Source organism: Mercenaria mercenaria, chromosome 1 (genome assembly GCF_021730395.1).
Source record: "Mercenaria mercenaria strain notata chromosome 1, MADL_Memer_1, whole genome shotgun sequence".
Lineage (NCBI taxonomy): Eukaryota > Metazoa > Mollusca > Bivalvia > Venerida > Veneridae > Mercenaria > Mercenaria mercenaria.
This window is the reverse complement of record NC_069361.1, coordinates 106180128-106252216: the sequence shown is the minus strand read 5'-3', so window position 1 is coordinate 106252216 and position 72089 is coordinate 106180128. Positions and strand designations below refer to the sequence as shown.

The 72089-nt window shown below is 33.2% G+C and overlaps 2 long non-coding RNA genes and 1 pseudogene across 2 annotated transcripts; 2 read left to right on the top strand and 1 right to left on the bottom strand.

Annotated features, from left to right (window-relative positions):
- Positions 1-16797: 16797 nt before the first annotated feature.
- Positions 16798-22303, bottom strand: LOC128547346 (uncharacterized). Its single transcript, XR_008366465.1, has 2 exons — positions 17783-22303; positions 16798-16964 (listed from the first exon to the last, which is right to left on the bottom strand). It is a non-coding gene; the product is annotated as an uncharacterized LOC128547346 (long non-coding RNA).
- Positions 22304-22388: 85 nt separating this feature from the next.
- On the top strand, positions 22389-26004 carry LOC123524260 (uncharacterized; annotated as a pseudogene).
- A 17778-nt stretch (positions 26005-43782) lies between these two features.
- Positions 43783-47004, top strand: LOC123545331 (uncharacterized). The gene is made up of 3 exons (XR_006685319.1): positions 43783-43978; positions 45122-45375; positions 45917-47004. It is a non-coding gene; the product is annotated as an uncharacterized LOC123545331 (long non-coding RNA).
- Positions 47005-72089: the final 25085 nt, after the last annotated feature.

Genomic DNA, 72089 nt, shown 5'->3' with positions numbered 1-72089 from the left:
ACATACATCTAAAAATTGGTCCCTAAGTATAAAATCTAATAATCCTTCGTACGTTTTCTCTACCTTACTCAATCTAAGCCAACCATCTAAATATCTACTTATTCTGGCTAGAAACATCACAAAGGTCTCATTATCACGAGGCCTTTCAGTTCTAAACTTTTTCTAATAGCCATCGTCAGTGAGTTCGAACTGACATAGCAAAGCGGCTTTCAGTTTATCATAATCCTTCCTATCTTCCAACGGAAGCCTATCAACAACCTCTCTTGCCGTACACTTTAGTAAGAACGGTAAGTTTAGTGACCATATCTCTTTATCCCAATCCTGCGCAACAGCGTACGTTTCGTACACATTCAAGTATGCATCCATGGAATCAATTTTCTCATCAAAGGGAGACATCTTAACCTTTACTGTTTTCTTAGTCATCTTTTCTAAGTCTGTATTAAACTTATGCTCTGTTTCTAATTTTCTACTCGGCTTCCTCCTTCTCTGTTTCTAACTTCCTAGCTAACATTAACTTCTCCTTTTCCATTTCTAACTTATCCTGTTCTAACTTACGTCCGTATTCTAACTTATCTAATTCTAACTTACGTTCATACTCTATCTTTTCCTTCTGCAACCTAACTTCTAACTCTAATCTTTCCTTATCTGCTTCTAAACTACTTTGTTTTTCATATTCTATCTTTTCTTTCTGCAACCTAGCTTCTAACTCTAATCTTTCCTTCTCTGCTTCTAACCATATCTTTGTCTGCCTCTGCTCTTAATTTCTCTGCCTCTAATCTATCTTTCTCTGCCTCTAATCTACTATGTCTTTCCTCACGTTCCCTAGCCTGCTCTTCTTTAACAAAGTTACGTAACTCCTCTCCTTCATAACCTAACTCCTGTCCTACCTTCGTTAACTCTACTACACTAGTCATGTTTAAATGATTACACTACATTAACACTATATAACACTACAGTACAATAGCTACTATAACAACATGAGACACTAAATAAACAATCGTGAGGGAATACTAGACTACACTAGTTAAAACTAAGGCTATACAGTTACCACTGAAGCCAAAACAAAGTACTATACACTACGTTTATACTACACAAGACGTCCTCACTAAAATAATAATACACTAAGTTGCGCAACAGTACTATGTGTCAATCAAGGTTGCATAGGCAACAATCAACAATGTACAGTGACAGTAGGCTGAAACAATACCCTAGCCTTATCAAATATCAATCAACTGTAACTAGTGTTAAAACTTTAGTGTAACAAATAAAAAAAAAAAAAAAAAAAAAAAAAAAACAAAGTGCTTTATCCTAAGATAAAGTATAGGTATAACACAACTGTGTAGCACTAAAACTTAAAAGAAGGTAAAAGTATATGCAAGTAAACAAGCTTGCTAACACACACAAATAAAAATAAAAGTGTATCTAGTAAGTATACAGTACACTAATACAAAATAGGATCACTGGGAGAAGTAGGGCAACGCACCAGTAAGAGTGAGTAGGATAACTCTCCTTGTCAAGGGTGGTCACTCTCAGCACAGATATATGGCGGCTTAATCATAGAGTGACACAAAATAAACCCAAAAGAAAAATAAAAGGAACGAACTCACCCCAGAATCCAAGTGTCGTTTGCAACTGTCAATCAGTCTGTGACCACTAAAGCTGGTTAGCTGAAGCTATGGACCTATCTTGTCTTGTCTGAGGTAAGACTTCACTCTGAAAAATGAATAAAATTGTTATATGTGTACCACTAGAACAAAACAAGAGGAATCTTTACAAATTATTGCTGCAGTTAAATGGGTGTTAATATTGTTCGAATAGCTACTGTGTCTGGTCGACCAATCCCACTTCTGACACCATTGTGACAGGAAAGGCCGTACCGGCGACAGTAACCATCAGAACAAATCAACACCCTTTACAATATTTACAAATTTATTTACATAAGATGATTATTAACAATGAATAGATGATATGAAAAAAAAAATCTGTTTATAAAAAGAAAAAAAAGTTCAAAGTTCCATTCCTATGTGACGTGGCACAGTTCTTTAATTTAATTGCAAACTTAAAGTAGCACAAAAAAATATATAACAACATATCTTCTAATCAAGTCCCTTTAAACCGTGAATACCTTGATTCCGTATTGGCTCCCTATGGTGGTAGGTGACTTCAGAGGATAACAAAAATCAGCGTCTTTGCGGTTTACGGCACAACCATGGGACGAAACCTTTGCGCTGGGAAAATCACATCCAGGCGAGTGAAGACAAGTGAATCCCGGGCATTGTACTTCCGGGTTATGACATCACCAGGTAAAAATCGTCTGGCGGAAGAAGCTAAAATATATAACATATGGTAAGCATCATAGCAAAACAAATAAGTCAGGGCATAAAACTGCTCCTTTGGGTACACCATACCTCCGTAGGCTCCCATAAATAATACGTGCTACTTATACAAAACATATATGCTACTAAGTTCATACGCCACGTGATTAAAATACGTCACTTATTACTTCCATTATTACAAAAATTACTTACTTAAAAGACTAAAGTCGAAGTATGAAAAGATATGAAAAGTTTATGATGAAACATTATAGATACGGAAATGATAAACTGCAGCTATTATTTACAACTACAAATTAACAAAATTCAATGTAAATCAAACGTTATATCATAGTTGGCATCCATATGATACCTAATGCCATACAACAAAACGGACATTGTATGTATATGCAATAGACTGGCACACAATTTCATATTACAATAATATATTACATACATGGTACTAGACTTGCCATAAAGATTTATACATAACAATACAATGCAGTAATGGCGTTCCATAACAACGAAATGTTTGACATATGTTTTTGAAACAGTACTTTATAAATATCATGTTACAAATTTCAGTACAAAATTTACATCTTATATAAGCGAAACATTTTAGATTCCTCTTTCGAAATAATTTACAAAAGTCTGAAAAATTTAATAAATTATTCTGACATACCGAAACTAGCTAAAATCATATGCCAAAAAGTAAATGTTACAGAATTCTGTAGAATGCACAAAAATTTACCAAATAAAAATCATTATGCAAAAATCATACACAAAAATCTAACAAATAAATTTCTTACCTCGATCGAGCATAAATTTCTAGCAAGAAAAATTAATCAGACATAGATTCGTCTATAATGTCGGAAGGTGGTGTGCGCAAGGCATATCTAGTCCAGTCTATTTAAAGGGTAATGTCCCGCCAAATACTAAATTTCATGGGATTCACGCCTATTCGTGTGCTATGACTATTTGTATTTCCACGGGATTCACGATATAGCCGGGAAATCTAACTACTTTGGCGCGGATTGAAATTGACAATTTAAGGCCCGTTATAGTGGTTTTGGGGATAAAAACATAAATTACTGAAGTTTATAAAATATCAACTTCCTTATTACTGAACCGAATTAAATGAAATTTACATGGAAATTTAAGTTATGAAATACAGAAAAACGTTAGAGGTATTTTATGCGTGAAATCTGACATTTACCTCAATAACTCAAAAATTTACAAAAAGATGATGCAATACCTGCATTTACACTACATATGAAATAAGGCCCGTATATCAATTTGTGACAGTGTTTACACCCTCATTTTCATAAGAAAAATGTGAGCCATTTTTGGTAGAAGACGTCATTTCGTAACCGTTCCACGCAATATCATTTTTTACTAGGGAACGCTGTCGATGTTTTAGGCGTTTAGTATCAATTTTATTATTAACAGCACCTTATTGAAAGAACACCGCATTGTATAAATATGTAGCGTCATTCTTAGAAGAAACGTCTGCTGTTACAAGGAAACAATGCCATAGTGTTTTATCTTCGTTATTATATGAAATGTCATTGTGCTTACATCTTTAGTTTTATTTTTTATACGAAATACCAGCCTGGATTTAACAACGTCATTGGTCAAAGAGGTATAATATCATTTTCATAAAAATTACAGCTAGTTGAAGAAAATGAAAAGGCCATTGTGTTATAAGCATAGCCTCATTTGATAAGATTTTTCAGCTTTCACTAGGAATTGCCTGATATTCATAACAGATATCAGACTTCAATGGAAAAAATTGTCATTATGTTAACATGTGTAGCCTCATATTCAACGAAATTTCAGACTTTACAGCAATGTGCTTGCAGACTCGCTTTGACTAAACCCATTCATGAGAAGTAATAAAAAATTGCAACACCTTGCAAGCCAAATGATAATGAAATCCAAAGCTTTTAAGCCGTTATTTCTGTTATACATGAACGAGACAAAAATGTCCATTAACGTCGTTGATTTTATGATAACCAGGGGAAGGGTACAAGACAAAGCTTCCTATAGAAACTTTTAAGACAGTATATATAGATATATATATATATATATATAGGTTCTCAAACCAAATTTAGAAACAACCGATACAAAAACGTGAAAGTATATTTATATATCATCCTGTAAAACATTACTTTAGGGGCTAGGCAAATGGTCAATTAAGCAATAGTAGTATAAATAACATGGAACAATATATATTACTGTTTAAAAGTTTTCTTTACAGGAATTCTTTGCATTTAATGAATGGAATTTGTGTGGGTTTTTTTCTAGCATTTTATTGTATGTAACAGTTATTCCTGTTTTTACAGGGTCGCTTACTAAAACAGCAACATCTATCATTCATTGTAAGCGTTAGATGAACTAAACTCACGTGAAGGATATCAAACCTCTATAAGTATCTTTTTCAGGTATCGCAAGAATATGTCACAGCAACATTATTTAAGAAAATGACATATTATGAATTTAAGCAACAATAATAACTGTCAATGCATTAAACAAGCACCGCATCACTTAAACCTTTTTTCCAGAAATCTAGAGATGATACCTAAAAAATTCAAATTCATCTTTATAGGTTTTTTTTTCAGAGTGAAATGATAGCTAACGCACCAATTTTCTAAATATATTTATGGTTTTCCTCTTCTCCATGTCAAAAATAAAAATATTTGATATCTAAAAATGACCTTCTCAAAATATCTGAAGCAAAATGGACAACTCTTGTATTGACCGTTTTTCAAAGATTTTAGGACTTCCCCAATTATAGTCTATATCAAAAGCTCCCACAGCTAAATAAACTCAATAGAGTATAAGGTAAGTTTACTCTACTTTTAACATTTTGAAAGAGCCTATACTGAACTTCCTTTTGTCTTTTAATAAAGTCAAATTCCAAGACTAGCCAAGAGTCTAAAACGCTTGAAAAAATTCTGAGTGAAAGAAAATGACATGCTCTTTATTATAAGCTTACCAAAACCATACCAAAAATGTACCTTAAAGAAGTTATTAAAGATTTTATATTGTAAACAACCCCCTACACCATTTTACCATCAATATTTTCCACTCATGAATGCACTCAATTCAGGTGATAATTGTCGATATATTTGTAAATGAGAGGCCCCAACAAAAACCTTTTTTCAAGTTGTGTAAACAGTATAAGTTTTAAATTAATGTTGATATCTGAAATTATCCGATTACTTTGTTTTCAACAATAAATAAAACACTTTTTAGTTTGTTTAGGGTAGTTGACCTGTAACCTGTCAGCTACCTTAACATGTAGTAATTACAACCACTACCTTAAAACATTGTAATTATATTTGACGACAATGATTTTTTGTGTTACCAATTTAAATTATTTTGTTATTTCTCATTGTTGGATATACACATTTTACATTTTGATATATAAATGTTGTGTAAACCAATGTATCACATTTGAGAACAATAAATAAACAACTTTAAATTTGGCTAAAAGATCAAAATTTAATAACGTTTCTTAATGTCGTTAATTTTCTTCAAAGGAATGTATGCATTATTCTATATAATCTTCATGCATTACTAAACTTTCTATCAGGGCCTCACTACAACTTACAAAATAACTGTCAGTGTAAGTCATGAGAAAAGCGTGCATATTGTATATTGAATACAAAGGGATTTAAACAAATGTAGGCCATGTTTTGTCTGCCTGATAAGTTGTTTGAAAAAGGACCTATCTGATTTTTCTTTCACTTTTGATCAATGTTTAAAATTGGCTTCAGTTTATTGATCAATTCAGAGTTGTCCCCCTTTGATTTATTTGGGTAGGTACCATCTCTAAAAAATCTACGAGAGGTATATTATCGAGTTTCTCTTATTAGTTAGACGGTACACGGAATTCGTAATATTGTCTTTAATTTATATTAGGGGAAATATTATTTTGCTCAGGCAAACAGTTGGGATGAAACCAGACGTCAAAGACTATTTCATGTAACTAACTGACAGAAAAAATAGAAGTAGTAGCTTTTACATTTCACATGTGCGTAAAGAGTTTGTACTATGCATATATGGCACAGAGGGTATCTGAAATATGAAAAGAAATCTACAAGTATACATATTACCGTTATATGTACATATGTTTTGAGCTGAACAATTTTGAAAAAAAAGGAGATATAATTGCTTCAACTAAAGCCTGATTATGATGCCGGTTTCTTGAAACAGATGGTTTTTTTTAAGATTCTGTAGTATATTGAAAACATCTGATGATTCGAGCAAATTTGTAAAGAATAAAAGTCTAGGCTAACCTAGTTGGAATTGAGACAAGATAATTTTCATGTTAAAATGGAATTGAGGCTACTTAAATACTAGTATTGCGAGCAGATCATCCGTTTGCCTTTCTTGACCCAGGGTTTCTATGGGTGTCTACTTATCGGACAATATAACTTTAGTGTTTAAGTTTGGTAGTAACTTTTATGCAGCAGCGACAAAATTTTCGTTATAATGAAATATTTCAATCCATTGGTAAATAACAAAGGTATAATAATTTAAACAGAATAAGATTCTAGCTCTGGAGGAACAACAACATTCTATATTATCGCGCTGCTCATGTATTGTCCCAATTTCTCCTAAAATAGACACTCGAAAACCTGCTATTTTTTCACACCCATGGGATTATTTTAAGTGGCATGAAACAATTCATTATATTTTTTATGTCAGCCAATTAGGAAAAAAGCATTGTCGACATAATTTGCGAAATGGTGTGTTAATTTCATTATCATTTCTGAATAACAGGCGCGGGAGTGTACTTTAATATCCATAGGATTAAGATAGAAGATATATTTATACAGTGCTAAAAATGTGTTAGTATTTATTTTGAAAAGCTATTGAGGGACGAAAAACTGTTACCTATAAATATAAATAAATCATTACGTATGGTCCGTGAAACTTTGAACTTTTGAATCGACACCTAGACAAAAACGTCACTATCATTTTCTTATATATTATAATATATATATTCGACTTTACAGGATAGCTTTTCATCTGTTTCAAAAAGCTTTTTTTTCCAATTAAATTTACTTCATACTGAAAAAATAACGCTCTGTACTCTCCATTATTGGGAGAATAAAAGATATCTATCTATCTACCTTTAAATTGTTAAAGACCAAATAATGTGAATTGGTTTTCCATTGATAAATACGTCGGAAAGCAAATACGAGTATAGCTTTTAGCAACATATCAACTGTCAGTCAGCTGATTATTATAGGGATTTTTCAGATATCTATTTATAAATTTAATAATAGCTTGTTAAACGTCAAAAACCTGAATCCCTTGCCACTCTGTTACGGAGTGATCTCCTGTAAACGATTTACAGGCAGCTCGCCCCCTAGTCAACTCGTCTCCCAGTCAACTCGTCCCTATTTTTGTCATTTCGTATCCCTTGACGATTTCAAAAATGGTCACAGCCCCCCCTCCACACACACACACTTTTCGGACCCTCCTTTTTAGTCTTTTTGTCAAAGTTTCCTAGATTATGATTAATATAATTATGATGTAAAATATGTGTTCTGAAAATATGTTCTACATGAAAATTATATTATACAAACTATATTGTGTCATGCTTTATAAATACCTGATCGTATGCCAAAGTGCAGAGTGCATGCACGTTTCGTAGATTGAAGTGTGCATTAACTAATGCAGCCGTGTATCTTTTTAAAAGATACTTCTTGTTTATTTTAATTGCCAAGGCATGTATAAAACACTAGAAATAACAACAGCTCAGCAATCTACAAAATATAATTTCAAACATCGAACAACGTAAGTCTGAATATGTTTTATTAAAAAAATGTTGATTCAATAAATAACATTGTGATTCTTCTTATGTGACTCTGTATTGGTTGTTCGAGACCAGAGTTTAATATCTGTCATTCCGCATAATACCGTCTGTTTGTTTCATATTATGGTAAATCTAATTTTTCATCCGTTATATTTCCAGTAAATAGTAGGTGTTCATTAAGTTAATTAAGTTTAATATATCTGCCATTAAGCTCAATACCATATGTGAGTTTCAATTTAAATCTTATTTTTCATCCGCGATATTTCCGGTAAGTTATAAGCAATAATTGAAATGTCTTATGTTCTTGGAATCATGCTGAAATTAAAATATTAGATTGTGTATGAGGTAATATAATAAGATATAAACAGAACAGAACAAAAGATATTTTTCCCGATTTATGCAAAAAGTACATCATCACAGTGATCAAAAGACCGTTTCAAAATTAATTATCAACAATGAAACTATTAAGGATCCTAAAAAGATATTACACGAAACTTAATCATTTTATGAAAACATTCACAAGAATAATTCGACCTCGAATAAAAAAAAAAGATCAATTTAGTTCAGAGAAACTCTTATGAAGGAGAATTAACAGAATTTGAATGTGCTAATGCGCTTTTAAAAATGCAAAATAATAAATGGTTCAACACAGAATTTTACAAAATATTCTGGAAAGACATAAAACACTATTATATAGCGTTAATTAACTTATCATATAGAAAAGGCAACTTGACACAAATGCAAAAACAAGGGATAATAAATCTAATTCCAAAGAACGATAAAGATATAAAGATACAAGTTCATTAAACAACTAAACAACTAGAGACCTGTATCTCTGCTAAATATTGATTATGAAATAGCAACCAAAGCAAATAGATTAAAACCCATACTAAATGACATAATTGACCGTTCACAATCAGGGTTCTTAAAAGTGAGATACATAGGAGAATATAAGACTTATAAGTGAAATCATTGACTTTTTGAATGCAAATAATAAAACTGGTATAGGTGTCTTTGCAGACTTCGAAAAAGCATTCGATAGTATAAGTCATAAATTTGTTTTATACTAACATTCTCAAACTTTCAAACTTTATTTTCCAACTTAGGTTTACATCAAGTGAACAACATAAGCATCATTTTCATAATGATACAGTGGATATTGGCGGCATATCATATTAACAAATTGCAGTTCAATGGAGAACGACAAACATAATATATATAGCAGTCTGATAAATGTATGTAATACTACAAAGCATATCAAATGGTGATAATGTATGTGTTCTACCAATGTTCCAATAAATATATTAGCGTAAAAGTTCTTAATAATTACGTAGACAAATATATTTAATTTGTTCAATACAGTTATATTTGTGCTAGAAAAAAATTCTTCCAATTTGAAAAAGTTCGGATTAACATAGTAATAGCGTTTAAAATACTTTTTCTTTTTAATTAACAACTTTTTGGCAAATAAAAAAATAGTGAAATTCATCTCCTACATCATTATTACAAAAAAGTACATTTTCTTTCAGAAGATGGTATTCCCTGCCATCTTCCCATTTCCACGGATAATCTATGGTTTCTAGTAAAAAAACGCATAATCGATAGACTACGTCTAGATGACAAAAGATTGATGTAAGCGCTTCTATGAAAATTAGTTTTAATAGCTTTGTAAATATTAGTGCTTGATGTAATTTGTATATCAGAATTCCATTTCTGTATAAAGTTGTCTCTAAATTTTTGACAAATTGACTCAATCAACCATTTGTCATTTAAAAAACTCTGACCATACCACACACCCGAAAATCCGAATGAACATAATAAATATTTAATATTGTCGATCCACTGGGACCTTACAGACCCTGAAATATTCATTTCATATATCATTCTGTAACCTTTACAAGATAATTTTTCAGTATTTCCATTAAAACATTTAATAAGTTTTGTCCGAAACGATATAACTCTTCTATAGATATCAATACATACTGGAAAGATACCAAGTTCACCATATATCATATATGACGGTGTTGACTTCTTAAGTTTAAAAATATATTTGTAAAATTTCAACTGAACTTTTTCAATACAATCAACATTTCCAAAACCCCAAATTTCACAACCATACAGTAATACTGGTTTTACCATTTTATTTAAGAGATCTATTTGCAGTTCGTATGACAAATTAAGGGGTTTATTTTTTTTTTCAAAAAAGAAAACAACGCTTTATTTCCCTGGTCCGCTATATATTTCTTTGTTGTAAAAATGGACCCACCCTTGGTAAAATAAATGCCAAGGTACTTGTAATCCTTGACGATTTCTACCTGACTGTTTCCAATATAAAAATTCAAATTTCGTCTGGTTCTACCTTTACCAGAAATAAGTATTTTTGTTTAATCAACATTAATTTTCAATTTCCATTGGTCACAATATGATTTAAATACATTTAAGTCATTTTGTAAATCGTTTTCAGATTCCGCAAATATCACAGTATCATCTGCATATATATATAATATATATATATATATATATATATATATATAAAGGAATCAATAATTTCAAGTATATATGTAAATTTTCGGCATTTAAAGTTTTGCTAAATCCCTCAACATTTCTTTCACATAGAAAATTTTCTAAGTCATTTAAGAATATACTAAATAAAACTGGCGACAAATTTTCGCCTTGTCTCACACCGACATAACAGTTGAAAAAGTTTGTACAGCCTTCACTGATTACCACCTTCGACTTAATATTACTATATAAGTTATGTATGACATTAAAACATTTTCCATTTATCTTTTCCCGTTGCAAGTTATACCACAAGCCATTTCTCCAAACAGAGTCAAATGCCTGTTTGAAATCTACAAAACAACAATACAATTTCTTTTTACTAGACTGTACAACATCTATCAAGCTCTTAAGTATAAATATATTATCACAGGTTGAGTGAGATTTTCTAAAACCTGCCTGTGAAGATTTTATTAGTCGTACATTTTCAGCATATGAATTTAATCTATTATTCAAGATACATGTGAATAGTTTTCCAAAACAACTCAAAAGTGATATAGGTCTATAATTTTCAGGTAAGCAAGGGTCACCTTTATTTTTATATATTAGTTTTACTATACCAACAGTAATTGCCGAATTAATCCCTTCTGTTAAAATGTCATTTTGTTCAGTAATAAACGGACCATCAGTTTCGTTTTCAGAGCCCTCTGTATCCAGATTACTATAAAACTCAAAAAAGTCATTTAGGCTTGCACTTGTTTCTGCTACCTGACCTTTAGGATTTATAATTTTCCAATAAAGTTTCGGGTTGCTAGATTTTAATGCCTTTAGATTTTTCCATTCTTTCATGGCTATAACGATGTTTTGCGGAATGCATAGGTTTTTTTTTTTATATTTTTTACTGTTTTGAGAAGCTTTCTATAAAATTCCGTTTTATACATATTATACGCTTTTCTAGTTTTGTGATAAACATTTCTAGCATTTCTACATGAAGCATCAAACCAAGGGTTAGTTATTGATTACATTTTTCATTTTATTTGGCTTATTTTTCCTGACATTCAATGTTCCAAATGACTGTCTAGAACTATTATCCAAGTTTTTCCCTATTTCTGTAACAATATCATTTAAGTCATCTGTAGAAATTATACTATTATATGCCAAATTTTCTATTCGAATTTCTATTTAAGCAATTGTTAAGATATCTAAATTTTCAATAAATAACTCAGATTTATCAAAGTCCCATAGTTTTGTAATAGGTTCCATACTTATATCATTAGCATTGTTTTTTATATTTGTAACATGACTATCTACGTCATCTTTATATTTTAGTGATACTGCTACTGCGCAATGGACATCAGAAAATAAATCACAGAAATCAAAAACCTCAAATTCCTGAATATGCTTAAAGACATGAGAAGTTGATAAAAATAATCAACAACACTTGCATTTCTACATGTAGTTTTAGGATTGGTGTAGTCTGGCTCTACTCTGCCGTTTAAAATAAACAGATTATTACCTTTGCAAAAATCTAACAATCGATACCCATAGCCATTTAATGAGGTATCAGCTGATTTTCTATTTAAAGGGATATGAAATAATTCATTTTTTTTTTAAAAATAACTGTCTCTTCAAAGTACAATTCATCAAATTCCGCAAGATTAGACAAAAAAACTGTCAACTGTTACGAAATCTTGTCTATCGCTACATCTAGAGTTGTAATCTCCAAACAATATATTTTCATCATTTAAACAATATCTAAACAATTCATTTTGAAACTCAGTGTATGGATCTTCATACGCATATCTTGATCCGTATGGCGGAATATAACTCCGCATTTGATGTCTGATTCACCAAAACATAGATGGGAAATTTTAAAGAATAATACCAGATTGCTAGATCTTACATGATCTACAACTACAAAAGGTGCATACGCATTTTTCACAAATAAGGCGATTCCGCCAGATTTATACCTGGACAGGTTCTTTCTATTGTGTAAAAACACAGAAAATCTGGGTCAAGAAATATTGTCAGTATCGTCAATTGTTGTTTCCTGAAATCCAATAATGTCATACTTATTAATGAAATCTAGAAAATCTGGACAACATAATTTTGCATTTAAACCACAAACATTCAGGGATAATACCTTTAAACTATTTAGTAATGTAGGTTTATTTTGACAACGTCTAATGTTTGGATAACAAAAGCCGTTCCCCGCTCCGTCCTAACCATGACATCCCTGGCATAAGAATCCCGTGCGCTGTCTGACCTCTGATCAATTTCATTTTGTGGATAGCTGATTTATTGAATGAGGTGACTCATCGTCTGACAGAATAGAAACCGTGTCATTTTCTGGGCCGTTTTCTTGTTGCTTTTTAAATGTCAGTTCAGCATCAAGCGGCGACCGTACGTTTCTTTTACATGAATTTAAGTTATTTTTTCCCAACAATTTTTCTTGTGCTAAAGTATTATCACTCAAGGGGCCAGAACTGTTTCTAAGTGCTAGACCCTTCTGGCGTCTATCACAACTGTCAATATTGTCATGTGTATACCTGTCCCTAGCCACTTTTTTCTATTGTGACTGTCTGTCGTGTGCATTTGTTTGTTGTGTTTGTTGGTATTTATAACTGTTTGTCCGTGATGCGTTCGCGTATTCTCTGTTTTGTCTTCGTGGATGTTGTTGATTTTTATATCTTCGCATCTCTTCATGGTGTGTTTTAACAAGCTCGTCACGCTGCTCAGGGTATATACGTTAACCATTTATGCATAGTCTATTTCGTAATAATTTCACTTTATTTGATTCATTTTGTCGTGCCAATTTCGCTATTTCGAGCAATGGCTTCCTGGCATTTTCTATTACTCTAGGATACTGCTCATTTACCTAAACCTTAGTTCCAATCAGTTTTGTAGGTGCGCGCATTTTAACATACTCTTTGTCTTTGAAATTAGAAAACTTAACTATAATAGCTCTAGGGTACTTTTGGTCAAATTTATATCTACCTAATCGGTGTGCTCTATCAAATTTAATGTTCATTTCGACATCCATTTCTTTTTGAAGAAATTCTCTAATAACTTGTTCACAGTCCTCACCATTTTTGGCGAAAATCTTTTGCTTCTGCTATTCCACAAAATATCAATTTTTCATTCATGCTCCGCCACTGTAAATCAATTAACCGTTCTCTTGTTTGTTCATGTTCTAAATTCATATCTTAGATTTTTGTTTCGAGTGACTTTATATGTTTTTGTAGACCCTTTATACCATGATCCATTTTTGAATTCATTCTCATGACGGCATCACATATCTCACTATATTGATGTATTGCGCTATCATACTCTGTTACTTTTGCGTTCAGTGCCTTTACTTCATGTTTTATACACTCTGTCTGTTCATAATTGCGTGAAATATTTGTCTTAATACTAGTTAACTGGGTCATCTGGTTTCAATGTTGGTCATTCTATCATTTTGACTAATAATTGCATCTCAATAGTCTGCCACCTTTTATTTTGATTGTCTAATTGTGTTTGAATTTGACCTAACTGTTGACACATATTTTGTGCCCACGGGGGACAATGTTACTGTTATCCGTGCTGAGCGCACTATATGGCCCATTGCTATACAATTGACCGTACGAATTTAACGGTACATTTGGAGAAATATTTGTAGCATTTTGTAAACCGCAATTCACTATACCTTGGTGTTGATTATTCCCATACATATTTTGCGATTGTTATACTATTTGTTGACCATATAAAATTTCCCTAGACTGGCCTAAAATGTCTGTAGTAGCATCAACACATGTATTTTTGTTTTGTATTTGTGTCTGTGTTTGTGTATCTGACGCCGTATTGTTTTGATTCATGTTTATTTCGCGTTCTAAACTGCCACTATGCTTTTGTTTACCTTTTTGTTTTGGCATAATAAAAAGTCCGCCATTCATCAGCTCAGATCAGATCATGAACTTTAAATACCTTTCTTATCATATAATCCACAGTTTTTTTCCATAATGTTCCTAACCACCGTTTTGTAAAAAAATCCCATTATTAAAGAAGGCTTCTACACTACTCTTTTAACAAGTTTAACAAGTTTATTCCAGCTTTTTTAGATATTTTCGCAGAGCTCAAAATTTTCAAACCAGCCGCCATGTTAGTCACGTGGTGTCCTTCAACTTCGGTCCTTCGCTATTACAATGGATTGAGTTATTTTACAATGATATGCAAAGCTGTATAACCAACAGCGGCCACCTTTCGGAATTTTTTAAATTAGAACGTGGAGTTCGTCAAGGGTGCCCCTTATCTTCTTACCTATTTATAGTCACTGTCGAGATACTTTCCATAGCAGTAAAAAAGAATAAGAATATAACATGCATATTAATTAATGGAACTGAATTTAAAGAATCACTATTTGCAGAAGATGCAACTTTCTTTACTTACGGAATGAGAAAACACTAAATAATCTTTTAAACGTCATAAATTATTTTGGAGATTCTTCAGGCCTTAAGTTAAATGCAAAGAAAAAGTACATTACTACGGGTTGGATCACTATGAAATGACGAGAAAATATTCAGTAAAATGAAACAATTTAAGTGGACGTCTGACCAAGCATGCGCATTAGGTATAACATTCACTAACGACTTGCAAACACGTTTCGAACAAAACTATAACATGAAAATTAATGAAATGATTGCGACATTAAACAAATGAAACCCCCCCCCCCCCCCCACAAATTAACGTTAATTAGCGAAGTGGCAGTTATCAAAACATTCGCACTCCCCAAATTAATATTTCCACTTACAGTACTTGAAAATCCACCTGATCATCAAATAAGTTTAATAACAAAACCATTGTATGAATTTCTAAGGGGTGGAAAACCTGAGAAAATTGCAAGAAAAGTTATTACACAAGATTATAAAGACGGAGGCTTAAAAATGATTAATGTTAGGTCATACATTGCATCAATCAAGTGTAGCTGGTTAAAACGAATATTTAAAGATGATACTGCAATATGGGAACACATTTATGTAAAGAAAATTACGGCTTATGTTGAAATTCTTTTATTTGATGGTAACTGTGGATAAGATGATTTGATAAAAATACACAACAGAGTTTTAAAAGATACTGCAACCAGTTGGACAGAAATAAACTTTGAAACAGACGTAACGAGATAAACAATCAAATTATCTGGAATAACTAACAGATAAAAATGAATCGCGAAACGGTCTATTTCAAAACATGGCACTCTAAAGGCATAAGATACATAAAAGACCTAGATATGATATAGACAATAAAGCTATGCATACCTTTGATAGCTTAAAAGGATTGTATGGTATCTCTACAACTAATTACTTAAAATATCTGTCGCTTATTTCAAGCATCCCTAGACAATGGAAGACAGAATTACAAGCGAAAAGACTTGAACAAACAAAAGGTTCCAACATTTAACAGGTCATAAAGTTACGTAAACCAAATCAATTTTTGTACTTGACACATTTGAAACGCAATACAAAAATAATTAACAAATCTGAAAATAAATGGAATAATTTATATAAAAGTTTAGAATGGCCTCTTATCTACATGAAACCCTTTCGGAGTATCATTGACACCAAACTAAGAGCGTTCCAATACAAGTTCATAAAACACATCCTCCCTGCAAATGACTTCCTTCATAAATGCAAAATTGCGAATTCAAGTCTTTGTGGGCTGTGTAATATGCACATTGAAACACTCATTCACTTGTTCTGGGAATGCCCAGTAAGTCAAGCATTCTAGTCAGACGTCACGCGTTTCTTGCGTGACAGTAACATAAACATATAACTTGACTACAGAATAATAGCTTTTGGTCGAGTATGTAATGCGAAAACAAAAGAAATTGCAAATTTTATACTAATAATGGCCAAACATTTCTTATAGTAATGCAAACTGAACAAACACAATCCACATACTGCAAATTTCCTATCAGAAATTAAACAACTAAAACAAACTGGAAGTATCATAGCACAGACTAAAAATAAACTGGCTACGAATAACGCTAAATGGAGCGATATAAATATTTATGCAAGCTCCGTAGCAAGCTCCATATAACCAAGGTATATATCTTACACTCACTTTATGAGCTCTGTTTGATGATGTAGTAAATCAAATAAAAAACCAACACGTATCTTTGATTGAAATCTGTCATTTAATATCTAAATGACGAATTTGAAAACACAATTAACAATAAATGGTTCTGTTACAGCATCATACATAATATGTGATAGGTGACTAATTTTATCAAGAAAAGACAAATATTAACAGTTGATATGCATCATCAAAGGTGGGGATCTAACCTTTATGCCAATAAGCATTGAATGAGAGTCTTACATCTAGGAAAATACTGAAATACATATCCATTAATTAACAATGATCAGTATAATATTATGTTGAATGTCAGTCTTATAGTCAAAAAGTAATGGCACAATGACTAGCATAATAATAATAGCACGCTGAATGTCAGCCTTATAGTTAAAAGTAATGATATCAATATATATATTTACATGTGAAGTATCAATACAGCATTTATAAATGTATGTTGAATGTCATTCTAACAATTAAGAAGTGTGAGAAATATCTATTATAACAATGACTAGCATAAGTTGAACATCATTTTTACAATGACACTATAATGACATATCTATCAAGATAACAAAAATGACTGGCACATGTTGAACTATCTACAACTATACGTATACTGAGCATACCAGGGATGGGAGGGAGGGTTTGAAGTTCTTGATAACTTGCGCGTAAGCTTTTCGTGCTCCGCAATTGAATAATATTAAAACCCGTACCGTCCCGTACTTGCATAAATATATTTATTTTTCAATAAATCTGTATTTATGCAAGCTCCGTAGCAAGCTCCATATAACCAAGGTATATATCTTACACTCACTTTATGAGCTCTGTTTGATGATGTAGTAAATCAAATCAAAAACCAACACGTATCTTTGAAATCTGACATTTAATATCTAAATAACGAATTTGAAAATACAATTAACAATAAATGGTTCTGTTACAGCATCATAAATAATATGTGATAGGTGACTAATTTTATCAAGAAAAGACAAATATTAACAGTTGATATTAACATCATCAAAGGTGGGGATCTAACCTTTATGCCACATATTGCAAAAACATAATAAATGGATTTCGTTTATTAAGTTATTAGCAATAACCCCATCCGAAGAAAGTGAGTGTATCATTTATTTATCAACAGCTTACTCATGTGTTACACCTTCTAAAAAGCAGAAATTGTAGAAAATGGTATATGTAACATGACAAAATAGAGGTGAGCAACCCTTTGCACCATCACTCAAGCAAAATATCAACTTTATGTTCATGTAACATGATAACTTAAGTGCGAGAGACCCATGACCCCATCGCACCATTAGCAATAAGAATTATAAACATAAAAAAACTAAATATTTACTTGATAAAAATCATCCACCCCAAACAAAGGTGTATGATTTCTAAAATCCAATACTGATATTTGTCTTAAGAGGATAACAGAAGAATACTTGTTAAAGTGTTACACCCTCTAACATGCAGAAATTGTAGAAAATGGTACATGTATATTTGACATGACAAAATAGAGGTAAGCATCCCTTGGCACCATCACACAAGAAAAATATCAGTAACTCATAACAACATGCAAAATTGCCTACTAATAAACTTTATGTACATGTAACATGATAACTTAAGTGCGAGAGACCCATGACCCCATCGCACCATTAGCAATAAGAATTACAAACATAAGAAAACTAGATATTAACTTGATAAAAGTCATCCACCCCAAACAAAGGTGTATGATTTCTAAAATCCAATACTGATATTTGTTTTAAGAGGATAACTGAAGAATACTTGTTAACATGATAATCACAAGGTGAGAGACCCTTGACCCCATCACATTTGTGACCATGATGTACCTATATTGTTGGAGCTTTGACCCCATCTAATTGTTCTACCATAGAAATGCGAATATACATTTTATAAGCGTTTGAAAACCACCTGCCCAAAGGTCGATATTTTCTTCTGAAACTCCCCAGAAACCTCTCTGCGATGCCGCACCAATGCGGAAACTATGACCTTTGTAAAAGTCAGTACTATAACCTATCCGAGTGAGTGACATTTGAAGCTTGGTACAAAAGAAAGATCTTGTCACTGGATTATTATCAAAAACGAAAATAGTGGGCCAGGAGGGGCGTTACTTAATGTATAATACGAGTACAATGCATGCAATGGGCACATATTTAATTCATGGTGATAACATGATATATACAGTTTATGGGTCTTGCCTCGACTATATTTATAGCTTTTCAAAACCAAGTCGATTGAATGTTATATATACATGTTCTACTACTATAATATACGAGTCAGGAGAGGGAGAAGTAAATTCTCCAACTCGAAGGAAACATGAAATGTCAATAAATACATGACTGTTAGCAGTATACGTAGGAATTGCGAATTGCAAACGACGTCCATTGACCGTATTAAGTTATGCAATTGGCAAACGTGTGTCTGTTTTAGGAACTAAATTATGATAACCTTGCAATGCTTTTAAGATGCGTGTCTTAAAACAAAAAGTTATTTTTCAAACATTATAGAACTAATAGTCTGACAAGGCATATACTACTTAGGTCCTGAGTTGTTTGTTTATTTACCAAGCCTACAACTGAATTGAAATTATTTTAAATGCATTTTGGCCATCAATTTTGACAGAAGCGCACCAGGTCCAATAGTTTTCAGAAGATCTACTGTATCATCAATATTTTGATACTGAACAGAGCACAATTCAAATGGGATTCCAGCCTTAACAGATTGACCTTCTGGAAATGATAAATGATGTATTCCACGAAATTCACTGGGTTCCTGATTTGGTACTACACCCAGAGGTGAGGTCATAAAGTTGCTAAAAGGTGGTTCATTGAAAGGACCCTGAACACGACCCGCATCAATTTCAACAGTGATTTTGTGCCCTCTAAATTTTCAGTCTCAGATTTGAAACTCGCAGGAAATTTATTAGAATGAGTACCTGTAAAAGGTATTTTAAAGCCCTTTGTGAAACCATTCACCAAATATTCAGTTAATTTCAAGTCGTACCTTGGAGCCAGTATCGTAGGTTATCAGAATTAATTGGTGTAACAATATGAAAAGTAGCCTTATTTAAGACTGCAGGCACCATGCATAGGGTTTCGTTATCAGTTCTTTGACTTGAAATTTGATTGCACCTTTTTAAAACATACAATTCGTCCATGAGGACCGGGACACTTTTGACATCTGTGCTGAAAGGTGCACGATTTTCTGGCACAAGACCCGTTGTTGAAATCAAAACAAGGTTTGTTTTGATGTGATCTTGCGCCAAGAAAGGACTATTTTTGTTTTGGTTTAATTAACCCCATGGCCAGTGCCTGTGTGTACAACTGGGTATCGATTTCCCCATACGAAATCGAAGCCAATCTAGCTTCTTTTAAGAGACGAAATTGTCTATCGTAAATAATGGCAGCGGAATCCCCCGATTGCTTTGCAAGTTTATGAACTGTGTCGCAATGTTTCATTAAAGTAGCAGCAGATGTTGGGTGTCTGTCTGTGTAAACACTTGTAAAAATATGAAATGTATTAAACCCTTGATCTAGCGTTTTTATACTGGTCGACGATTTAAAACTTTTTTGAACGAGGGTTCCTCACTGCCATTTTCGACTAACTGATATTGATAATTACCTTTATCTTATAGGAATCTAACTCCACAAACTGATCTGATACAATCTTAGCTTTGATTTTTTCATCAATACCAAGAAAAAAGTGGACGCAAAAATGTGGCAGAATTTTGATTCATTTCTGAAGCTGCCAAAGTTGGTGTTGGAGCAGATGTTGAAGTGCTTTGTGTGGATTCCAAAGGTATCTGTTCTTTTCCGAAGTTTTGGTTCTGAGTATTGTCAGGCGGTAGTACCTTCAAGTCTTTTAAAACCTACAATATACCTTGTGTGACAGCAGGAACAACATTTGATATACTTGTGTTAGCTTCTGAAACCATCTCAATTTGGTTTGCTCTTCGTTTGGTTTTAGCAGCTTCCTCAGCTGCAGCAGCTTCGCTGTCTTGGTGGCACATGAAATAGAAAACCATATACCAGAGCATGTAAAGATCAACTTCCACGAGAAATACTGTATTTACAACAATTTCTTCTTGTAACATTTTAAGAGTATGACAGTCATCTTGTGTTTAACCATACAGTAAAAATAATTCATCGACTAAATAAAGTAGTCCATATGACTACATATAGTCCATTTGACAATACGAAGAAGTCCATCTGACTATACAAAGTAGTCCATCTGACTACACTGTAGTCCATTTGACTACATCAATACGGACAAAATATCTGAGTAACATAGACTTAGTAGCCCATTTGACTCCATGCAGCCCATGTGATTACATAAATGTAGACAGCTGTCAAAAACAATCATTTTTTGTATATTTGACAACTTGCGGTGTATTTGACTGCAGATTACTTGTCTGTAACCATTATTTATATAGTGGAACAGAATATAAACAAATACAGACAATATGTCTAGATTTTATAATTCTAGTAGTCCATTTAACTACATTTAAACTATATAAACAAATACAGACAATGTGTTTAGACTTTATAATTCTATTAATCCATTTAACTACATTTAGTCTTTTACCACAAACGGATAGAAAATTTGTGATATACAAGATCTGCCATGTTCATAAGCCTGCAGAAAGTCTTGTTTATCTAACTGAAATGGACCCAATATGGGTTTGGTTCTATCATATATCAGATATATATGACGGCTAATATACTTACTATGTCTATACTTACTGTTATATGATAATATAGATACAAATGTGCCACCAATTAGAATACAGTATCTTCCAGTACATGTGTGAATTACATATCTGCAATGCACTTCAAAATTATTCCTCTCACATTGCGGAAAAATTTCAAATCCTAGGTTGTTGAAAAGAACACCATCTATCTGTAAAATGTTAGCATTAGAATGTTTCATTTCTTTCAAATTCCAGTACGTTAAATATTCCATGTTCTTGCTTAAACACCCTGTTTGCTTCTCTCAGTAATAATTAAATCATTGTATATGTACACTGGGATGTGGCGGGTGTGTTGCCTCAGAATAAATTGGCAAATAAAGATATGTTTCGGATTGTAGCGACGTAAGAAAAGTTTAGCAATTGAAACAATTCGTGATGCTATGGTCTCTGCATTTATTGCAGTAGAGCCTGGTTAATCAATGTCGTTACCACCAATGAACATGACATCATAGTCAGGATGGTGCTTCACTAATCAATCTTGAAAGAACAGGACATGGTTCGAGTTTGTTAAACAACCGCCACTAATTCCACAGAACTTCACGTCAATTGCCGAATCAATATTAAACAGATCATATCTTTGCAGTTGATAAATATACGTCTCAAACTGAGCTCTATGAGAATCTCCCATGAACAGCAAATACATCTCTAGCACCAAGTGAACTATATTACTGGGTCGAAAATGACCGAGTACGAATAAAGAAAATTAAAACTATACAAATACGATTGTCCCGTGTTGTACACTACGGCGATATCTGCAGCATAACATTACATTGCGTTGGACATCAAATTGTAGTAAAACATCAGAACTGTACGTGCTAGAACCTCTTCTATTGACAGTTTTGAAGTTCTTGATAATTCGCCGATTTCATGTTTAGCGCCACCTGGCGGAATTCGAGCACTTGTGAATTCAAGATGGCGGCCTATGGGGTCATGTGAAAAAATAGCAAAATAAGTCTATATTAACGATCTACCGCATTCTTCTTCGAATATATCGATATTTCTGTATACATCAAGGTTATCTGCATTGAAATCCATCAGGTATGTACTAATTTAATCTGAAATGTGTAAAATTTTCCGTGAGTAAACATGCCGATATTGGTTACAACAGTGGGTGGGGTAAAATCAGATTTGTTGTACATCGGTTGATATTTTGTGAAAGATGCGCAATATCTTATGACTACATCATGACACATCGTGATTTTAATCAAATTTAACATTAAATGCCATTTAAAAGAAGTTTTAATGCCAATAATGGATGTCATCTTTGAAATCTATTATTATACTGGCTATGATTCAAGGAATCTAGCATCTGGGTATCATATGTATATATTTGGAAAATGCATAGCATTCAGAAACTGACAACACGTATGAGTTAAACAGTGCGAATGACCTGTGCAGAAAAATGTACGTTTAGATGTGGAACACAAACCTAGTGTCTCGGAACACCCACCCTGGAATATGATTCTTATGATGTACCAACCCAGTCCGTGTAAACACCCCGGTACACCATGGGATACATTGATTTCATGCTCGATATACTGTTGTAGTGGTTCTCGTATCGGGTGGCCTCGGTAGCTCAATTGGATTGAGCGTTGGCACGGTAAGGCAAAGGTCAAGGGTTCGAATCCCGGTCGAGGCTGCACATTTTTCCAGAGACTGTTACATTTGGGGGCTTGTCCGGGATCCTCAGCCTTGGAGCCCATGCGAGGCAAAGCAGTTTGGCTTGGGTGTGAATCTGAATTCGGTTAATAGTCTGCATCAGACATTGGCCCGGAGTGCCAATGTCTTGCAATAAGAGGGAAGGTGTGTAGCGGGTCTCGTATCGGGTGGCCTCAGTAGCTCAGTTGGTAGAGCGTCGAGTCTTGGTCGAGGCTACACATTTTTCCTGAGACTGTTACACTGTTTAAAAGGATAAAACTACAGTTAAACTAGTAAATAAATAGTTATCTATAGAAATTATTGTGTCCCGGGGTGTTTACCTTGACCCATACCAACCTAGTTACCATTTCCTTGAACAATTTTATCTATATATTTCTATAAATCTTTATTATATCTTCTACCCTGCAGGTCAGAAGATGTCAAAGAAGCGAAAACTTACAGATGGCGCTGCTAAGGATGTTCAACTGTACTGTGTTTGTCGCCAGCAAAATGACAAGAATGAAATGATGATTCAGTGTGATTTTTGTGATGGTTGGTTCCATCCTCGTTGTGTTGACGTTGATGAGGACGAGGCTGGTAATTTATCGTGTTGGAACTGTCCTGGTGTATAGACATTATGAACGAGAACCTTCTCTGTCAAGAAATGGTAAGAAAGAGCTAAAGAAGAAGATAAAATGTGTTATTTAATAGGGTGTAGCGATTAGGGCTAGGACGATTTCAAAATTTTGTGTTTTAGCGGAAATATTACTGTGGATCTATGTCCTGGTCTAAAAATATATAAAGTACGACTCGTGATGTTTACTGATTGAGAGCGATTAACGGTTTTGCAAAATTGAAACTGGTTTCACCAAGTAATCGAATTGGATCCGATTAACGAGTAATCGTCCCAGTCTTAGTAGCGATATTGAAATTTTCTGTATCACAAACATGATTATTTTAGTATGACGGTACAATTTATCATATCGTAGTCCTGTTTCCAGGTTCGAGTCCCGGTTTATGCTGCACATTTATGTGTTAACAGTCACTGAAAATTAGATTGCTAAGATTTCTCTTTTTATATGTTTGCTTCAGGTCTGCTAGCCTTTCAAGGAAGAATAGCACCAAAGAAGGGATGGGGACAAGACTTCATGGTTTCCGATATTGATGAGAAAGTTTTAGATGAGAAAGTCAAAACTAAACGTCATCGGATAGAAGGGTACAACCTTTTTCGAGAAGGCAAAGTCTCAAAGCTCAGCTGTGTGACATCCGAATCAGGGAAGTACATATACTTTAAGGCTGTTGCTGTACCTCAATGAAAGACAAAGACTATCATGTTCATATGTGCCTAAAAAATGGTGGGACTACAATGAAATGGGCAACTTGTACGTGTCCAGCTGGAAATGATGGTGAATGCAAGCACATTGTGGCTGTAGTGTATTTCATAATTGATCTTCACCGACAGGGAGTGGAAAAGATTCCAGATATCCAGACATGTACAGATAAGCTACAAATGTGGCATGTCCGTAAACCAATTTCAGACGAGCCCCTTTTATTCAGTGACATTAACTTTGTGAAACATGACCCATTCAAAGTCTCTAAGAAAGAATTGTGTTCAAGTGTTAAGTACCATAACCCTGTGCCGCATTTTGCAAAAGCAGTTACAAATACTCAGATTGAAAAACTAGTGAAATTGTATGATACCAGTGGCTTGAAATTACCTGTGATTGAGACAATTAGGAGCAATGAGTTTGAGCCGGTGCTGCCAAAAGTTCAGAGCAATGCCAGTGATTTGAATGACATGCTGTTCGAAAAATTGGAAGATACAGTATTTGAACCTGTTGCCCATGAGCTAACGGACTGTGAGAAAACTTTCTATAAAGGGCTTATTTCATGCGAGATCAAAAAGTCTAAAGTAATCGAAATACAAACAAGAATGCAGAGTAAGAATGCAAAGTGGTTTGCTGAAAGGGAGTATCGAATTACAGCTTCAACTTCCGGTACTTTCTGTCGCATGAAACCAACAACAGATGCCTTCAAGACATTCCAACAGAAGAGGCAACATTTTACGACACGGAGCGTAAAACATGGAATAATGTACGAGAATGTTGGCTTTGCAAAATATGCGCAGCAAAACAATGTAGTGGACAGTGCCGTGGGTCTAATTGTGAACCCCAAAATTCCGTATCTAGGAGCAAGTCCAGACCGACTTGTGCTCACCAATGAAAAGGACTTAAAACTCGTGGAGGTGAAATGCCCATTCAGCTTGTTTGACCGAAAAACTTCGATTCAGAAACAAATAAATAGCCCGTCCTTTTATTTAAAGAAGGAACATGGTGTGGTTAAGTTAAGTGAAAAGCATGATTACTACTTCCAAATTCAGGGACAGTTGAATATATGTGGAATTCAAACATGTGACCTAGTTGTGTTTGTCCCGCCAGATGACATCATGGTTGTGGCTGTAAATAGAGATCAGCATTTTTTCATTAATGTTATGTTGCCAAAACTGTCAGACACATGGTTCAGGAAGTTACTGCCCAATTTTGTTGCTTGAAATTATTTTGATCTGACACTGGTTGAAAGTAAACTCAAGTGTAACTTTGCTAAAAATTTCTAAGAAAATATGTGAGAATTTGAAACTGTTTAGAAGTCTGTATATGATATTTGTTTTCCATTTGAAACTTATTTAGAAATGACAATGTGCAATTTTTCTAATGTCAAAATGTGAGTGGTATTTAAACATTACTAGATACTGAAATAAGTAACTGCTCTTGATAGTTGAGACAAGTAGTACACATGTTGTTACTTCTGTATATTAAATATGGTGTAAATTAAAAGATGGATTACAGTTATTTGGATTTGCTTTATATGTAAAGATAAGTGTTTTGAGCTTCTTCATCAATATTCTGCTCCATTGAAATTGTTTACTGTTGGCCGGTTTATCCAAGTATTACCAAACATTTTCTTTTTATTTAACTAGCATTTTTAAGACGCTGACATCTTCCCCACAATTAACTTGTCAACTCCAAAATCATCTGAAAACTTCTCCACAAGTACCTGACAACTTTTCCACAAGTATCCGACATCTTCCCCACAATTAACTTGTCAACTCCAAAATAAGCTGACAACTTCTCCACAAATACTTGACAACTTCTCCACAAGTACCCGACATCTTCCCCACAATTAACTTGTCAACTCCAAAATCAGCTGACAACTTCTCCACAAGTACCCGACATCTTCCCCACAATTGTCAACTCCAAAATCAGCTGACAACTTCTCCACAAGTACCCGGCAATTTCTCAACATGAATTGAGTGTGAGGATAACTGCCATGTTGCATTTCTACCTTGAGGAAATTCTGTAACAGTAGTTTTCTAGTTCTTAAAACCTGTTATTAATGCCAGTCAGTTAACCTGACAATGATTCTACTTTTCACTGTATCATTACTGTATCGTGAAAAAGACCTTTGAATTTGATACAATTTGTGTATCGCGACATGTATCGTGATACAGTTAAATTTGATTGATAGTTACACCGTCATTTCCCTGACTCTTTTTTAAGTCCAGTTTGAGATAATTATGAAATTACCACCATTATAAACTGGAATAATGTAGGAGTATCCAGATTGGAAGTAACAGTAAAATGAAACAACGATTATATCGAGAAAAACAAGTTTATTTTGCTCACAAAATGAAGTTCAGATCACAACTGAGTTAAAATGGTTAGGGTAAACAAAAGTAGAATATCGGTAGCACTAAATATGGAGACACATTTTTTTTGTAGCAGCATTTATGATATAACATCGATTTATGAACCACTTATGATGATTAGTTGTTTTACTTCTAATGACAATTGCAAAATCAATTCAATGTACATTATTTACTGCGATCATAATTTAATCTTGATATGGGAGTATGCCTTTCAGAGCCTTTAACAAGTGCTTTCTGGTTTCCTTCAACAATTAACAGATGAACCAAAAAAGCTGTTCTATTCAAGTATAACAAATAAGAGGATAGACAGTGTTTGAGTTCACAACGGATAGTTTAGCAACTGATATTAATTACATATTGGAATCAAAAAATTAAAAGAAAATTGCTTTAGTATGTAATGTACTATAATATCCCTGACTATTACAAAAGGAAATACCACATTTCATGCAGTTATAGCTGACAATTATTTAACACTTGCTATGCATTATTTCTACACTGAACTTGTCCGCCTTCCATTTACTGTTAAAAGCGGGTGCTTACCAAAAAGAAACCGGCCGAATAGCAAACAGTGCAGATAGTGATCAGACTGCACAGAAAAAAAACTTAATTTTATCCCTAATGTTGACATTAATTCTGTTACAACAACTATTGCAAATTAAGTATCAAGTGGAGCAAAGTAATGTATGTCTAACCAAGTCTGATTTTTTTCACAGCAGATAATAATCAGACTGCACGGAAAAAAAACCTTAACTTAAAGTAAAACTTCTTTAGAAAAAATAAGCAAAAATTAGAGAAAGGGTGTAGGGATATATCAAATATAATGTATAATTGATCATTTTAAGTAAAACCTTAATTATTGGCACTGCCTCTGGGTATTTATTCATAAATTTGCCTGCTTTCTTGCTAGAAACACGTTTGTTTACATTACCCCACCCACTTTCTCAATACGGAGCATTACACCGGGAAGTTGCTCATTCGGGAAAAAAACATAATGTCAACTTAAATTTAATACAGAAATTAGCCTAAATATTTACCTTTGTCAAAGTTTGTGTCGTAGATAATAGCGAGAATACTCTAGGTGTCTGAAAACAATAGTTTAATAATCAAAGTAAACACTTTCAGGAAATGACCCCATAGGCCGCCATTTTGTTTTTCAAGCACCTGTTATCCGCCAGGTGGCGCTAAACTGGAAAGTCGCGAATTTGCGCGTAAGCTTTTCGTGCTCCGCAATTGAATAATATTAAAACCCGTACCGTCCCGTACTTGCATAAATATATTTATTTTTCAATAAATCTGTATTTAACAGAGAATATATACATACAAATACTCGTTTCGTAACACATTAACAACGCTCAAAGTGGAAATTCACATAAACGACACCACTCTTCTACTCTCCTTTCCTGATTCTTGTATTACTTTTTTCTCTACTCTATAAGCAATGCTGATTTCAATACTTTTCTGTCAAATAATAAGATTGGTAATCTCATTTTGTACAAAAGTGTAAAAATATGTAGAATATTGAAATTTAGAATATTGTGTATTGCTTTGTATATGTAAAAATTAAATAAAAAAAATCATCACATAAACATAAATAATACAAATATACAAAGCCACAATGGCGATAATAAAATATTCTTACTTTATTGAGAGAATGAAATGTAATTAATTACAAACAATTGCAGTTCTATGAGAAAATGCAAGGTTTTGGTATGTTTTTATTATAGGATTCAACAGATCTTTACATTTTAACGCTTGGTTTAACAAAATAGGATCGTGTAATGTATTTTTGTCTGATATCATAATAAGCCACTTTCAAACGTCCATGATAACACGACATCCAGGGGGCGAAGTTAGAATTCAGGAACTTCTGAGGTACAGCTTCTTAGAATCATATGCCTGTACACACATATTTTTCATCGGAATGTCACTTTGACTTTTAAAGATCCCATGGTGGTATCAACATGAGAGGAATAACGTTTATGGAACAAGATACCGTGATAATTTACGCAATATCTCCATAGGTAACCGTTTCATGTCATTCCTAATTGCAATTGAGATTTCTTAAAAGAAATTAAATGCGGAAAACACCTCCGGGAATTACAATATTTTTCTTTTTTGACGTAATACATTTCTGTATATTAGTTTAGTTTTAGGGCAGTGTTCTTGATTGATGCACGCAGAAATTTAATAATCGTTAATGACAGTAACTTCGATGAAACAGTCCTAAATTAGTTCAATTACGCTGGAAAGTGTCATCTTTAGGCTAAATTTACATGTTCAGATAACTGCGCTGAACCTGTAATAGTTTCCTATGTCATAGATATATTTACTACAATTGACATTGGCTTCAGAAAAATGTAAGCGTGGGTAGCATAACTATTAAAATTTATTTCGGAGAATTATATAAGTTGTAACTTAACATTTAACATTTTACCTCGTTGCTTCTGCAGTAGGTCGAGTTTACTAAGAGCACATGTAGAGTGAGTGTAAATTGTTTTGTTTGGTTAAACGTCAAACCGCATAATTATAGGTCGTTTAGCGACTTTCCAGCTATAAATGGTGGAGGAAGACCCTAGGTGCCCCTCCAAGCATTATTTTACGCATGAGAAGGCACCATGGTAGAACTAACAACCTTCAGCAAGTCAGATGGATGGCTTCCTAATATGCAATAATTCTACACCTTAAGCTTTCGAACCAACAGCCGTCAGGCAAAGTGATTCAAAGTCAGCGACCTTAACCACACGGCCACGGACACCCCTTAAGTTTATTTGTACTTAGACTTTAATTTCTTGTATTTTCTGGTCCTTTGGGATCAAGTTATACATACAAAAGTACGCTTAAGGCGGTTTTATTTCATTACCTCTTTCTAACAAACTCAATCATACCTGTTATTATTTTGTTTTGTGGCGGTCCATGCTTCGAGAGGATCTTTTTATAGGTGTTATTAACTGTCATAACGGCAGTCTTTAAATGCCATGTGGAGGATGTAAAAAGTCTCCTCGTTCTTGTGGGTTTATATGTTTACAAAAGTTAAACCGAGTCTGCTATTATTTTGCTTGTTTGCGTTCTATGCTTCCGATTGTTTTGAAAAGCAATGCTTCTATTCTATTTGCTAAGCTACATTTTGATTTTATTACAAAAAGAAACAGTTGTGTGCATAATTTTAAACCAAACTGAAAATATGGACCTTCTGTCACCCTTTGTCCAGCCGGAGGCCGGTATTGATTTCACCTTCAATTCCTGTAATATCTGGGATGAAGGTCATTTAACAGCTGATTAAAACTGTACATTTTGATTGGTGGATAAAAAATGCCACAGGTTTTCGAATGGAATAGATAATATTTTCTTAAAGGGTGTGCAGGTGCTCTAAGTTGTATTGTTAGACATTATAATCCGTTGCAAGACTCCTGTGGAAATAGCTTACGCCATAAACCTGAATCCCCACGGTAGTGAAACTGCGGCAGAGTTCGACTACAAACCTGCCAACTCTGCCACACGGATACGGAGTGATCTCCCGTAAACGATTTACAGTCAATTATATCATATTATTACAGCGAATAATAAGTCACGAATCTTTTGATTTTCTGTTGTAAAAAAGGCTTTTTCTCATGAGGTATATAATATGTTTATTAGTAAGTTTTTTTGTCGTATTGGTTTACTTATTCATCTAAACTAAATTCCCTTGCCAAAACAAAGTCTGGTAACGGTAACCTCAACATACTATTAGCTAATAAGAAATGACAATGATTGCTACATGTGGCGGGAAGTGCTTAAAAGCACATCTGGTAGTTTTTTTTCCGGCCAATTTCTTTTTTTTCCGGAAAATGCCATTTTTTTCTGATGGCATGCCATGTTTTTCGTATTCTAGCAATTTTACCTGAAATTCTAACCAAATCTTTTTTAAAAATGAGCATTGTAGCGTTTTATTTCCTTTTGCATTAAAAAAGATTGCAAAGTTTTGGATCTAGGAACTTATTTTGGACAAAATCTGGCTATACATTTCTTAAAAAATATATATTTTTATATGCATCACTGGTAATTTAAATAAAACTAAAGATTGGAATAAAAGCAATTTCAACTTATTGTTTTAACCTCTTCATCAAATAAGTTTTAGTGTTTAGGTAAATTCTTTTATAGAAGGTCAAAACAAACTATTAGAATGAGATTAAAGTATTAAGACATTGTAACATATTTTGATAGTTACGCGTTTGTAAAAAATGAGCATAAAAAATTAAAAACGAAATCCGTGACCTATATGTTTACTTTTAATTTATTCGTCAAAGTCACCAAATGAGCAAAATTTCAGAAAATAAATCTATTAGAAAGAATGTGTCAGATGTGTCCTTCCTTTAAATTCCTAATAACACAACTTGCTTTTGTTCTGTTGTAATGTTTTCTTGTTTTGCATAAATATAGAAAGTCAAGTAACATTAATTTAATGCATACGCAATTTCCAAGTATATCTCATTGCGGATATAAGTGCGCTCAGAAGATACAACCATATAGTTTTTGTAAAAAATATACTGTTTTCCTCAACAGTGTTTTGCACAACATTTTACGGCTACTAGCGTAATACGCTTTGACCCGACAGGGCTAGAAGAGGCAATGATGAGACGAATTCATTATGTCCTTTTATATTGTCCGTCTTTCCAACCGTCTGTTAGTCCGTCTGTCAGACAAAAAAGACGGATCCTTTCATAAATTTCAAACGTTCAAGAGCTGTTTTCACGATTCCAGGTAGACAGAGTGCGATAAGGAATAATTCGGGTTTAATGTAAGCAGTCATTGTAGAGGGTAACCCAAAAAGATAGGTCTGAAATTATCTTATAACCGGGCAAGCATCTCGAAACAAGAATATTTTTTAAATTTTGTCCGTACAAGTAAACAGTTAGATATATAAGGCCTGATAAATAAGCACATTACGTCACATGTTTTGTACCTAGAGTTACCTTTCACCCTATCACGAAATCATTTTTTTTTTGTTTAACAAAAAGTCACTGGTACTTATATAATACTCTTACTCGCAGCAATGTTTCAGAACGAAACACATTATAAACTTTGATTAAGTACAGTAATGCACTTTACTTAACGTGCATTATCATTTCCGGGGTAAATGATATGAATATAATATTGTAATGCACTTGGATTGCTCTGTTCCTCAATACGAATTTCACAGCGTTTCTTTTCGGCTTCTCAGTGGGAGTTACTTATTTAAGCAGAAATTGAAAGATTCAGAATGACATTTTGTACAGGAAAAACACGATCAGTATAATTCCATTACGCTTGAACGTGTCACTTTGAAAATCGTTGTCAAGTTTGAATTTTCAAGGAAGTACAGTTCCTTTAGTTTGTAACATTTTACAGAAACATTGGCGAAAAAGTAATAATGTTAGTCTATACTATTTTATTTTAGGTCGATTGTGAAGCAAGTTCTACAACTTGTATTAACCACTCTCGGCACCTCATTCCGCCATGAGGGTATGAGAAAAGAGAAGCCAGTGTCCCTTTTAATGCTGAGCGCCAAGCAAGCGGAGAAAAAAAAAGTAAATTTCACAGAACATCCATAACAAAATGAATATATATCTATATATAAAGAAAAAAATAAACAAGATTACATAAGTTACTTAATATTTGCCTACCGGTTTCGTTTATTACTCATCAGGGCAAATAATACAATATGGCGTCATAAAATGTGTAATTGCTATTGGCTTCTCTTCTCTCATACCCTCATGGCGATGGATTCCATCAGGAATCTTATTAAGTTACTTAAAATATCACTTTAGAAACATAATAAATGGGAATTATTCCCTACGGAATTCCATTAGGGCCATCGCCTTTGAATGTGTTGATATGAAACGCGATACTCGATAGTACGATGATGAAAACGCGAAATCACGAAACTACGAAAATGCGACAACACGATGATGATAACGCGATACCACGATAACGAAAACGCGATAATACGATAGTACGATGGTGATAATGCGAAAAACTATCGCATTTTCACCATCGTACTGTCGCATTATCACCATCGTACTGTCGCGTTTACACCATCGTGTTATCGCGTTATCATCACCGTACTATCGCCTTCCGGTGCCCATACGCAAAGATGAATTTCCCCACCAGTGTTTTGGTTTCTATTTAACTTTTCATTTAAGCACTGTTAAAATTCAGAATGAATTCTATTGCTTGTTCACGGGTTGTATAACGTTTTTCAGCTAAAACCAGATATGTGATTTGGCGAAAATTCTGCAGGTCAGTCGCTTTGAGTTTTTTTATATAAGATAAATAACAAGAGAAGGGAATATCATATTGTACCATGATTAGAGTGTGTTTTTTTTACATACAACTATTTGCTGTCTTGTATGATTATCATTCCATTACCGTTTTTACCAGATAATTTATATATTGCATTGTAATATGAATCCAGTTGAAACAGAATACCATTTGTTATTAGTATGCACGTTTTACAATGACTTAAAAAAGCATGTTAACCTAGAAATTATTGTAGTGGGCATAATTTCAACAAATCAATAATGCAATCTACACAGAGATATGTAATTGTTTATTTAGCAAAGTTTGTATGCAAGGCGACACAACAAAGAAATGAAATTAGTAAATTTTGATTATGTATGTCAAATTGATACCATAGGGTAATACAGGTATGAAAATTGTTTATACCATACTTTTCTGTTATTGTAGTATTTTAAATAAATGTGTAAACCGCCACAAATCTATTTGAGGTGGACTTTTATATGGTTTTGCCAACAAAATATTCAGTTTGACTTGTTGCGCAACAGACGTCTAAGTGTCGAACAATATAAAAAGTGCGACCTGATTTCAGTCTTTGTCTTCAGGTTTACACCACCCACTAGATTTAATTATGTTTATATGATCATGTACAGACTTTGTTTGGGGGAGGAAGACGCCAGTGCCCCTACGAGTATGATTTCAGACGTAGACGGGCACTAGGTACAACCACCAACTTTCAGTAACTCAGCTGGATGGAATCCTCGCATAAAATAATTGTACATTATAAGCGAATCTTTGAACCAACAGGAGCGAGGACCAATTGGTGACAGTCAGCGACTTAAACACACGGCCCAGAGGCCCCAACGAATTAAAAGCGGAAAACAGTTCTTACTGTGAGAGTCTAAGGGTTTATGACAGGCAGTTAATTTGGGACTAGACTGGATTTTTGGACCCATAATCGTGGTTCGTTTGCTGCTCTGTCTCCTGCAAAGACATTGAGTATATGTATACGGTTCGGATATTGTTTATTGTTTATTTGTATTACATATGAGTAGTATTGTGCGTAGTAAAGCGGTTTATGCGTACGTTTTGGCCTCAAATTATTTTAAACGGTTCAACTTGCATTCCGACAGAATTCGTTCACGAGTTCTATTTAAAATAACTCAAAGTTGTGTCTGTTCAGGTTTTATCTTTATCGTCAGAAATATTAATTTTACCTATTATCTAATGTTCTTTTAAAATATTTGTGTTCAATTATGAAAGACTGTCTTGAACTACGCCATTTTATTTGTATACTTTTGTGAATGACGAGCAATCTTGTGGGAAGGGCCAATTTTGATATTAATGTAGCAATGATGTTTATATGAAATTAAAAGTTTTAGTTTTCCTTCTTGACAATGCATATACATATTTAAGAAATACTTTATAGCAAAAGAGTATCACTATTTATGCACGATGGGCGGTTATACTTCGGGCTCAATAATTTCACGAGGGCGTAGCCCTCGTGAATTTATTTGTACGACGTATTACCGCCCGAGTGTATAAATAGTGTTAAAACACGATTTTGCTTTAAATCATTCCGATTCCAATATACCCTAAATCTAAAACAGTAGATAAAATATAGTAGCGCTCTTTCTTGGTCGCAACAAAAACATTGACGTCACCTCAAGTTAACGTGACGTCATTCTAGCGTAAGGGTGTTTTAACAGAGAAAAGTATATTAGAATAACTTATAAACAATATTGAAAAAATAGGAAAAACCCAGATCAATGCAAACTGTGTACACATATCACATATTAATGAAAAAATGAATGAATCGAATAACTAAACCATAAGTGATCAAACATAATAGCATACATGATGAAGGAAACGTCTGGTCACGGCTTTGTGTAACTATAATTGCAAAACCACCACTTTGGAGTTACAGTCCTTAAAACCTTAAAACTTTATATCCATGGTTTTAAGCTAATGCATATTTGGGATTATTCTGCTTCGTACTTAAATATGTTAACATGATAGATAGTGTTGTTATATTTTCTGGTCCTTTGGGATCATGGAGTCCGTTCAATATATGTTTAACAGTGTTCTGCTTAAGCCGGTGTTAGGGGGATTGAGAGGTGTTGCACATTTCATTACCTCTCATGAACAGATTCGATCAAACCGAATCTGCTCTTGGTTGCATTCTATGCTTGGTTGCATTCTATGCTTCTAAAGAATATTTTTATAGATTTTATTAATTGTAAAAGGAACTGAGCAGCCTCATTTAACCTAACTTATAAGCAATCAATAAAAGTATGTGCGCATGATCCCATATTCCACAAACTTGAAATTAACCCCACATGTATCGCCAATCAGGTTACTACTTGTTTTGTTATTTGATGAACTGAATGCGTCCATTTTTCCTTAACTCGACCAGTGCGCCTTTACCTCACATACAGGCTTGTGTATAGAATGGGCTATATTTGTATTATTCGTTAATCAAAGGAATTTTATGTCTCCATTCTTCCTCATATTCCTACCTTAGGATTGTTTCATGCTGTTCTGTTACTTTTCGCATTTCTAATGCGTGGTTCATTATTTATGCCAACCTTTATGTATAGACACTTTGATATTATTGAAGTTGTTTCCGTCATAATCTTTAATTTATTATTTAATGTCACCTTCGCAAGGCACTGGCATTTTCAGCAGGCAGTACATGGAGTTTAGTTCTGTCTTTTCGAATATTATTTTGCAATAAAAAATACGAACAGAGAAATTTGGAGGCCCGACTCATACGCGCACAATTATACGGCTAGGACTGAGAAACTGAAAGTCGTGCCATTGTGCGCAATTTTTCTAAACGTATAAATAAAATTTTATCATTTTTGGTGCAGTATAGCATAATTTGCACAGTTCAGTTATTCTACTGCCATTCACTGACTTTTAACTTGACATTTATTGTATTCCAGTACTATTTTTCCTACATCTTACAGATAAGTCATTGTCATGATACGAGATCATAAATATGTTATATGTGTACGAATATAATGATAAACCTTAACACAAAATATTATCTTTTTAATCTAATTTACCGAATAACAAGTCATGAATCTTTTCATTTGAATGACGTGATAACGGCGATATTTCCCTTGAGAGAAGTATATTATATGATTATTATGAAGGGTTTTGGCATAATTATCTGAGTAATCACATAAACTATATTCTCTAGGCAAAACAAAGTCTTGTTAAGATAACAGAAGACAATTAGCTAATAAGAAATGACAAGGATAACTTTATTGTTGGGAAGGGCATTCGCTTAGAATTCCAGATAAGCTATGGGGTGTGAGGGGTGTTGCACATATCATTTCCTCTCATGAGCAGACTCAATCAAACTGAGACTGTTATTATTTTGCTTGTTTGCTCTCTATGTTTATGACCTGACTATGATTTATTAGGCTTGAAAACATATGAGCCGTGCCATGAGAAAACCAACATAGTGGGTTTGCGACCAGCATGGATCCAGACCAGCCTGCGCATCCGCGCAGTATGGCCAGGATCCATGCTTTTCGCTAACAGTTTCTCTAATTGCGATAGGCTTTGAAAGCGAACAGCATGGATCCTGACCAGACTGCGCGGATGCGCAGGCTGGTCTGGATCCATGCTGGTCGCAAACCTACTATGTTGGTTTTCTCATGGCACGGCTCATATATTGATCTAATAGTGTCACAATCTGCTGCTCGATGCTTTTGTTTTGTTCTAATTTGATATTCTGATCTTGAAGACAAATTTAACTTTTATGCATACGCTATTTCTCACATTCCTATACTAATTTGTGTCAAAATATGTATGCATCTAGAAATAGCGCTTTCAAAGTTGATCAACTAGTTTGCTTAATAACATGTTTAAAACAAAATTTCACATTTCACAACTGTCTTGGTTTATTTACACATATACTGAGTTGATAATTCGCTTTGCAGAATAAGTTGCCATCATTTTCGCCCGAACTGAACTCTTCCGCAAGTAAGATTATTATTTCCGATCCTGGCGTGTATAAACAAAGGAGCGTAACGACCTACCATGCGAGAAGAAACAGTTCTATCATATTTGATCTTAATTTATTAGAATCGAAAAATATAGCTACGCCTTCGTGACATTATTACGCCCCATCGTGTATAAATAGTGTTAAAATACGGTTTGCTGTAAATCATTTCTTAAAAAATGATACAGACCTCTGTACTATGGTTTCGCCTTTGAAACGTTAATACATTATTTCTGCATGCGGATTTAAATTTCCCGTACCTTTAATCTAAATTAGCCGAAATGTGTATTTTAACGACTCAAGGAATCACATTTACAGCGACTGGCAATATTTAAAGCAATTGTAGTCTCGCTAAAGTCTGCAAAATAACCTAATAAAGCCTGTTATTGCACATTCAACACTTATGCATCGATAAAAGATTTCCATTATTTACATTAAATTCACAAAAGTGCTAAAATCAGATTATGATAAGAGCTATAGAGTAATTTTCTTTATTTATGATCATGCATAAATATTGTTAACATTGTCTCTGATGAATCAGGCTGTACAAATTCCAGGACGGAGATCTTTACATGATATAAAGATCTAAAAGTATCGTAACATTAACCTACTTATTTTAATTATACGTTCCAAAGGTTCTCGGCTTTCTTCCTTTTAAGTCATTTAATGTGTTACTAAACTCACAGAGTTTAATATTTAATGGTAAAATTATTGAACACGTGATTTTATACCTAGATATAAAAAGGCTTTTTCTTTGATTATAGACGAAGGCGAAACAGCAAATATAGGAAAGAAGGAACACTAAAGTTTCTAAGTCTGGTGTTAAGATATTGTTTGCACATGGATTATATTTATATCGTCATAGTGGAGGGAAGCCAGTATATGGCAATGCCAAACTCTTTCATGTTATTTATTCTCAAATTAATAATTATTGATGGAACTGAATGCCCTATAGTAAGCCAAAAAAAAAAATAATTATTCAAAATATAAAACAGAAATACTTTTAAAAAGTTTGGTGGATAAACTCCTGGTAGATTAATCAACCACATTTCTTATGCTTAGACAGATTGCTGAACGTTTTAATATTGTTAATGCATGTGACCCAGGGAAGAGTGTGAAGGCAGATAAAGATTTAATTGCCATAGCAAATGTTCATGTTAATGTAAAAATTCCAACATTTTTGAAAACGAAAACGAATGACAGGAAATGACAGGAAGAATAGTTCTAAAGGAAACATTTCATTTTGAAAGAATAACCGGATTGGAGAATTTTAAGTTATCCCGAAGCAGCCAAACAACATATGTCAGTTTTAACAAGACAATAAACAAGTTTGATTTTCCAGTTCGAAAACTTTGTTTTGTCTTATTTCTTGAATTACATTTGCTCCTTGCTTTCAATTCAAATAAATACATGTACATAAATGTGGTCAGGCTTTAGTATAAATGTGCCCGGATATGAAATTACGTTTTCTCACTTATTCACTCCCTTGTGATATCCAATATTTTTTATCATTTCACTCATTGGCATTTAAAAAGACAGTTTTATGTCAATTGTCTTTGAAGTTCATAAGTTAAGAAAAACAGAGGAAACTGCTTTCCAAGTAGATAGTATGCTTAGATACATAATTAGATACGCTTATCATTATATACGTTAGTATAAAAATATTTGATATAGAGCGGGTCGGGTATTCCCGAATATGAGACAGTTTACGAACAATTATTGCAATCGCTTGTTTATTGCAAAATAGTATCTGAGGTCATCAAACCAACCTAACAGTATTTCTCTTAGCTATAATTTGTTTCCGTGGGGACTACTAGTTGATACTTACAAAAAAGACCTTTACCATAACTTCCCTATTTTTGAGGTAAGAAAATTACGGAGGTCTCAATTTAATACAATTTATGGCTAAGATTTCAAAGTCTTATTGTTACTGTATACAATACATGTACATAAAGACGTTCTAGATCAAGTGGTCATTGATAATACATCCATGTCCTTTTTTCTCTCCTTTTTAAAGATTGACTGTTGGCTGCTGTTGCAGCTGCATTGAAGAACTGTTATGCAAGAGATGAAGACAAACGTAGTCCCATAAAACCAATTATTTCTAGGTTTAACACTTGACATTTTAAGCAAATACTCAGAGGATATTAAAGTTTTGTTCATGAATATAGCGTTTATTATCATCGAATTGTATGAAATAAAATATTCAACCGTAGCCTAGAGTGAAATATGATTTGTTTCATACCATGAGATGAAAATAAAAACTATATTCCACACAAAAATTTGAATTTTCTATTTATTTTATACGCAAATGGTTGAACAGGTCATCTGTTAACATTTGGAACTAGCCACACTAACAACAATACCTTTTCCGTGCAGCTGAAATCAAACAAGTAATGTTTGTAAAACATGTATGTCCCCCATGATGGGCTGTCCCATTTTCAGTCCCGTGATTTTGAACTTTGCTCTATTAACCCCGTTTTCATGGTTCAGGCCTCTGTGACCTTGACCTTTGACTTACTGACCCCATAAACTTTAAGAATAATCTACTTCATAAAACCAATCAAACAACTAAGTTTGAAGGTCCGGGTCGAGTGATTCTCAAATTATGGAGCGGAAACGTTTTACAAGTTTCGAGCTCCAGTGACATTGAATTTTAACCTACTAAATCCAAAAGCAATAGGGTCATCTACTTTATAAGCTCAATTATCCTGCTAATTTTGAAGGTTCTGGATGAAGTGGTCCTCAAGTTATATGGCGGAAACCGTTTCCAAGGTTAATGGCTCTGTGTCCTTGACCTTTGACTTACTGACCAAAGAATTACAGAAGTTATCCACTTTATTTCAAGTAGAATTTTTGAAGGTTCAGGGTCTAGTTGTTCCAAAGTTATCAGGCCACTGTGAACTTAAGCTTTGACCAACTGACCCCAGAACAAATAAGGTCATCTACCTTATAAGCCGAATCATGCTGTCAAAGTTGAAGGTTCTGGGTAAAGAAGTTACCAAGTTTTAGGGCTGAAACTTTTTCAAGGTTCATTTTAACCTTGACCTTTGACCTACTGAATCTACTTCATAAGCCCAATAAAAGTACACAGATTGGAGGTTCTGGATCTAATGGTTCTCAAATTATTGAGCGGAAACGTTTTTCAAGGTTCGGGCCTCTGTAAACTTGATCTTTGATCTACTGACCCCAAAGGGCCATCTACTTTATAACCTCAAGCAAATACCAAATTTAAAGGTTCTAGAGCAAATGGTTCTCAAGCTATAGGGCGGAAACCGTTTTCAAAATTCGAGCCCCTGTGACCTTGGCCTTTGACCTACTGATCCCAAAACATTAGAAGTCATCTACCAACCAAATCAATCAACTAAGTTTGAAAGTCCTGGATTATGTGCATCTCCAGTTATTGTGAAGAAACCGTTCAGTCTACCGACGGACGGAGCGACGGACGGACCGATGAGACCGACAGGTGCAAAGCAGAATACCATCACTTTTCGATGGGGAGTATGATTGTATTTTCAAAATAACTGAAAAGTGTTACCATTACAGCATGAACGAAGATATAAAGTACAAATCGCAGTTCTCGATAGTTTCGACATATTTTTGTCATCTAAAATCGAAAGTGAATATAAAGTATATAGTCAAAACGTCAGTTGTCAAAACCAGTGAACAGAAATATAGTACAGTATACTTCGAAGAAAAACAAAAATAAAATACACCCCGCCTCCACCCCCTAACCCTATCCCCTCCCCACAAAAATAAAATCTTCTTACATCTAGTTAAGATATACTGGTGGAGGCTGACCTGTCCGATAGACCTAAAACATAAAACAGAGGAATATCATAAAATCTGTAAAAAGATCATTTGAAAGCATAGAATGCAACCAATAATAATAATAGCAGACTCGGTTTGATTGAGTTTTTTAACACATTTCTAAATAATTTTCAAATAATCAGCACATTAAAACAATTAATAATCCTTGTGAAGCTCGAAGGCTTGTGGCTAGGTGGAGTACCGAGAACTCGGGATGTAATTATGCAACCACACCTAAAACAGTAAAGAAATAAAAAGGAAAACCAAGCTTGCATCTTACAGTTAAAGACGGGCGGGACTGTCTAATTCAAATATTATCCAATCGCCTTTAAACAAAAATCAAAACTCATATTTTTTAAGTAAGCGCGTCCATTTCTGTTGATATCCAAAAAGAACTCTCAGAGCGAATTATACAATAAGTATTTTTATTTATTTTGTTTACAGATATTATTTAGCATTATTTGAAGTATTGAAAAGGTTATTATCAGCAGACAATCAGGTTAAAAGAAATGACAATGATGGTCACAATTGATTGGAAGGGCTTAATGTAATGGTGTCCATAACAGTTCGGCACATTTGCTTTTGTACTGTAGTGTTTTTTTCGGCGACGCCGTCTAAATTCGTTTTCGTTACCTATACCACGTGACTTCAATTTGCAAATCAAACTACTTGATAACGCATTATTGATAATTTATCAAAATGGAAGATTTGTGCAACACTCTGACTGATTGGACGAGAGTGTCAATTTCTTTCACTCTGTTGATTGTGCTACGCTGAGTGAAATGTAGACAAAGCGTTTATCCTAAACGGCGCTGTTCACAGCTTTAAAGCTAACTTTGGCTCAGTATATTTAGCAAGAATATTGATATATCTCAAAATGATAAGTAAGTTTAATAAATATGATAAAAAACCTGTTCAAATACCAACATATATCAAATTAAAGAAAGAGCTAAATACGGTCTGCGTATCACATGAATAAGGTTGTGATAAGAGTCTTTTATGTAGAGAAGTGCGTTTAAAAGATTTTCCTTGTTACAATTGTCGTCTGTATATGAAAAGGTTTCTTGCTTTTGTGACTTATTCGGATTGCATATTAAAATGAGTACTTTTTTGCTTTGATATATTTGTTATAAACTATTTAACTGATTTATTATATATGAATATTTTTCTTTAGTATGATATGCAAATGTTGAACTCAGTTGAAATCTGTTTCATTATATATATGCTATATAATGACTGAATCTCATTACACTGAAATGAAGGTACGCTGCATACAATTTATCTATGTGATATGACTACGATCAAACTTTGCTTATGAAACAGAAATATTGAAATAATTACAATTGTATGTTTTGCTTGGCCTTCTCTTTTTATAGGTGTGACGTCATTGTCCAAAGATCCATGAATAGCGAATATGCATTTGTTAAAGCGGGATCAGTTGGCCTATTTTAGAAATAAATAAAAACAATAAATAAAAAAATCCTTTAATTAATTTTTTCTCATGTATTCTAATAAAACTTGATTTGTAGCATCTTTATTAGGCCCGCAGCCAACTTAGTTCTACTGGGACATTTGACCCCTTTTAGGGGCTGCTAGAGCTAAAACTAGAAATGCCTTTATACAGCGTCTCATGAACAGCTTGGTGGATCTTTGTCATACTTGGTCTGGCCCGGAGCATCATTATAAGGTCCTTTTCCAAATTTATTTATATAGGAACTCGGGTCCTATTAGGGACCACTATAGCTTAAAGTAGATATGCCATTCTTGGCATTAACCACTAAAATCTAATGGATTTTTATCAAACTCGATGTGTAACAATATCGTAAGGTCTCCTGCTATTTTGTTACAAATGGAGATAGGGACCAATTTAGCTAAAAATATAAACACATTTAATGACCTCTTCTCGTGAACCGCTTCATGAATCTTCATCAAACTACTGCTGTGATTATTCGTCTAAGGATAAACGAAACAAAATTGCAACCTTAGAAACCTTTGCGAAAAATTAAAAGAGAACCATTTAAATTGTTAAAGTGCGGTGTTTAGTTTTGCAATTTGAAAAATGTTAGATGAAAGATGAATGTTAGATGAAAAATTCATAAACTTCTTTCCTTATTACAATTCACCGACCATAATTTTTAAAGATATTTCTTGTTTGTATTTAATTTCATGTCTATTTTCGCAAGTCAATGTGGATTGGTATGAAGATTAATAAAATATCTACTGCATACGCGATTTTAACATGCATATAATTGGCTTGCTTCATATCATTTTTAGTTACCTCTTTTGATGAATTCAGAAATAAATCTGTCCCTAAGATAAATCTCATAAAGTAGACTAACTTACCTGATGTCATGTCTTCTACGAAATATAGGTTTTACATTGATAAAGCGTATCATTGTTGGCTATTCAATGATATGTCATAATACTTTAAACCAACAATGCATAGAATACTATTTTTAAGAATATAGAAACAAATGCACATGTCATTGCCTGCTGTTTTTCCTGACGTTAGGCAAAAGCCCTGTAAATTCAAGAATATATCCTTTAATAAAAAGAATCTAGGTCGACTAGACATTTTATATAATATATTCGAAACAAAGCCATTTATCCGGTTGACATATTCTCTGACTACATGTTTACATATTTGTTAAATTTAGAAAATCTTCTGAATGTATAAGATCTTCTTAATATCATTTATATTATCTTGTGAAGGTATAAGAAAACATTCAATATATCTCATTTCCTTAGCATAAAACTAGAAAATATGTGTATATCAAATGAATGCATTTCCCGCCCTCTGATACAGAAATGAATGTCAAATAACGTAGTAATGTTCAGGAAGTCTCGCACATAATGAAAAAATAAATAACCGATGGTGACACTGAAAGAGAAATGCTATATGAATTGGATAGGGGAAAACTTACAAAGCATATTGTTCCAGAAGGTTGTATTAAGAGACTTTCTCTCATCGTTGGCTGTAAGACATCATCGTAATAATTATCGGATTTTGGATAAAGGAAGCATAGTTACTCCTGGGGTAAGTATTGGTTATTTTAATACTGTTTGATTCACAATACAAGCTTAGACACTTTTATAAGCAACTATCGAGTAACACCGGTTATACTTTTTCTATTTCAGTTATATATCAGGTGCTTAATCAACTGATTATTTTTGATAACTAAGGAAACACTTAAACGTATTTAGAGCTTTCGAAAAAGACGTGCGGTTCATTTAAATTTTATATATGTTTAGCATTTGAAATGATCTGTAAATCTGTAACAAGTAGCCCATGCAAAAAATATTCGAATAAACAGATTTCTGTTTAATAGTAATATTCATTCCTCAATATAAAATATAATGAGGTAAGAAAAAAACAAAATCCCATGCATAAAAGCAAATAATTACGAACGTAAGGTATGATTGTAAAAGGTGATACATTTTACTTCTTATTTAAATAACAGTAAAGAATGTACAAGGTAAACATTGACAGAATGACAAAACTGACGTGAAAAATCTCATGATAAGTGCATGTAAATCACTCATGTTTTGTTACTTCATGTCTTTAACGTTCTCTGAAAACCAAAAAATAAAAATTAGTTTATTGACCAAAGCACGTTCTACTACAGCATATGATATCTTTGATTTCTAGACAAAATGTATGTTTTCACTTTTCTGGAGAGTATTTTATACGTTTTAGAAATAACAGCTTACTCATCATAGATCTATTCGCATAAAACAATGAATTTAATAAACACTCGTTCACCAGAGAGTATTTTATACGTTTTAGAAATAACAGCTTACTCATCATAGATCTATTCGCATAAAACAATGAATTTAATAAACACTCGTTCACCAGTGTTTTTTAATCAATGACTTTGCCCGAAATGGTTATTAGTCGAACTATTGTATACTGTTGTGAGTGTAAGGTTCACATTGAAATCATCAAGTAATTTGTATATTTTTATAACGAGAAAAGAGCAACTAAAGTGTAACAATCTAAATAAAAGTTTGTTCTATAGCGGACTGCTTGAATTACGTTTTTGCACATGCAAACATGTCTTAAACACAAAATGGTTTTGGGTAGATTCTAGGTGTTTTGGGATACAATGCTAATTTGTTGACAAAATGTATACTTAATCAACTTGAATAAATACAGTCATATCTAACTTATTTTTTTCAGATGCATATAAACACAAACTGACTACTCCAAAGCCAGCAATGTGCAGAGAAATGAGTCTAGCGTTTTTAGTTACCGTGATATCATGTTACATGTCTGCTACAGAAGCTATGATAAATACGGAAACAATATTAGGATGTCATCCAAGAGAGTATAAATTTAATGCTTCAAAAACTTTAGTGTTGAATGGACAAAGACTTTCGTGCTGGGATGTCGTCAAGGTGTATTCATGTTGGGGGCGTTGCGATTCATTTGAGGTAATGCTTACTGACTTTGAAGTAATTTTTACACAGTTTTAGATAAAGGATATAAAACAGTGCAATATAAGAGAAAAACCTGCACATATAGAATCGTCAATGATTGTTGTAAAAGATATATTTATTTATAGTTTTACTACATTTTTTTAACGTGGCAAGCAAAATATGGCAACTTCTACAATTTATTAAAATAAACTACCATAACTGAAATAAAATGTGTTAGTTGGTTATCATCATGTATTTAACAAAGGCTTTAAATCGATTGAGTTTTAGACTTACATACGGAATATTTACAACCTAGCAGACTGGAACAAATACCAATATTGGAGTAACGTGTATAAGATATAAAACCTGTGTGCACTTGTAGTATAACAGAAGAAATGAAGCATAATATGAATGAAAACCTTGCGTATTTTCTAACAATTATGTCACAGGCTTTACTTCAATGTCAAAAACAAATTGTATGAGGTGCAGCTTTACCTTATTTTTAAGGGAATATAACGCCGTTTACATTATTATATTTTTACCGTTATTGTTTCAGTATGGAGACTACAAAATACCATATAGAATTAGCTACCATCCGGTATGTACGTATACAGGAGAAATTAAGAGAAAAGTTCGACTCCGTTATTGCCATCCGTTATTCCCGGACAAATACCGACACTACGAAGTTTTCGATGCATCAGGATGTAACTGTAAACTTTGTAATTCTAAGAATACAACTTGTGAATATCTAAATGGATAAAACATTATCTAAAATCAAAAAGACTAAAAACATAAACTGTGGCAGAGCAAAATTGATAAATTTTACTTTTAAAGGATTAATGAAATATTTTGACGATTGCAAAATATCAATAAATGATATGCATATTTTCTTATGAATATTGAAGGTTTTACAATGTAGATCTATCATATTTTATTTTTGTAATGTTGTCAAACTGCCATATTAACTGATGCGCAGTTATTACTTTATACCCTGCAATGATGCCCGGAAAGAAGATTCGCAGAATATTATTAAGAAACGAGAGATTTTATTTTCAGCATTTAAATGAGTAATGATACTTATGTAATTAATATACGATTCTAATATGGCTGGTTTTGATTGTAAGTAAACGAAAGACGCGCGGGCCGATAAGAGAGCATTATGACGTTAATTATGACGTCAAAAATTGCCGCATGGTTCATGGATGTAACATGCATTCCCACTACCGTCCATGAACAGGCTGTATCAAACTAAGCCTGCAACATTTTCATTTTTGCCGCGGTGGGGGACATGTGGAATTTTCTATTTTACTGAGGAATTTAGTTTGTTTTCAGACCCACTACTTTGTTCAAAGGAGGTAACTCCTAATGCTATCTAAGCTGAGACCGTGAAAATGAAAAATAAATAGATAAAACATATTTATTTTTAGCCGGTGAACAAACGGGACATCTAGTGCGTAGATATAATTTGCAGTCACAAAACATTTGGTTTAAAATTCGGAGCTCTTACCAGACTTTTCTTTCCAAAAATGTTGTGTGTGCGTTCGATATGTTACATCATCAAAAATTGTGAAAATACTGTTACATATAGTTCTTAAATGCTAATTACGATTCCACATAAAAGAAAATAAAAATGTATGAGAAATGTGTTTTCGTCTGTTTGATTGAAACTGTAAAAATCCTTCAGCTAGCAATTAAAATCTCATGATTTACAACCATAATGTATTTTTAATGCAATATGGAAGTGCAATGTTTTATGCAAACAGTTTCATTAGTGGACAATCACTTTGAGAAGTTCGTTTCATTTTTATTTACAATAATTTGTTTTATTCTTCTTCTGTGATTCGTTTATAATTAAGTATTTTTTCAAAGTTTGCACTTCTTGATTTGATTGAGTATGAAAAATCCTGAAAATATCAGGTGCATAGAACATAAATATAACATGCATCGCAACTAATAGAAAATGTAGTGGAATAATATAACAGACGGGATGCTTCATAAATCCAGTCACAAGTTCATTTTAATTAATGGGAGGGGTGTTTGGGCAAATAGCAAAGATGAATAGTAAAAATGAAAAGCGCATACTCGTAGAAAAAAAAAAACAAGACAGATAGACATGTAGGATAAAACAAGACATTGGGTTACCGTTCAGAGACTTTGCGATTCAGTACAATATCCCCTATGAATCCTACGAAACCCAAACTAGAAGAATCAGATATATGTCAAGCACAGAAATCTTATACAATGGCATTGCAATTGTTGGTGGGTATTCGAAGCATCCAAACTACTACATCTTACCACTACATCTTGTTTTTATGGTCTACTTTTCAATGTGTGACTCTTGCAGTGCTAAATGCATTTTATTACTTAGACATAAATATCAAGATATTCTGGCCACCGTGTTGCTGGTAAATTTCCTAGTTATAATTTTTTGTCCAATCTAAAGTTTTCGAGAGTTCACTAGAAAGTGTAACGGAACTTTGAATATTCAAGTGTATATTTCAAATCATTTTTCTAAAACTATCCTCTAAAATCTCTTTCAAGCAAAACAGACGTGGACTTATAACTGGGTAGCATTCTCATGCAATAAAGGTCAATTTGTTTGTAAACTAAACACAGGCATCGTGTCATCCATCACTTGTCAATTCATGTCTGTACTATTATGATAGACCTGAGAGTGCGGTGCCTTATTAGGCACGGAACAATATAATAAATTTAAACATTCGCTATTATAGTGTAGGGATAAAAACTGATAAATGAATACATTGTCACTCAACATCATTAAATGTCCACGAAATGCTCGGGAATGTCTGAGGTTTTTTTTTAAGTTGACGTCATTTCGTTTTGAATTATCCGTTTTTGGGCCGAATGACGTTTACGCTTTGCCAAAGAACGCGCATATATAAAAAGTTGTTATAACAGCACGCAAGCGTGGGAATCTCTCTGTTAACACACGTTTTCTCTCCAGTTAAAACACCCCCGAAAAGTGACGAGAACAGCAGTTTAATGCTAGAATGAGCGTTTGTGCTCATTTTAGAATACGCATCGAATAAATACGTGCACATTAAATATATCACTTTTCCATCTCTACAAGTGTACTATTAAAACAGAGGTTCGGACTTACCCTTGCGCCTACGGAGATTCAAGTGATGAGGTGAATCTTGTTTCCAGATACAAATGGCGGATTTCAGCTAAATTTTCTGACTTTTGTGTATAAAAAGACCAGCCATCAGTTTTAATTCATTTTCGTAGCTGCCAGATAGATAAGTAGTGTAATAAATGTAATCAAGTACCAAGATCTTTGTTTTCAAAATGAAAAGCTAATAACTGTTTTTGGTTTAAGAGAAAGTACAGATGTAAAGTGTATACGTTTCAAAAAGATAAAAAGAATTAAATGCGTTTGGATGGAAAGACATTTGGTTCACCTATGTTGTAATATAACACCCATGACACAACATTTTCATTGTTTATACATTACATTTGTAGGAAATGTCAAACATATAATATATTTGTTAGAGCATAATCCTCTAATATTTTGTTTCAAAGGTGTTCATATCAATCATAAAACTTTAACCCGGAAGTAACGACGACAATGATGCCGCCATCAAGGTCTAATAGCTTCATATTTCTTGAAGTAATTGAGTTTAAATCAAACTATGGGCTATGTGACTGCCAGCGCACGATTTAATGGAAATTATGCAACTGTCGATATTTTAGATCACTATTTCTTAAATGTTTGTTATTATTTTCAAGTGAATGTTAAAAGAGGAGGTGTTGAAAGCAATAGGAACAAAAACTTCTCAAGAAAGTGATAATAAACTAGAGACACAAGCTGGTCAAGATCCTGCATGGTTTGTCTGTTTGTCCATCCTGCTATATTCACATTTATTTTATACCGTCCATTAGATCTGTTTAAAGTGAATACTTGCTGTCTAATTTAATTTCTACGAAACTAACTGCTGTATAAACGAAGAAACTTTTGTTTTTTTTCATCTTTGGGCATGGTGCCCTTTAAAGGGGGTAAACTTTGAAATTCTTTCGATCTGTTCTAAATATGTATACTCTACACCATTACCTGCTCTTAAAACATGTTCAAAACCAAATATTACCAGCTGTAAACAAATATCCCGGTAGCTAGTAGCATTTTATTTGTTATTCTGGCAGTATGGATGACAAAATAAAGGCTGTTAAATCCTGCGCCCAGACAAAAGTCATTAAATGTACTAAAACAATTAAAAAGAACTCTGGAGATTGTGAGGTTACCATCCAGTTGGCAAAAATGTCGCTTGTTCTACCAAGATGTCCGCCCATGACTGAAACAATTCCCGGGGGCGCATCTGAGGTCTTCCTCTACCATCAAAGCTAGAACGGTCATTATATGATTAACACTGTGTCGGTGCGTCTCTAAACCAAACAAAAATGTTACATTTTCCTCACCCTAAGGCACTTAGATGCTATTTTACGTCCAGCACCTGTAAGGAAACTATTTTCATATTTATTCGATTTTGACTGTTTTAATATGATACAATATTTATTTAACAGCAAATTAGTAGTTAACAGCACCTATTATAATATAAGCATGAAAACAATCAAGAATAAAAGGTGAAGAATATTTGCTGTATGCACAGCTTTCTGTTCGATTGGGATACATTTTATGTGTATTGGCGTAGCCCTCCATTTGTTCTCGACGGAAATTGCAAGCCGAATACAACAAATGTCATCATATCATTATTTATGGTGTAAAGGCATTTGTCTAGAAGACATAGTGCGGTGCTATTACATTAAGCACGAAGCATAATAATGCATTTGAACATCCACTATTTTGGTCAGCATTTTGGTCTCATTTAAACACACTTAGCCGTCTCGGAATGTTTACTGTTTTATTAGAAAAAAATAAATTTAAACTCATTTTATATCTCACCTATCTAGGAGATAAAATGAAGTCTTAACAGAAGTACAAAACAACGTAACAGATCTGTAGACAATGATTTTTTCTTTCCATTAGCAATATAGTGTAGAACTCCGAAACTCTTAGTAATGTGTCAATAGGACACGGGTGCCCCCAGTATGTGATGCAAAAGCAATGAAGTGTGTGTCCAGATGGTAATTAGTACCAACTGTAATAACACTTTGACAATACATTATTTATACTGAACCCAGAGTGTGACCCTGACCTTTGAGCTATGGGTTTAAGTCTTGCATCGTGTTACAGCGAACTATTCGAATATCGATCAAATGACTTAAACTATTGACATCTGTTATCATAATAATCAAGATATTTAGATATCAGTACATGCATATATAGCAGTTATGAGCTGAAAAAAAAGAACATCGCATTGAATTTTTGACCTTTAAGTGTTACACTGACTTTTAAAATAGTTAAACTAGAGGCATGGATATTGCGTGTGACACATTATCTTGTTATAGTGAATATTATCAAAAAATATTGAACTGTTTCAAAATAAATTCCCTGAAATGTTTTATCTGCTTCTTCGGTATCTAATAAGAAAATACTAAAAGTGCTTACATGACTATACACGGAACATTTTGAATGATAAAATTTGAATTTGCTAATCTCCTAGGTATTAACTCACTCTTAAGTAGTTAGATTGCGGAGCCTCTGCTGATGTATATACTTCGATTTGACATAACTGGTGGTCGTCGGGAGTGGAAGACTAGCGTTCTCCGTTCCCAGATGGATTAAATGATACTCCAATTCTATTAATCTGCATTAAATGAAACGTGACGTATTTTGTCCTTGATCTTTCAGAAACAGACTTTGAAAAACGAATCACACTTCTATGTCCATGTATGTGTCAGTAAATTTACAAATAATTCATCAAAATATCTTTATGCAGTTTTATAACTGTTTACCCAATTTAGTTATATATATATATATATATATATATCTGCATATGTGTACGATTGCTTTTACATGACTATGCTGTTGAATGTTTGTGTAATTTTTAAAGATTTGCCTTTTTTACTTACGTATGTGTCTCCTTGCATGTTAGTCATGGTAGCATATGTGTGTAGAAGTTTATCTTTTGATCACAGTTTAATACAGTTTAAAGGAGACACCTCACTTTTTATGTAATTTTCTTTTTAAAGTAATTACTTTCATTTGTTTGTCATTAGTATTAAATACTTGGCAGTATTTATCTATAAAAAACTTGTGTAGTCCGTAAACATGTAGAAACGCTATTGCATTAATTTTTGTGAATGATGATTATGGTGAAGACGATGATGATGATGATTAAAGATGCTTATGAATGATGGTAATGAATGATGATACTGGTGAGAATAAAAAATGATGATGGCCATGATAAATAACATTAATTAATTATGATGAATAATGATAATGATTATGAGTGATGATAATGACTGGAGATTTATAATGATGACGAATACTAGTGAATGTTGATAATGGTGACGTACCATTTTGACGAATTACAAGGATGATGATGAATAATGAAAAAGAATGACGATGAAGAATGGCGAAGAATAAATGTGATGAATAATGATGATAAGGAAAAATGATGAGGAACAATGATGATTGATAATGATCACAAATGACGATGATACATGTGATGAAGAATGGTGACGATGAATAATAATTATGATGATATATAAAGATTTTGCGTGATGTTGATGAATGATGTTGATGGAAAAATGAATGAATGATAATGAACGAAGATGAGAGTAACGAAGAAGAACGATGATAATGAATGATGATGATTATGATCCGTTACGTATCGAACATTTTAGGAGTATAGTTGTGCTGTAAAAGCATGGTACCAACACATATTTATGAATATCCATGGCACTATGTTTGGATCATTAAATATTTTAGGGAGAAAAAATGAAATGTAATATTATATCGCTTAGTCAGTCATAAGCTGGAGCAATAAGATATTTATACTGTGTGAAAAATATGAAACATAGTTGTCAACGGTTTTATACACAAAATGAATTCCACAAGGTGTTCCTTGTTTGTTATCATTAAAAATGAACAACAAAACTTGAAAGACATTGTTTATTCTCAAGAAAATTTGATCAGCAGAATTTTATTACGTTTCAAAGTATAAATACTTGTCGTGTATGAGTTTTAAAGAAAGTACGTCATATTCGTTTTGATCCTTATTAGAAAACAGGCTTGTCCATGTTTTTATCTGCATACTATATGATTGAAATACTACCGTGCCCCTAAAGTGACATGTTACACACATTTTTTCCAATTAGGTAATGTGAGACTTTTTTTTATTTAGTTTAAACGAAATGATTTCGTTTAAACGAAATAACTTATTTCGTTCAAACGAAATGATTTCGTTTAAACGAAATAATCATTTCGTTTAAACGAAATACTTATTTCGTTTAAACGAAATCATTTCGTATAAACGAAATAACTTATTTCGTTGAAACGAAATAAGTTATTTCGTTTAAACGAAATGATTTCGTTCAAACGAAATGATTTCGTTGAAACGAAATAAGTTATTTCGTTTAAACGCAATGATTTCGTTTAAACGAAATGATTTCGTTTGAACGAAATAACTTTTTCGTTTAAACGAAATATGTTATTTCGTTTAAACGAAATAAGTTATTTCGTTTATACGAAATGATTTCGTTTTAACGAAATAAGTTATTTCGTTTAAACGAAATGATTTCGTTTAAACGAAATAAAAAAAAGTCTCACATTACCTAACTGGAAAAAATGTGTGTAACATGTCACTTTAGGGGCACCGTAAAAGTCCAAGGATATTCAATTATATTTTCAAGTACATTACATAGAGGATATTTGTTTGTTTCAGTGTAAGATTGAAACAGTGTAAACACCAGATGCAAACTTTTCATGTGTGGCATATTCACGAGTGAAAATGTAAGGTATGGTGTTTATGAGTGAAACATATTTTGATCTTACATGTACAACAAACACATTTTCTTTTATTTCATGTTTTGACTAATTTTACCCATTCTTTAACTGTAATATGTCAACAGTTCACTGAAAACATGTTATAAAATTATATTGCCTGCGAACTCGTCTTCCTAATTAATTTTGCACCAGAAGTCGGTATTATGTGCTGTCGGTGCAAATTGTATTTGCATAAAATAAACTTGCCAGACGTTATCTAATTAAACGGCATTGGGGATCTAGTCTAACATCTAAAGTAATAACTTTTATTTAATTTCAGACTGATATTATGGAACCTCAGGGGATATAACTAGTACCTTAGGGGTTCCTTGCGAAGCAGTCCTTTAGAGGTGGGCGCACTATATCTTCGTTTTAGCTTATACAATCCTAGTAACTGAATTACTAGTCCCAAGCGTTTGATTTGAAAGACACCTGAAACTTTTTTTCTGTACAAATGAGTTAAGGATGCACATTATGTATAGACTCGGTCTATATCTATTAATTAATTTATAATTTAATTCTTCCAAAATCTTTTGAGGTGAAAAATTTGAAAACACCAAAGTTGTTGCAGGTATTCTTTCAGCCTGTCATTGAGAAGCTTGATTCAGTAAAAACTGTCTTACGCTCCTTAATATCAGCCAATTACCTTCGTATTGATCAACCCTGTATGGACACTTTGGGCTAATTTCGTAAATTGCAAATAATTGAAAGCGTTTTCATTTTCATTTTGCATATACTTTTACAAAAAGAAATAATACTTGATCTTTGCACGGTGTCGTTTGCTATACGTGGGTGCCGTTAATAGAGGTAATACAATACATTGTTAAAATCTATTCCAGGAAACATCAGTTCCTCGAACTCTAAAGAAATACTGACTGCAGTATGGAATTATTGAACGCATCTTTACCTTAATGAAAAAACATAACAATACAATGACATTTTACAGATAAATTACTCATATTGCACAGTGTATTTATGTTTTTAGACAGATATTTGATACTTTTCTTCCAAGATTTTCTTTGTATGCAGGACTACCTTTAGGGATATTAACAAATATAACAATGAGATATTATATGTCTATCACATTTAATATCACGATCAGTTTTACTTTCGCTTTAATTTTGAATACCACGTCATACACATTTTATAAAAATATTTCAATAATAAATGTCGAATTGCACACGTTTGTTCTCTAACTACTATTTACTTAGAAAAAAACATGTGTGGAGGGGTTACCAGCTATAGTGATAGGTGATATTACTTTGCTAATAAATGTGTATCTGCAAAATAATTATGTCAGAATATTTTTCTCATTACTCTCTGCGATAAAAATGCAGGTTAAAGGTACACCATTACATTAAAACAATAAAAGTGGACATAGGTGCTTTTGTCATATTATTTTGCCCCTGATCCTGTGTCGTAGTTTTTGCGCATGCGCGTAAGCGGCGAAAAGATTGAAATGGAAGTTCAGCGAAGTTGGTTTTAATTTTAAATGATTAATTATAGGAGTTCTTCCCTATTTGACTTTTTATTCCATGAACAAATTTGGAAAAATAAAAAAAAAAATGACGATTTTTAGCTATATGGAGTTACAACATTCTGATCCTTAAAACATCTGCCTGTGGTTACCTTTTTGTGTGTAATCATTTTATTTTTTAATTTATTTCAAAATTGATTGATAATATTGTAGGCATTGTTATTTGCCACATTTATTTCATATAATAGAGGGGAACAGGCCTTTTATTCCAACCGAAATTCCGGATACTGCTTTGTACATGCATGTTAAGTTAATTTATGCTAATTTTTAAACCCACTTTATTGTGTTACTTCTATTGGTATGTATATAAGTAAGTTTTATACTACTAATTCTGTATAAGCATTTGTTTAAGATTGTTGTGTGTTGTGTATCGTGTTGATGATATGTCGTTGTTTCTATGTATTAAGTTTGTGCAACTCCTTAAAGGTACAAGGCTCCGTCATCTTAATGTAGACATGGCTATGCTCATTTCTCTTTCCGTAGTCAACATCGAACTCATTACACAGTACGTACGTCTGGAACAAATATCCATAAACAGTGTCTTATATTTTTAGTTTTATATTTTGATTATTTTTTTTAAGTTAAGTATTTATATTATATGTTTAATGTTTGATATGCATAATTAGAGACAATAAGGCCTTTGAACTAATGTGACTTGCATTTTAAAGTATCCTTGCTCTATTTTCTCACAGGCTGACCTTTAGCAATATCAGAACAACTGTCTTTCTTAAGAGGTGGCTGATTGCACAACATTGACTGTTTGTCCTTCCAAAATATATGACTGTATAGAGTGGTAAAGGTGTTTATAGTAGTGAATTGTTTAGTCATTATTCATTGCTGCGTATTCATAAGCTGTTCTCCTACGGAGGAGGTGAGGAAAACAACAACAAGAACAATACCCTCTAAGTAAATACACCAACGTAATCGTCAACATATAACACTTGGGTTATAATTTTCTTGTTACTTTGTTTTTACAAGTGTGAAGATCAAATATTATGCCTGCCAAAGCTATTTTATGCCAGAAATAATGATAACTTTCCTTTTGGATACTAATTTATTATTACCAGCTTGAAACATACAATAAAGAGAACGATATGATTTTCTTTTTATTTTATCTTTATATGTTCAGTAGAACTAAGAACTAACTGACCAAATGAAAATAAAGTGTCTGAAAAAATATCGAAAACCATTCCGTTGGAAAAGATAAGGATGTGCAATTCCATTTCCTATGCTATTGTGAAAGCATGCAAATCCCAAGATAATGAGCGACGTCTAAATATTTCGCCAAGAGACACTCCCAATATTGGTAATGGTTTTATAATGACAATAATTAAAAGTGCATGATGTGTAATAGATGATGGAGGCGGAAGTTTTCGTTTTTCAGATATCATCCCTGGATGCTTTTTCATATAATGCAACATGCATTAACCATTTTTCAAAAAATATTTTATAGTAATTATTGCTTTAAATAAAATCATTATTTATTTAACTTTGCAGGGAACGCGCTGGAAAGCAATTTTGTATAAATCATTTTTTTCTCGTCATTTTCTCGTACTGACTTGATAAAAATATTCTAATTGACCAACTATTTGATGTTGAAATAATGGAACTAATTGTTTACATAACAAATGTCGTGTCCTTTTTTGAAGCATTTGTTTGGCGACAAGCGGTTAGAAGTGCGTCCAGCAATTACTATAACGCATGCAACTTTACATAAAATATAATTGTATACAGATGGAGAGCGATGCGGAATATATTCATGTTATTTTATGTCCGTTTGTCCCTGCATACATACGTCTATTAGCAGTCTTTTCAGTCACTGTACGCGGTGAAGCAGCGTGATTCTGCTTTATAGTATTTCATTCTGGTTTATGAATTTATACCTTTAACAAATGTGTCACAACATCCGAAACACGCACACACGCACACATGCACGCACATGCACACACACAAACGATATTTGTCACTATTATTCAAAGTCTTGGTAATATGAATATAATTTATCATTACATCTCATGAACAGACTCAAACTAACCGAGTATGCTAATATGTTCCTTGGTTGCATTCTTTGCTTTAAAGTTTTTCTTGTAGATATTATTATGTAAGTTTCTTTGAAACAACTGTGTCAGAATAAAACACGTTTTAACAAGAAAACTTGTTTTATGTACCGTGTCACTATGCGTAGATATAATTTACAAACAAAACATTTCGTATAAACATGTTATTGTATATTTTGACGGAAATGACTTTTCCGCATGCACAGACATATTTCGAAGAGAAATACAATTCACTACTAGACAAAATTAGAAGAGCAAATAATCAAATAGAGGTGACAATATGTAAAATTTGCTCATGTGAAGACACGGATGTATCAGATTTCAATAAAATCATTGCAGATCTTGCCAGCCACTGGAACATAAGATGCATTGATGTATTTACACCGTTCTATGGAAAGGGACATATTCTAACCAACCGTTATTTTAATGAACGAGATGGAATTAATCTATCGTATTCTGGTACAAAGCGCTTGCTTGGAACAATAAATCATAAAGTAACTATTGTGTCAAATTTCGACACATGTACCTTTCAGCAAAATTCGTTTATGATACGCCTGGGGTTTCATGAAGCGTCAGACGCAGTAGGATATTTCATTGCACTGCACTAATTGCAAGAAAAACAATCATAACACACGTGACTGTAGAAATCGCCACGGGAGATTCACAGGAAAATGCTACAATTGTAATAACACTGGACATAAATCTAGGAATTGTTTCTTTATGAAATAGGAAATAGGTCACTGTGCCTTATCTGAAACAGGTGCTTATATAAAAACATATGGCAGATTTCAAATGTTTGATAATCTTTGCTTATTATGTTCTGAAAGTGAACAGATTTGCACCTGTAATTCTATATCTCTGAAACTTGAATAGGAGTCAAAGAACTCTGAACTTGTTGTAATCGACATATCAAACATTTTATTGCATGGTAATATTATAACGAGTTAAACGTTAATATCAACCAGATTGGTTCTCCACATAAATTTCACAGGCGATAAGAAACCGCGATTCAATTTCTCATGATAAATCATCAAATTTATATAAGGAAAAGAGAAACAAAGTATTAACATTAATTAGACAACACAGGTAATGAACGTACGAGAATAGGATTGAAGAAGGGAAAATGACCCTTAAACTATTTGGAAAATCTTCGAAGACTTTGGAACAAATAAAAGAAATAACGAGAAAGTAGGTATTGAAAAAAAAAATCGTTAATGACAAAATTATTACAAATAAACAGGAAATAACAAACAACTTCAACGAGTATTTTTCTACTATCGCTGAAAATCTAAAAGACCTTGTCTATTTGTCAAAAATTTCACACATAAAAAAACCTTAAGTTTGTAGACTCTAAAGTTTCAGCAGAAATATTTTCTCAGTCCCACTGATATCGGTATTTCAAGTTCAGAAGTAGTTATCAAATCTTGATACATCAGAATCAACAGGACTTGATAACATAGGGCAGAAACTGTTGAAACATACATCTCCATTTATATCACAGAGTCTGACATTTATAATAAATTGTAGTGTATCAAATTCAGCATTTCCAAGTGTATGGAAGAAAGCTAAAATAAAGCTATTACACAAAGGTGGCGGCCAAGTTAATTTGAATAATTACAGACCAATATCAATTTTACCAACTCCGTTGAAATTAATTGAAAAACATATTCATGATTCTTTAATGTCCCATTTATCAAATTTCAATCTTTTACATGAAAAACAAAGTGGATTTCGAAAATCTCATTCAACAGAAACTGCACATACAGTCATGATTGATTCGTGGTTAAAAGCAATAAATGATGGTTATTTAGTAGAAGCCGTAATGATAGACTTTAGAAAAGCATTTATATTGTTGATGAAAATAATGGAACTCTATAAATGTAATGACTTATGTATCAAATGGTTCAAATCAAAATTAAATCAAATTCAAATTTATCAGACCGTCATCAGTTAGTGGTGCAAATTAATAACGCATTATCAAGTAGTTGTAATAAACTTTTATGCGGCATGCCACAGGTTTTTTTAGGACCTCTGTTATTTCTTTTGTTTATAAATGACTTGCCGCTCACAGTTGGAAATATAGTCTCATCTACATGATTATATGCAGATGATATAACATTATACGATATACAAAACGACAAAACTGTTTTTTAGTCAAATATTAATAGACATGTACAAGTTCGTGATCACATGGGGATTATCGATGGCAGCCTGGAAAACCTGGGATGGGCTCGTGGGATGGGCCCGTGGGATGGGATGGTATGGGCACAAGGTCATGGGATTGTTAGCCCAATGCCAAAGAAATATACAGTGATGAACATGAATTTAAAGTTCATCTGAGCAATTAAGAGGTCAACTAAAGATAGCAAGGACAAAACCTGTAATTACAATTCCCAGAGTGAGTGCATATGCTGCCAAGAAGAGAAACAAAGAAAAAAATATCAATACTTAGTTCTTTCTTGTTAGAATGTACTTGTACTGTTCCAGTATAAGTAATGAAGAAAAACTTTAAGCAAAAAAGTAATTATTTGGGAAAAAAATATTAATAATTTATTATCCACTTGGTGTTAATGTAAACATCAAAATTTATTTATTTTATTTACATTCAATAAATAAAACAAGTGACATATGTTTGAGAATTACCTTTTTGTATGTTATAATAAATCTAATGTATCCATTTTTATAATCTTTTAATATTGAATTTTGTGAAATGATGTTTTCTTTTTATTTTTAGTAACTTTTGTTTCAGAATTAAATTATTTCCATTTTTATGATTTCTCTCACAATTAATTTTTATTTCCTAACAAGTTAGTGTTAAGAAGGTAGGTTACCTTGTTACAAAGGGTAAATTCAAATAAGTTGAACCTCAGCATTTTTGTTTGTGTTTTGTATTTCGTGTAATTTAATGTTTTAACTGCTACAATCTCAATTCCGTTTATCTCTGTCCCTTCAAGTACAATTTTTATCCAGGTTTGAAGTACATGGCCCTCCAAAGGTATTTTATATTGAAAAAAGGAAAATACGGATATATAACACTTTTCAGTGTATTTTGGTTTCATTGTTAACCGTAGAAGTCTGCATAATTGATAATTTTACTAGTATACGCGTTAGCTTTCTAATACAAGCCCATTGAAGAAGACATTTACTCCTTTTGTTACTCAAGACCAGATCTTATTGACACGATGGCAGGAATTCTCAGGAGTATCATTTATTTTGTAGAGAACAGTTTCACCTTAAGGAACCTTCGCGAATCTGAGAAAATTTTGGGAGCAAATGGGTTCAGCCCATGTCCTTCAGCCCATCCATCCCACGAGCCCATCCTACGAGCCCAACTCAGGTTTTCCAGGATCCCTTGTCATATCGGTCCATTATCTTAATTTAAAAATATATTGGCCAGAGGTTTGGATAAACCACTGCTGCCCACCTTGATGTTAAAACAAGTTACAGGTAACAGTAATCAAGTCATTATTTCTCAGATCACATCTAAATTAAGCACGTGCGTTGTAAAGTTACCACTGATTAATCTAAATAAAGATATAGGCTCATCAGAGGTTTATTTCAAAGAACAACATCGATTAATATCGTTCAGAGACGTGAATTTATATAACTTTATGGTATATTCATGTAATGGCTTCCAGTTCCGTACATGCATATAGCTCTAATTGCAAAAGATGTTGTTGCTTCCTTTTAAAACAAATCTGTTCTCCGTTTTTATTTCATATTTGAAAACTGCTTCTAATTGGAGAGGTCGATCAAGACCTCTTTATAGTGTTTGCTTTCAAACTAGGAGGAGTTAGACTAATCTATTTATTTTACGGCGTTAGATAATTGTTCTTTAAAATAAAGAAATATGTAATGTAATTCTATTGTTACAAATGTTGGAAACGGTTCAGTTATTGACAAACAATATAGAAATATATTTACTATTCTTTGTTCGCAGTATTCAAAGATATGCATATGAATTGAATCACGTTAAAATGTATTTCATTCAATTAAATGCATTTATTGTTTAACTGGCGGGTTCGTTTGCCCCGTTCGGAGGATCTGCTGGAATAAGAAGAGTTCTTCCGAGCTTCTGTGTCTTCCACCCGATAGTCGGAGATGTCAGTCAAGTGATCAAAACAAGGCGGCAATTCGACATATAAACCTTACAAACTGAGTAATAAACTAGAACAAATAAAATGTTTAGAATTTCTTTTTCAAATAGCACATTAACAATTAAAATTTCTGAAAAAATACATTTAAAAAATAAAGATTTATTTTTCACTTCAGACAGACGTTCGATCGACTGTGATTTTCTTCTAAGCTTTTCTAAAGCTTCTCGGAAGCTATTCTCTCGGGCCCAAACGAACGGGGCAGTTGACAAACAAGCCTGTCAGGTGAGGTTCTCGCAAAAATGGCAAAATGCTAATTTGGCAGCTTTCACCAGGGCCAAGTTCAGTGTACAATTATTGCAGTGGTAGATTTCGAGCATTTTAAGTGAAATTCAGTAACTAGGAAATACTTTGGCCTACAGTCCTCGGATTGGCGAAGGCTGATCATAATCTGAAGATGACTTATTGATTTTGAGGTCATTAGGTCATGGTTATCTATGTCTCTGGTATAACTTTAAAAGGAGCATCACTGGACCTCTCCTAGGTTTCTTTTTTAAAAGAAGCCTACTTGTATATAACCATTGTACACACTAAAACTTGTTTGACGTAAGAGGGTCATTATTTTGCGATTTTATTTAACTAATGTTTATGGTGGCTTATTTCTGCCATTTCGTGTTGGTGTGTTGGCGGGGCGAAACACGAAAACATGACACATCTTACGCGAAAACTCAATGTTAAGAGGGCGCCAACACGACAAAATTTATCTGTCGAGTTTTCATGTTGGCGGGTATAACTATGTCGTGTTGGCGCCCTTTATTTGTCGTGCTGTCGTGTTTTCGTGTTTTCGCTCCGCCGACACGAAAGCACGAACACTCGACAAATTAGGTATTTGTCGAGTTTTCGTCTTTTCCTGTTGAATGTCATGTTTTCGCCCCGCCAACAAAAAACATTCCTAAATTTCAAAAATGTCCGTGGGAATACCATCTTACGCCCTCATGTACCTCAAATTTTGGACAAAAATGCAGCAGGGACCTCCATTCCATACCTATATTTAATAAATGACAAGGGAGAGACCCTGTGATTCTACTGTCAGGAGGGGGTTAACCCCCGTACATCAAACTTTGGACTCAAAAAATGCAGCAGAGGCCACCATTTTATTCATATATTTTAAAAATTTCCAGGCGGACATGCCCTGACCTACCTAACATGAGGGGTTACCCCCTTCCGTACCTTACCCCACTCGGCTCGCCGATGCCGCCTTCATTCTTTAACTGTTGCCGCTCACCGCACCCCAATGAAATATTTCTGAAACCGGGTCTGTTATACATACACTTTATATTGTTAAAACGATTAAATGACATTTGACATATTATTGTACTGTTTTATAATCTCAGATCTTTAGTGAATATAAATAAATTTTGAATTGACTGTTCGTTCGAATAGAAAGAAAAATGCTTCTAAAACCCTATGCCACTAGTTTAAGAATAAGTTAACTCTACGTTTTATAAGAGATGTCTGAAAAGTATTTGGCGGGGCGAAAACACGACAACACGAAAACTCGACAAATACCTAATTTGTCGAGTTTTCGTGTCGGGTTGGCGAAAACACGACATTTCGACAAGTAATATATTTGTCGTGTTTTCGTATAAAATGTTTCGTGTTTTTGTGTTTTCGCCCCGCCGACACGACAGCACTAAAACACGAAAACTCGACAAATACCTAATTTGTCGAGTTTTCGTGTCGGCGGGGTCGAAAATACGAAAACACGACAAATAAAGGGCGCCAACACGACATATTTATACCCGCCAACACGATAGCTCGACAGATACATTTGTCGTGTCGGCGCCCTCTAAACGTCGAGTTTCGCATAAAATGTTTCGTGTTTTCGACAAATTTCGACAAACTCGACAAATTAGGTTTTTGTCGAGTTTTCGTGTTGTCGTGTTTTCGCCCCGCCAACACGTCAACACGAAATTAGCCACCATAAATATTATACCTCCTATTGGACTGTTCAGACATTACTTGTCATATAATTTTAGTCGAATAAACTCATGAAGTAAAATTAAATGTTTTCTTACGTTGATAGAAAAGTGTTTGTATGTATCATGAAGTAAATGTTTTCTTACGTCGATAGAAAAGTGTTTTAATGCTTACGTCGATAGAAAAGTGTTTGTATGTATCAAGAAGTAAATGTTTTCTTTCGCCGATAGAAAATAGCATGCATTCAAGTGTTTGTATGTATCATGAAGTAAATGTTTCTTTCGTCGGTAGAAAACAGCAAACATTTAAGTGTTTGTATGTATCATAAAGTAAATGTTTTCTTTCGTCGACAGAAAACAGCAAACATTCAAGCATTCAAGTGTTGTATGTATCATTACCACGAATATCCTTGAGGAACGAACGGATATTCCGTAACATGACACGAATGGGTAAATGTCGCAGCTTTGTGATTTATTGTTAGTCTGCATGTCGTTTATTGGCTTATGATATTGATCTAATCACGAAAACAGAGACTATTGCTAAATCTATTTTCTATGGCAAAACGTGACTAATGCTGTCTTTATTTAATTTGGGTGGAGGAAAGGTGTTAAAAACTATGGTATAAGCAGAACGAAATGGTGATTTTCTTTACATAGACGAGTTTCCCGTTAGGTGAATTTAGCATTCTCGGGATTTCTCGCCAATTCCCAATTTTTCAAAACGAGGCGCAGGCTGTCGGGTTGGAACCAAGTGATAATGATAATGAAGCGACAGGATGTTGTTTGACAGCATAATTAACCAATCCAACATAAAAAAAATCTTTGTTCCCACGGTCCTTAAATGGCATTTCGAATGAAATTTGAATGTAAATGAATAGTAGACTAAATCTGGCAGATCCATATATTACATGCGTGCGACACACTCGGGCCTCTGGCATTCAAATAACCTGTTATTTTTCAAAACAGGTAGTTGCTATTCCTAACTTGACACCCACATTTTGTTTGGTTAAAAAAAAGTAATAAAATTTTACCTGGAAGAAAAATAATTCAGTTTATTGTTCACTCTTCACAAAATACATGTGTTTAGAGGTACATATAATAATCAAGTATGTATAATACACATACAAAAATGTTAACCAGGTTGTAAGGTCAATATCTACATGTTTTATAAGAACAAAGATAAACTATATTGCAGTATAAGGGAACATTTGTGATACAAAAATCTTAAGTAGTGGTACTAAACAATTACAGTTTTATCAGTAAACTACAGCTAGCATTTATTTTCACTATGAATATACATACGTATCTTTAAGATTTTAAGGGTTATAAGTTGCCAGGTGAGTTTGTAACGGTTTTCAAAACAGCTGATATGAATCGACTCAAATTGGTCAGTTTTTTAACATCATTCTCTGTCATGATATTCTTTAATGAGATAACATTAACAGGTATTCTTCTTACAAAAGGTAAAAAACGTGTTCTATCATCACGAAAATAAGTATATTTAAATATTTAGTGGAATTCGTCTCCAATATCGTTCATGTTGCATAGGTTACATTTCCTGTTTTGTCTATCTATACCGAGCCATCTGCCCTTTTCTACAGGCATATGGCTATTACACAATCTAAAGTTGATAAGTGCTTGGACATACACATTTGGTAAGGAACAATAAAAGTCTTCAAACTTATGTTCAGTTTTGTAAATTCTATAGTTATAACATTTTGCAGATTCGTTCACATTACTAGCCCAGACTTGTTGATATTGTGCCTTAAGGGAATTTTCAACTAAATTAACTAACATATTTCTGGACCCTGCAAAACTTTGATTATGCCATATATAGCTTAAACCACACTCGTTCAAAATAGTCTTGACATTTTCAAGCCAGCCATATACATGAGTAATATTTGTTACAGAATCATTTAAAAACACTTTATACATAATAGATGACAAATTGTTTCCATTTTCAATCAATTTATACCAAAAAGAAATAATTCTTTTCTTAATCAAAATACTAAGAGGGAATCGACCAAGATCCCCATATAACATAATGTGAGGAGTACTTTTCTTTACCTTCAAAATGTGCTTCATAAAATCAGTATGATTTTTTTCAATCATGCTCAAGTCCCCAAAGCCCCACACTTCACTTGCATATAACAATATATGTACTACCGTGTTATCAAATAGTTTCAATTGACAATCTAATGGTAAACATAGATTTCTAATCTTAAGATATAAGCTAAACAGTGTTTTTCTAGCTTGTTCAACTATATGTTTTTTCTCTTGTACAAACCGTCTGTTTTTTGAGAATAGGACACCAAGATATTTAAAAGTATCAACAACTTTAAAATGGTGGTTTTGAACATTAATATTTCTTAAACGTCTTGGTCTGTCACCGAAAACAAAAATCACAGTTTTATTTACATTTATGTCAAGTTTCCATGTATTACAGTAGTTAACAAATGTATCCATTAATGAAATTAGCTCTTGCTCAGTTTTAGCAAATAGAACTGTATCATCTGCATAGAGCAATACAACAAGTTTTAGATATATATCAAATATGTGTAAAGCTAAAATGCTTCCGGCCCATCACGGCCGTTTCAATCGCTGTAAAACTAGTGTCTATTAGTAAAATCATTAGTTACATTGTGCAACGTTTGTTTTTCATTATTATTTTTACATTTATAATAAGTATGCTTTGATTTTTTGTGTATGCGAAATTCACAGTAAATTTCTATTATTTTAGTTAAATATCCGCGATATTTGGAACTGGGCCTCGAGCTTTTGATATTAACTCTGTAACTGAAATTAAAATTCCGATTGTGCAACGTTTGTTTTTCATTATTATTTTTACATTTATAATAAGTATGCTTTGATTTTTTTGTGTATGCGAAATTCACAGTAAATTTCTATTATTTTAGTTAAATATCCGCGATATTTGGAACTGGGCCTCGAGCTTTTGATATTAACTCTGTAACTGAAATTAAAATTCAAGTTAAAACCAAGTGCAAAATATAACTATTTAATAAATGCAAAGATCTTGGAATTATAACCAGCATATAGAAGCTCTTCACACGACATGTCTGTTTTATTTAACAAGTTAGAACTATGACGCTGGGTTTTGTATAAAAATGTTATGCTAAAACAAAGTCCAAATGAAAAACTCCTTGCTATTTTTTTACATACAGCATGATCTTAAGTTGAATTTACATTTTAAAGTGACGATTTTAAAATTTGCAAAAATATATCCTCTTACATTTGGTTACTATCAAAGATAAGAGAATAAAATATAATATATAAACTATAGAATCTTATATTCGACCACATATAGATTATTGCTGTATAATATGGGGAAGAACAATTAATAAGAATATTTAGAAAATTCTTAGATTACAAAAAATGTGCATGTATGACTATTTAGGGATCAAGTTACTCAGACTTCAGTCAAGCTCTAAATTGTCTGAACATGCAACGGTTTGATCAGCAACTGTTTTATCAGATGCCATGTTTTATGTTCAAAATCGCAAACAATCTGTTACCAAATTATATATGTGAAATGTACAATCAAAAGGAAATGACAAGTGACACCTCCTTAATTTTACGACCAAACACGAATAGAAAATTTAATATACCTAATACGCAATCAGAACTATTCAAACGAAGTTTACTGTATTCAGGTCCAGTTGTTTGGAATATTAAAGCTAAATGTAGTAAATAGATAGATATGCCATGAAATATGTATGTAATGTTGATTATGAAATATCAATGTTTTCTATTTTTTGTTATACATTTGTATCTTACTTTCTTTTTACTTACTTACTTTATTTTACTTAATGGGGTATTTTCTGTTTTCATTTGAACCATATTTGTAGTATTTATACTATAACATGACCTCATGGAAGACTAGCGTCAGCTAAATGAGTCGCCCTCTATAAATAAAGAATTTACTTACTGACTTACTTACTATAAAATAGGATATTCATTTCAAACTTTGTGAACGTTTTAATCAATACATATTGTGAAATATCTATTTCAGATATTGTTTAGTTTGCTTATTTCGTTAAGACATTTCCGCATAAACGAAAAATACAAACGAATGTAACAATTTCAGAGAATTGAATCTTCGTTCATTTTTGATATGAAAGGAAATTCAGCTAGCAGTTCTATGAACTATATAAGCACGTTGTTTCATAAACGGAACATTATTTAAGGTATCGTAAATTCGTTTTAATTTCTATACGAAACTAGAAAGTTTTGTAGAAAAGCACATGTCTCCCCTAAAGCATAGTAGTAATTGGCAAGAAGTCAAAGAGATACTGATGGTTGGCTTAGTGACTGAAATGCAATAGGGATCGTCTACTCGGCATGTTCAATTATTCCATGAAGTTTCAACATTCTGGGTCAAGTGATCCCATGGATTTCCATGTTTTGGCCTCTGTGACTTTGGCCTCTGAAAAAATTGACCCCAAGATCAATAGTGGTCACCTACTAGGCATGTCCAATCATCCCGTGAAGTTTCAACGTTCTGGATTAAGGAGATAGGTTACCTTGTTACCAGGGTAAATTCAAATTAGTTGAACCGCAGTGATTTTTTGTATTTCGTGTAATTTAATGTTTTAACTGCTACAATCTCAGTTCCGTTGATCTCTGTCCCTTCAAGTACAATTTTTATCCAGGTATGAAGTACATGACCCTCTTAACGTATTTTATATAGAAAGAAGAAGGAAAATACGGATATTTAACACTTTTCAGTCTATTTTGGTTTCATTGTTATCCGTAGAAATCTGCATAATTAATAGTTTTAGTAGTATGCGCATTACCTTTCTAATAAAAGCTTAAAATGTATATGTCGCGGGGCTCGTGTTTCCATGGTAACGCATTTTCTCTCATTTTTCAACAATTATGTATGAAAACGGGGTTTTCGACGGGTTCAGTGCCATTCTGTTATTGATCAACATGGAATATTTGGGTAATATGATTAGCAAAATACCAAGAACTTTACATGATACTAGGTACTACGTTTTTCTTAAAGTTAAGAGTAACCATGGCAACAGAGATGTTTAAAATAGCTTATATTTTGCTTTTTATCGTAATTTCTTATAAAATAATGTTATATAAAATTATCTTTCTTGTTAATGTTGCTTTAAAACATTTTATTTCTAACGTTAGTAATATTTTGGTATGAATTGCAGTTAATTTAACAAATTTCACAGCTTAAAATACTTACAGCAGTGCCCGTCGTCTGACATTTTTATTGAAAAATCGTTCTGCATGCTGCTATTATTCTCATGGATATTGTTGAAATGAAAATAAAAAGCCGAAGCTGTGTTCCTTAAATAGACCAGTGTCAACGCTTTTGAATTTCACAATTAGACATATAGGTCACGGGCTTCGTTTCCATGGTAACATCAATTTAATTCAAGACACCACAATTTTATACTGAAATTTGAACAATTTTGGAGCTTAGTTTTAGTATTTAAGTAACAAATTATCAACGGAAACTGGGAAATAGGTATAACAAATCAAACTGTCCAATTTTTATTTGTAAATGACCGTAATAAGTAACATTTCACCCAGCTATATTCCCAATCACATCAGTTACCATTGTCCATTTTCTTACATTCCGCATAACATTTCAATATTATTACATAAAAGAAGCAAAAAATTGATCATTTTTCAGAGCAAAAGACTAATAAAAAGTTTTTCAGCAATTAATGGCTGTTTAAAAATAGTTCAAATAAAGAAAAAGCACAGAATAACGTACTTTCACAATAAAAGCTATTAATTTTGCGCGGTAACTGACACGTAACGTCATGACGTCAATGAGGTCATTTTAAGGCAACAATGTTTTGAAGCGTTTCTGCGGCAATTCATTCATTATTTCTGCATTATTAAACCATTAAACATAAGATCGGAGACAGGTTCAAGATTTATTTCCAGAAGAATGTATATACAAACACATTTAGTTTGTCGTAAACGTCGTCGTAAATCGTCACGTTAGCTTCCGGTTGGACATGCGCACTTACAAATATCAAGGTAACCTACCTCCTTAAGTGGTTTTTAAGATACGGATCGGAAACATTTTTCAATATTCTGTCCCCTCGTAAACGGTTTCCTATGTTCTGGCCCATGTGGCCATAACCTTTGATTGAGAAATTCAAAAAATGACAGGGGTCATGTACTCCGTAAGCCCTATCACTCTATGACGTTTGAAGGTTCTAGGTAAATGGTTCTTCAGTTATTGATCGGAAAAGAAGTGTGACGGACGGGCGGGGAAAAAAATAATTATGTCTCAATTTGGGGAGACGTTATTAGCATCATTATTCAGTTGCGTTATTCAGTTATTTATGAAATAATATATCTCATCCAGTGATTTGTCGTTGAATAAATCATTGTTTGGAGTTCAGATCGAAAGAATTATATCACGTAGGGCGTATTACGCATCTGAACAACAAACAATGATTTATTCAAGAGCAAATCACTAAATGAGATATATTATTTCGATTCTAACACGTTACCAAGGACTTTAAAGTACATCCTTGACGGCATTTATTAAATATTTGCCCGTTTTCAATTGGTTTCTTTTCCAGCGCGTTTAACGCTATGACGTAATATTGTGACGTCAGAACAGTAAATTGTCGTATAATAATTCACTGTTAACAGTCTTCTTTGTTTAATAGGAAAATGAATCGGACCGTGTTAGAATAGTTTATAATTTAGTCTGTAGCGAAAATGTCTACATGAGATTGGTAGTTTAAAGTACCTGCAAACAACTGTTACATAGAATACATATATAACAGATAAAATTGTAATGTTTGATAATTCATGTTTAAAACTGGGAAGCAGAAAAGGAAAAAAACCCACAAAAAATCAATACAGACGGACACCGGAACTAGCATAACTGTAGGATATAATTCCAGGTATTGAAACAGAGTTATATTTTGTTTTAAGAAATTAAAACGGACGTAGCGAGCGGTGGAATGCAACCTAGCTTTGTAGCCAATCTAAAGGTACTTTATTTCAAATGCACCGAAGCTTCGATCAATCAAGAAGAATCAATTAGAGATACGGAAGAATTTGAATAGCCGCGGAGCAGGGCTTTAAGTCAGTTCACCTGTTTTATTTATATAGCTAAATGTTGTATTTGACGTCATTAATTAGAAACAAGAGATTTGATTGAAAAAATAAAACTACTTCAGCGTTTGCTTGTTAATTCCTTTTATAACCTCTATTCTCTTATTTCACAGCTTATCTGATATTTTACAGATAACTAAATCGTGTTCAAGGTGAATTGCAATTCACTATTAAATGTATTCTGTCATTTTAAATTTGGATATCATGCTGTGGTTAATTTATCCTTACTCATGATCTTTAATACTAGTGGCCGTATACACACGAAGTTTATTTGCATAGCACTGGAACATAATGATTACCGCTCACCCTACAAACCACTTACGCCCGATTTCCATCAGCAATGAAGCGTAAATCAATCAATGCAGTAAACCTTTTACGATGAGCAGGAATAATAGAAGATCTCCAACTAAAAGACAGTATTTCAAATGACCCGATTTTTTCGCAATGAACACACGGTTTCATGTCCCAAAATAAAATGAAATTATACCGGATGTAGCGAACTCGAACCCAAGATATTCATAATCAGAAATTTGTTCCAAGATTTTATGAAAATGTTTTATGTCTAATCCATGTATTTGAGGCTTGATATTGATATTTGTTTACTTGTAAACATAGGACGCCTGTATGATTGCCATTTCAGTTATGTAATGGCGGGCAGTTAACTTTACCAGTCTTTCCTGATTCTGTACCAGTACAAACCTGTTCTCCGCAAGTACCTGCCAACTTCCCAATATGAATCAGAGGTGGAGAACGAATGATTTCATTTTGTTTTGAGTAGATTGCACATTTGAACGTGCCAATTCACAAGTTCTTGTCAACTTAGTTTTGAAATCAGAAACATATTGTAACAAATTTAAAGAATTGTCATTTTATGAAAGAAATTTCTCTTTAAGTAATTTTAAAGGTCCACGAACAGAGTGACCAAACACTAATTCAAATTGACTGAAGCCAAGTGATACTTTGAGCGCCTTTGAACGTATATTCCATATGAAAAGGGCGCTCAACAAATCTGGTATAATAATAATATAATAATAATACTTGTACAGCATCTCTGACTGCAAATAACAATAAATGAATACATTCATCCCAGTACCCCTCTGTGTCGAAGCAATATGCTTTAATCACAATTTTCAATGTGTGATGAAATCCTTCTATGGTACGTTGACTTTCTGGATGATAGGCTGAAGTTTTGTATTGTTCTACGCCTAAGCTATGTAATACTTGTTTAAATATGTTAGACATAAAATTAGAACCTTGGTCAGACTGTACAGATTTTGGGAGACCAACAAATGTGATACAAAAATAGAAAAAAGTGGAAAATCCACAGGTCGAACAACAAAAACGAAACTGTTGTTGGCTCGGTTTGATATCGTTTTATTCTATAAGCAACAATGGTTCAGTTGAAAACAACGCAAATCTAGAAAATCTAAAAAAAAAAAAAAAATGATAATCAATACTAATAGCAAAGTTAAATTTAAAACAATGAATCATGCAGTATGAATTATTTTAAGAGAAAACAATAGTGCAGTGGAAAAAACATTATAATATTATGTGTATGACATTAACACGAGATTAACGAACAAGAGTTCCGCCTAACGTGAAATTATGCACCTGTTAGCAAGCAGATTATGACAGGGCAGGACAGTAAAGTCAGTCATTAACGCAAGAGTTGTTAGCATTTTCCTTGCGGGGTAGGGTCATGAATATGAGATATGCAAGAAACTGGAAGTCACTCAAACGTTATTTTTTTCATTTTAAATCTAGCGAAGATGTGGCTATGTGGAGAAAGAGAACTATGGAAGAGAATACTAAAAAACCAGTACCTGAACTATTCTTTATAATACAGATGAGATACAGGTTTGTCCAAGTGTCCAAGTGGAGGATGGGGTTCTGGTATACATAAAGCACCTAAACTGAAAGAAGGTAAAGAGAAAAGAAAACAAAATTGGTAAGGACATCCCTATGATCTTTACCTATGGATCTCTGAAGCCGAAAATAATAGGGATCTTTCTCAAGTAGTATTCAGTC